The following is a 71669-nucleotide window of genomic DNA, read 5'->3' as shown; positions in this document are numbered from 1 at the left end:
GACAAAATTTGATAATCAACAACAACAAACAATAACAACAAAGTCCTGACCCACTAGGTAAAATCGGCTACATGGATTAAATTATTGGGCTCTATCATGTATTATATTTACAGAGAGATCGTTTATATGTAGATTTCGTTTGACCACCTCATGGATGGTCTTCTTATGTCTTCTTCTGCTTTTCTTTCATCCGTTGTCCATCTTCCATCTCATCCACCCTCCTGATTAGGTGCTTTTTCTCTTCTTCTCACATATCTAAACCACCTGAGACACGATTCTACCATTTTTTTTACAATAGGTACTATTCCAACTCTCTCTTATATCTTCATTCTTTATTCTATTCAATCGCATATGAATACTCATCCATCTCAATATTTTTATTTCTGTCACACTTAATTTAAAGTGACAAAATTTGATATTCGATTCAACTTATTTTAGATCAAATAAAAAAAATCTAATAAAATTGTGAATTGAATAATATTCACAAAATTTGAATCGAATACAAATTCTACATATCTAATATGAATTTATTAAATTTTTGAAGAGACTTGTTTTTGGTTTGAGATAGCAAATTTTTGACAAGGCCATTGTGAGACAAACTCGTCCAATATCTTCTTTTTGGTGCAAAACAAGCAAATTTTCATTGACATGTTGAATGAGATATTATTGAAAATATATTTTAGAGAATTTGAAAAATGTATTTTAGCCTATTTTATGGTGGCTGACTTACTAACAGAGATACTAAGAATCATGCATATTATAGCCGATGGCTTCATTTAGAGAAGAAGATTACTGCAATGATTGTTTCGACACATAGACCTGTTAGAAGCTCCATTATTTTTATTTATTTATTTATTTATTTTTTATACCAAATTGGATACCATATGAGAAAGCAAAATTAATTTTGATGATTAAGCAATTTGACTTAGATTAGAAGAAATATAAAATTTTAAAAAAGAAAAATTTTATTGTGATGAATTAGAAATTAATTTTGATTTGTCTATTAGTTAAAAATAATGATGCAAATCGATAAATATAGATATTACTAAAAATTGTATTAATTGCATAGTTTGACTATATTCAAAGATAAAAAATTAATTAGTTGGTCAAATATTTTCACTTGAGATTATCAACTTACAACTCATACATATGTAAGTTGATAAACAAGTCATATTTGCAATGCGATTTCATTATCTATGAATTAGCATAAATAGATAGCTTGGCTAGATTAATTTAGTATGATGGAAATAACAATATAGTAAGTGTTAAAAAGAAAATTGTAAGATTTTTTAGTATTGTATCTCTATATTTGATTTAATATTTAGAGTGTGATCGAGATTTGATTTTGAGAGGAGTATTACAAATTATTACTTTATATCTCTGTGTTAAGGATTTGATTTGGGTAAAGTAGTTATCTGTTTATTCAATTTTGTAATTTTGTTATATTATATTTTTTTTAATAAAATATTTGGTGTTCCTTTTGTGTCAATAGTATAAATCTTGCATTTTCATTCGCACGTTTTTTTTTAATAGTGGTATCAGAGCTTTAAATTAATTTCTAGGCCAATTATTTAAAGATGTCGTCTATGATGCTCGAAATTCAATAGTTCGATGACCGTATTAATTATGGAATGTAAAAAGTTTGTAGGACAATAATACTTACACAGAACGATGTTAGAACAACATTTTATGACAAAAAAAAAGAAAGACGATTCAAATGTTTCAATAAATATCCTTAAAAATGATAAAGATGTCTTCTAGATATTAACCAAATTGGTTAATTATTCGTAGAGATTCAATTTTGATGTTTCGTATTTTAAGTACTAATATTTTATTTTAAGTAGAGTTTATAAAGCAATCAACAAATAAAAGTTAACTTTGAGGTTGAGATTATGAAAAAGTAAAATTAATTTTGATGATTAAACAACTTGGTTTGAATTAGAAGAAACGTAAAGCTTTGAAAAAGTCAATTTTATTGTGGTAAATTGGAAATCATTTTTTATTTATCTACTAGTTGAAAATAATAATGCAAGTCGATAAACATATATATTACTAGAGAGTGAATTAATTGCAAAGTGTGACTATATATTTAAAGGTTAAAATTTAATTTACTTGATCAAAGATTTCAACTTGAAGTTACCAACTTACAATTCATAAAAATGTAAGTTGATAAACACGTTGTCATATTTGGCACGTGATTTCACTATTTATCAATTAGTATAAATAGTTTGTTTGGCTAGCTTAGTTTGATATGATAAAAGTAATAATGTAACAAATATTAGAAAAAAAATTATAAGATTTTTCTTTGAAAGTTGTGTCTCCATATTTGTTGCGTATATTATTAGTCACTCTTTTAATTAGAGAAGAATTGATTTTGTATTTTTTGGTATATTTTTTTATATTTAAATTGAGTGTTTATTCTATTTGATTTGGTATTTGAAAAATAATTGAAACTTGATTTTAGATATAATATCACAAAGTTTTATTTTATATTTTTGTATCAAGAATTTGATTTGAGTATATTATCCATTTAAGATCTATTTTAAAAAAATTTGGTTAAAGTAAAATAATATCACTAATAATCACTTTATATCCCGTTAAATATTTGATTAAGATAAAGTAATTATTTGATTTTATAATTTTATTATATTATATTTATTTAATAAAATATTTACTTTTTTATGTAAATTCTGTAAATCTAGCGCTTTCATCTGGTAAATTTTATTTTCTAACTTATAGTATTTTGTATCATAGTAACTTGTAAAGTAGGGGTGATAAAAAGGTCGAAATCCGTCGAGTCATCTCGTGTAACTCGCTAAAAAAGACAGGTCAAAATAGAAATTTGAGACCGCTATAACAAAAAATCTCACCTAACCCACACCGCCTAATTCATGGGTTTTAGTGAGGTGGGTGGGCTTGTCTGGTGGACTTTTGGCTTTAATATGTTAATCGAATTTGAAACGTTATTTTTTTTCTTATATTTAGAATGTTTGTTCATTTTACTTTAAGTTATAATTTGGACTATATTTGATTGATTAGAGACTTTGACAATAATGTTTAATTATATGATTTGAACAATGTTTGTTTTCCTTTGGACACTACAAAAAAAACTGGTAAAAACGACATTTTTTTAGTATTTACGGCGGTTCAAACCGTCATTATTACTAAGAACAGCGGTTTCAAAAAGCGACGTAATTTTAGACGTCATTCTGGTTATTACGGCGATTTTTGTATAGGTTAAAACGGTGGTTCAAATCGCCATTATTTCCAAATAAAGGCATTTTCTTGTTGGTTAAAACGGCAATTTTTGGATAGGTTAAAATGGCAGTTCAAACCGCCGTTATTTTCAAGGTAAAAATTACGTTTTTGGTTGGTTAAAACGGCATTTAAAACTGCCATTTTTTTACCAAATTAAAACGGTATTTTTAATTGGTTAAAATGAGATTTTTGAACCCCTGTTTTAACCCTGACAATGCATTTTTATTGGTTAAAATGATATTTGATTCCGCTATTTTTACCGGGTTAAAATGGCATTTCATACTGTTTAAAATGGCAGTTACAATCCGCTATTTTTATCGAATAAAAGTGACAATTTTTATTGTTTGAAAATACAGTTTTTATCGCGTTAAACAAATAATCTTTTTATCAAAATTTCACAATAACAAAAAATCATAACCCATAAACAAAATATTATATAACTCATAAACAAAGTATTAAATATAATATATGATTTTTTAGTATCGAAAATAAAAAATAATAACCCATATACAAAATATCAAACATAACATGATTTTTTAATTATAACTATACAACGATAACAATTTCTTATATATACACAAAACAATGTTTACTTAAGCCAAATTTTCATTACGTAAATCCTTGTAAAATCTCTGTTCCAAGTTATCAGTAATTTGCCAAAAAAAAATACAACAAAAAATTAGTAATGACAATTCAATATTAAAAATAATAATTAAAAAAAATTAGAACCTAAAAATAATAACGAAAAAAATCCAGCATGGACAATGAAATGAAACAATAAGAGGAAGAGTAACAAAAATTGATGCTAAAATCATTCAGGTAAAAGATCCATCAAATATCAATGTTTACAAGACAGTTATTATTTCATTTGCTTTTCATCCTTTTCACAATGCAGATCAATATATGAATGTATTAATGGTTTTATTTAGCATACTCAATTAATTAATGCATTTAATTTATAAATAGAGACTTCTCAATCAGTTTGATCTATATACTAATTCTCTAAATCTTCTACATTAAAAACAACTATTTCTTTTCAATAACATCTATAACTCTAACATATTTGAACAGATACTAGAGTAAATTCTCAATATTTACTAGAATAAGCTAATTAGCTAAATACACTAGAGAAAATTCCAATGCATCATGAAAACCAACACTTAACTAAGAATACTTAACTAAGAAAACTAAAACTTTCTCTTTGAGCTCAAACTTCTATCAAATCATTTCTGCATTAGCTCAAATTACTAAACAATAACATTTCTTTTATATTTTTGAGCTATTTGATTCTATCAAGATGAAAAAAGTATGAAATAATAAAACATACCATATTGAAAGCTCTATGTCTAGATCTCTCAAAAGCAGCTAAAGAAACAAATATTTTTTTCTACATTCTTCTAGTAAATTCTTGCATTACTCTCTGCAAATCAAGTTTTCAATTGGTTTAATTCATTAGAAAAAAAAGAAAAAAAATGTTGAATTTAATTACGTGACACACTTTGAAAGATTCATTGTCTATTTTAAAGCTTATTCTTGGAACATACTTCAGCCACACAAAAAATTCTCTATATACAACTAAAAAATGATAAATTAAATTAAATAAAAAATTATAAAAGTAGTAGTGAAAAATAGAAAGTACTTGAAGTTCCATTCAGCATAGACATCAGAACCAATGCGAAGATGAACGTAGAGACCAACTTTTTGTGTTATCTTCAATTCTTTATGAATTTTATCGGATCATATCTTCTTTTAAAATTGTACTGAGTTGAGTAGCATGCAGAAAACACAATAAATAAAGATCAAATGAGAGAGAGAAACACAAAAGAAAAAACAAAACATGATAATAATTCAAAAAAAGAGAGTGGTGAGGTACATTGCGAGGAAAAAGCTCATGAACATTCCAGAACACATAGATTTCAATCACATCTATTCCTCCTTCTTTTACCTTCTAATAGGATAATAAGAACATATGCATGTGCTAATTGAAGTAAATTTGAACAGCATATATAGAAAATATATTTTAAGCTCTTTTCTTCTCAATTGCATTGTTTAGTTAGAATGAATTCGTTATGATTTAGATTTTGATTTAATTAACATAAGAATTTATCATTTTCTATTTATACTAAATCTGAACTTTAAATGGCAAATACCCATCATGATAAACTCATAATTTAAAGGAAGGTTATTCTCTTCCGAGGGTTTGTGCTTGCGAGAGCTACTGAATCTGAGTTTGGAGAGTTATGTGACGGAAACATTCTTTAGAGTCGCATTTTGATGTTCACGTATATATTCAGTTAAAGAATAACATTGATACGATTTAAAAACGTTAAAAATATAAATAAAACGATTAAAGTATTAGAAATGAATTTAAAACTTACTCTAATATTTGAGAATAAAAAAAATACTTTACTCTATTTTAAAATACTTAGAGATTAAAGTACTTTTTAAGACTTTTTAATACCTCTATAAACACACGTTAAATTTGGAAAAATGTCCCAACTTTAATAAGATGGTGAATATGAACCCATCTAAGCTATTATCTCCCAAAAATACACTATTATACGGTTTTTCCCAATGAAAACTCCTAGGTCACTTTCCACACTGCTTTGAAAATTTCAATTTGTCATATACTCATATAATTTTGAGTACTTCAAGTAATGTAATTCTATCCAAGTCTCCTTCTAGATTCTTTGACCAAAATGAAGCTGTAATTAACTAATTAGGTATTCTGTCACTGATTATTAGTTATCAACAACCACTACTAGATACCAATGATATAATTAATATTACTAAACAACTAATCACTTTATTATAAGCTCTTACTAACATTGTCTGAAAAAAAACCTAATAATAAAGTAGAAAATTTTAAACTGTTATTTTTATTTAATATTATTTAAAAGTTAAAAATATTATCTTGTTTTGTACTACAGTAAAAAGCTTCTACTTTTGAATTCTTTTTTTTTTTTTGTTTCCCACGGTATCCCCCAACCCGGCAGGTCAAGGACTAATCCGTCGCGGTACTGAGCTCCATTTAAGGGTTTGCCGCTGGCCAATGGGTTGCTGCATGCACAAGGCGAGATTCGAACCCCCGACACTTGCTTAAGCGGACTAGTGAGCTAACCACTAGACCAACCCAACTTGGTTTTCTACTTTTGAATTCTTAATTATTCATTTTTGGTAACAACAATGGATATTATTAGTTTGAGAAAAACATCATCATCATAGTTAATTTATCACCAAAATAAATAAGAGATCAACTTTAGCACATAAAAATCCCTCTGTCCTTGTAATAATTTCCCAACAAATAAATAACAGAAAATACAAAAATAAAAGAAATAAATTTCACCATTTTCGTCTCATAATTAGCATCTATCTCTGTGGTGTGTTTTCTTCAAATCTTCACCGAAAACAGAAAATCTCGCCCCAATTCACCGTAAACCCTAGATTCACCAAACTCACCGACACAACAGAGAAACACAGCTCCCGTTCTCTTGGTGTCGGAGCAACGCTTTTTCTACTTTCTCGCCATGTGTTATTTTTGGGTGCAAAAAAGCGGCTGATTTTTTATTTTTATAATTTTTTTTAGCACTATCGGGTCGTGTTACGATTCTGGGGTGGCTCCGATTATCGGAAAGTTAAGATCTTTGGTGTTGAATCGTGGTGGGATTGTTGCTCCTCGATTATGCATAGATCTGGAGCTACAATGGCTTGGAACGTGTTCAAGTTCTGCACCGCCCTCAGAGGCTTGGGTTCGATCATGATACTTTTGGTTCTTGGGGTTGTTGGTGTTACTTATTATGCTGTTGTTTTGACCAATTACGGTCCTGTGTTGTCTGCTGGAGGCCTTGATTGTCTTCTTGCCATCGCAGTGTTGATCTTGTTTCATGGTTTGGTAAACTTCAATTCCTGAATTCCACATCTTTTGTTCTTTTTTGCCTTCAAAATTGTGTTTGTTTGAATTTGAGCTAAAGCTCATTGAAAATGTGAGCTTTTTTTAGCTCAGGATGAGATGTTTGCTAATTTAATTTTGGAACTCAGCTTGTTATAACTTGCAATTAGCAAATGGTTGTCACTTAGGGAATAGGGATCGATATGTTGGTACAGTGAATGGCTTAGACTGTGTGGTTTGGTAGATGAAACTGAAAAGTTGAGTTTTTTGGGAAGAGGATGGAATAAAAAGTGCTTGTTACTTTATTAAATGGAACCCGTTTGTATAATATCTTCAGCTTACTGTTGATTTGGAAACCCTGCATCAAGTTGACAAAAATGTGTTTAGCTTGTGTTTTGATTTATTTAGTTAGTTAGATGGATTAATGAAGTATCTTAGCTTAAAAATAATGTGGTGGTTGAAAATTGTTTGATGATATGCAGTTGATTATGCTGTTGTGGAGTTACTTTTCTGTCGTATTTACGGATCCGGGAAGTGTGCCTCCAAACTGGAGGCCTGCAATTGATGAGGAAAGAGGAGAGGACGATCCGTTGGTTGCCTCCGAGTTTGGTAATCTGCAATCTGATCCTTCTGGTCAACGTGTCCGTTACTGCCGGAAGTGCAACCAGCTCAAGCCGCCTCGATGCCATCATTGTTCAGTTTGTGAGTTTTTGGACAAAATCTTCCATATTTGTACTGCCACATCAATGCCGAGCCAGGATGACGTCTTTTTCATTTTTTTTTTTATATACTAGGTGGACGATGTGTGCTGAAGATGGACCATCATTGTGTCTGGGTAGTTAACTGTGTTGGTGCTCTAAATTACAAGTATTTCCTCCTTTTCTTGGTATGGTGCCTTAACTAGAGCTATTTATTATCTTGTTATCTAGCTATCGCTTCCGGCTTGCTAGGATGGTGTTTTGATATCTTAACACTTTCATAAGCTGTGCTAACGTAGAACATAGAAACACACACTATACTTTGACCTCCTTTATTACTTTGAAATTTCCTTTTCTATTGCATAACACTGAAATCTGAAACAGATAAAAGTTTTGGCTATTAAAGTTGGATTGTTGCTCTTATTCTGGACTGTCATAGGGATATTCATGCACAATAATGTTAGACTGATGTGGATTGAAATTCGGAGCATATTTACTACAACGCAAAGCGGCTAACGTTTAAAAGGAGACCATTACTTTTATTGCTATATTCATGGCTTAGGCTAATTTCTACCTTTGGAATAGCTGAACGTTTTATAATTTCAGTTTCGTAGTCTAATCCTACTGGATAGATAATAGGAATGTCATTTTAGTTCTGGCATATGTGCTTTAGTTTATACAAGTGTCCTGCATGAACTGTAGCTAATTCGCCAGTTGAGGCAATGATTGAATGATACTTTAAAAAGGTTATAGTTGTGAGTTTCTTTACGTATGCTGTCGGTATGAACTTTGCATTTGGCGTGTAGTTAGTCTTTGTACACATGAGTGGTTGTGGATTTATTTGTTCTTTATTTGTGGCTTAAATTGCAAAATGCACATCATGGTTAATTCATCGGGTCAATTACTGGTGCAGTTCTATACATTTCTTGAGACGAGTCTTGTGACTGCATGCCTACTGCCACATTTCATAGCGTTCTTTAGTGATGGAGAAATTCCTGGAACACCTGGATCTCTTGCTACAACTTTTCTTGCTTTTGGTAGGGTTTCAAAACACTGCTTTTGTTTTACGTTACATCTGTGAACTTTTATAACGCTGGATTAACTGCAGTTTTGAATCTGGCCTTCGCATTGAGTGTCATGGGATTTCTAATCATGCACATATCATTGGTGGCTGCTAATACAACAACTATTGAGGTAAACTCTTTCTTTTTCATTTTGCTTGGATTTGGGAAAGTAGATCCTTGTGCTGTATGGATGTAGATCCTTTTATTTTATTAATTAATATTATTTATTTTATGTGGGTTGTGATAATATATAAATCTTTCATATGCTTTTCTTTCTTTTTTGATGTATGAAAGTTGGGTTATGTAGCTGACAGAACTTTATTTCTTGTTGTGAGCAGGCATATGAGAAGAAAACAACTCCAAAATGGCGTTATGATCTTGGTCGTCGAAAAAATTTTGAACAGGTTTGTGTGTAATAGTATATTCAGAATTCTTTCTTCTAAGTATATTTTCATCATTAGATGTTCTTTATTCAGTACCCACTGCATTAAAATCTGGCATAAATGTCGTCAATATCCTTATAATAGTAACTACAAATGATTGTTGTAGCTTTTTTTTGGGTCTTAAGTAGCAGTGCTAAATACCATTGGAACTTATAACATGTTTGACACTGCTTTTAGAATCCCAAAACCATGCTTTAGGCAAAAAGTAATGTAGGAAGCTTTTGTCAAACCCATCGATTTGAGGCTCTACAAGAGCGAAAACAAATATGTCAGCCTTTTCTTATTTTATTTGTTGCTTCCACTTCTGCTTCTGATTAAGTTGCGTTCTTCGTAACTATGCTGAATATGTTCTAATCCCATGTTTATACTATGATATTTTCCTTCTTGATTATCCACCCAGAAAGTTCTTTGTAGAAAGTTCCTCAACAGTTGTGCAGTGCGCTTATTCCTCAATAGAAAGTTCTTTGTAGAAAGCTCTTAAACAGTATGTAGTAAGTCGAAGCTAAATTCTGTTTTTTCTTTGCTTTGGTATCAGGTATTTGGGATGGACAAGAAATACTGGTTCATCCCTGCATATTCAGACGAAGATTTACGAAAAATGCCAGCACTACAAGGTCTTGATTATCCATCAAAACCAGACTTTGATTCCCAATAGTTATTAAGAAAACAGAAAGAAGCTAAATATATTTGCACATTATGTAACAAAATGACATGGTAACTCCACAACCCTTGTCTACTTTTCTGTCTCTAACAGAGATGTAACTTGTAAAGTATATCTGATTTGAGCTCCTAGCAATTCATAGGCATAAGCACTTAGCATCAATTATTTAGAGAAAACAAAAAAAATGGGGTCATTTCAAAATGGATGCTTGTGTAATGTTGAAGTGAAGGAGAGAGCAATGGGGTGCAAGTTGTTGGTGTTTTGAAGAGGGAGCCATTGTTGTTTTTTTTAGTTAAATATTCATAATGTTAGGAAATGTTCAACAGGTAATGCAATTTTCTTTTCTTAAGCTTTCATACATTTGATTGGGAATTTGAAATCTAATCCAATTCCGTGAATTTTATCTTAGTGATGATTATCTTTGATTACGATTTTAGAAGGAAAAGGTTAACGGTTGTATTAATTCCTTCAAATGGTCGTTATTTTAACGAGTTTGTCTTACGAGGAGTGTTAGGGTCAGCAATTTTTGTGATTTGTAGCCATCAAGTAGCCATCAATGATGATTTTAATGGTGTGAGATTTAATCCAATGACGTGGGATTATTCACTTTTCTTTTGCTGGTTACATATTAAGCTAGAATTTAATAAAGTTGTTGGACCGCTAGACTTTTCTTTATCTTATTATATTCACATAAATTATTACTTCTAAGCATTGTTTTTTAAGCTTGCGAATTTGGATGATGAAAATGGAAAATTATCCAGTTTAACTTTGTATAATCAAATGGCAACAAATATGAGGAAGAAATCTTTTAACAAAAATATAACATATTTATTAAGTAAAATAAAATATTCAAATATGTAATATTAAAAATAAACAAATATGTAACATCATTTTATTTTAAAAATTAAAACGTGACCATTTTTTAATCATCGCAAAAGTACAACGCAGTTGGAAGTGTTTTTTTTTTTTTCGGGGTAAAAAACTCTTCCATAATTGAATTCAACATAAATATTGACATTAACATTTATTTGCAAATAACATTCCAACGCTCGAGATAATCGCTCCAGTATTTCCATTTATTTGTATCCTGTGAAACTTCTTCACTTTTGATATTTTTCTCAGCATTTAATTATTTTTCTATTAAATCATACTTGAAACCATTTTTATATTATTATAATAAATGGTGAAGACTTACATGCGGGAATGAATCCTATCAATTATTGAAAAAAATTGAGAGAGTAAAGTATGATTTATAATTTTTTAATACATTTTTTTCATGTTTTTTCTTGGCCCTACTTATAATAATTAATAGTGAGAGATCACACTTTATTTTCTTAATTGTTAAACAAAAAATTGAAAGGATCCATTTTTCTTACATGCAAATATCTTTATATGGAGTTGATCGTTGAAAACTGTTAGATGATTATTAGTCAAATTTATTAAATTATTCAATGATTTTTAAATATCAACTTCACATCAAAACAACTGCATGTAAGTTTTCACCATAATAAATACATTAAAACTAAACTAAAATTCTAATACCAAAAAGAATCACTTGATAAAGAACAAATTTAAAATTATGAAAGAAAAAAGAAAATGCATTAAATGTTAATTGCCATCGTGTTACAAGTTACAACTTACAAGAACATGCTACAAGTTTAGCTACGTATTAAAATTTGAACCCGATGAGGAAGAAAGAGAGAGAGAGCCAGAAGGTTCTAGCTTTCGCCAAATGAAATGAAATAAATACACGTGTCACTCTCTCCGTGATGTGCCTCTAACATATAAACTGGTCCCTTTTGTTTCCCTTCAGTTTCAAATCTTTTTAAAAAGAAAAATTACAATCCAACAGAATAGCCTAGGTTGTTCCGTTTTTCACTTCTTTGGCTTCTCCCCTCCTTCAATCTTAATACTCAATCTATTGAGGTAATAATTTCATCCTCGATTTCGTGCTATGTATAATATTTAATTTAATCTAATTTGATGTTTTTGTGATCATAACCTATTGGTTTATCCAAAATTATAAATAAATGAAGTTTTAAACTGAATTATACAATGTGTTAATCTATTGAAACCATTTCTTACGTGCATGACATGCAATTTGTGTAGTTTAAAATATTTATCTTATGAATATATATGTTAGATGTTAGATATTAGGAGTGGCAGAAGGGTGAACTTTTTGGCACTTTTGTGTGATTGTGTTTATTTAATTTTTTTTTTCTTGGACTTTTGTTGCTTTGTATTGTGAAGATTAGATTATAATGAGTATGAAGAAGGGTAGAGAAGTTGGAGATAATATTTTTGAATCCAGATATGGGTTTGGAGATTTTGGATTCGGTAGAAGTATGATGATGATGCCAAGTGTGTTTGGAAGCAGAGATCCATTTGATGATCCTTTTTTCAGTGACCCTTTTGATAGCTTTTTTGGTCCAAGTAATAGAACCACAATGCAGCAAAAGCCAAGCAAAGGAAAAGGAGTTGTCATAAAGGAATTAGGCTCTGATGATGAAGAGGGAAATGGTGATTTCCCTGATCAGAACATTCATAGATCAACCATGGAACCTTCTGTGGAGCATCCAGATGATGATGATAATGGTAATTTTATATATATTATTATATACTTCCTCTGTTCTAATATATCTGTGAAGTTTCAAAAACAGTGAAGTTTCACTATAGTAACTTCTTTTTTGTCAAGATAATATTAATTAGTGTTTTCAGTGACACCTTTAATTTAATTTTGATGATTCAATATTCATTAATTAGATGCATTTACTTATGTTTGAGTAATTCTGTCTATGTTAGTTGCTATCAATATCTGTCTAGTACTTTTATCAATGTGTTTTTGGTTGTATGACGGTTATTTTGAAATAGATCATTTGTTTTGATATATAGAACCGATGTTACTTAGTAGGACAAGACTTATTTGTTTGTTTAACTTGCATATATGTTTTACTTACATGTACTTACTAATTTGTTGATTATGTATTAGAGAAGAAGCAGAGTAATGTAACTTACAAGAATGATCATTACAAGGTGGAACCTCCAAAATCTAGCAGTTCTTCTTTTCAGACAAGCAGAGTAACGTATGGCGGCGTGGATGGTGCATATTATACTTCAACTAGAACCAGAAGGACAGGAACGGACGGGGTATGTAACTTACTCGCATGGTGGTTGGTTGCGTTGATTATGGTTTAGAACTAATGTCATCTCTGTTAATGTGAGTTAGGCGATAATTGAGGAGAGAAAAGAAGCCGACTCGAGAACGGGGGAGGCTTCACATAGGATAAGCAGAGGAATCCACGATAAGGTGTGTAAATATGACTACCAGAAAAATGCATTCTGCAGTTACTAGTGTCACATTGTTAAATTTCAAACTCCAAAGTTAATGGAAAATTTTTTTCAAGTTTACTAGTTTAGGTTCCAAAACTGAGTTTGCAAATAGAGTTTTGAAATTCATCAGTTGGGTAACCTTGTTTAGCTTTGTGTCATGTGGTTGTTATGATGCGCATTTGTATGGAAAGAAATCAAACTAACTTGTTAGTGTTTTAAATAATGAGACTATGCTCTTTGCGTCTCTTATGTAGGGTCATTCCCTTTTGAGGAAGCTTGGCTCGGACGGTAAGCTTGACACCAAACAGACACTGCATAATCTTGAGGAAGGTTTGTTCCTGCTGTATTTGACAATTTCACATGTTGCGAGGCTTTTCTTTTGTGAATATATATGTATTTGTTTCTTGACATTGCAGATGAGCTTGCCAGCTTCGAGGAAGCTTGGAAAGGAAAAAATATGGAGCATGGTATGAAGGTTGGATTTGATGTGCATAGAAACCAGGGTAAGTTTTGAATGCTTCCAGTTGATATAATCAAGTTCTTTCAGCTCAATGTCTGTTGTTTTGAAAACTCTAGGAAAATTATTTTTACTATAATGTTATATGCTGCTGTAATGTGGCTATTACTGACTAGAATCATGATGCTAAATAGTTTGAACCTAATTTAGGACCATGAATTGTTACTCTATTTCGAAACATGTGTTTGATGAGCTTGAGCTATATTTATGAATATATGGTATGCTTTTTTGTATGAAGCAAGGGTTAATTGCACTTTTCACCTCTGAACTTTAGGCTTGTGTACTTTAGCCCTTAAAAGTCTTAAACTTCAAAATGTGCAAACTGAGTTTCTGAATTTTCCTCACATATGTATATCTGTCGCTTTTATGTTCGCTAACTTTATGAATTCGTTGTTTTTCTGAATTTGAAATGGTATCGTGTCTCATGTCCGTGTCAGTACAATATTTGACATGAATATAAAGCGTTAGCTAAATTTTGAGCATATGATTGTTATAGGTTCTAGTGGTAGTGAGCAGAACAGAAACCAAGTTTGGGCAGTTCCATCTTGGGAGAATGCTGGAAGAGGGAGAGGATTTGGATCAAATCATGAAACAGGAACCGATCAAAGTGGAAGAACAAAGAAAGTAGTTAGGATCAACATTGAATGAAGGTTGAGACCCCTTATGATATGCTTGGTGGTTGATTTTCCAGCTGCTGCTTTTTTCTTGATTGAAAATTTAGTTGAATGCACCAAATTTTACTTGGTGTAGGTTTATTACGAGTTATTGATGTAAAGTTACAAAGTTATACTAAAGTCTATGCTGTTATATATCTATCCTTAAGACTAAGGTTAGAAGATATATTGTTTGGTCAATCATAATCGGATGTCATTAGTAATAATTATTGATAAAATTTTTAGTTTAAAATATTAATCAAGTTAACCGACATTATGTATATTCAAATGGGAGGGTATTGCATTGTCCACTTATATAATAGCCGCCCAAGATTATATTAAAGTAACTATGGAAGTGCATATATTCAATCTTGGACGGAACAAATATAAACAAAATAAAGCATGCTACCGTCGGTTTAAATTCACGAGACAATTAGATATGTTCAATTTTTTCAGTCTCGTGAGAAGATTTAGATGCGGGAAGAATCATTGCATGTATTATTTAATTCTTTTGGGACTAGTGAGCTACGTAAGCAACCTGAATCTTCAATGTATATAAATATTTGCCATATTCCGACCAAATCAAAGTAAAATCTTCTGAAATTCATTATCATGTGTAAAGTCAGACATAGATCTTATATAAAGGAAACTGAAAAAGGTTGCAAAACAATGATTAGATCATGATTGGTTTTACTTTTACTATTTTCCTATGGAAAATAAGATTCTCTTGCATACAGAATGGAAATATCGTTTCACTGAGAATTATAATAAAAGTGCTGTTATTTATGTATCTATGTATTATCTAGTTGTGAAGAGAAATTAAGGAAAAAAATTAAGAGGCTATGATTTGATTAAGAAAGTGAGAAGAAAGATTATGAGGTATGTAGAAAACATTGTAAATGTTTATTTTAATATAATAAAGTTTAAGTGGTTTATTATGAATTGTATAAATAAATAACTAAATTCTAATGTTAATTAATTTATTAATGATATTTCTATAAATTTAATATAAAGTTAGGAATTTTCTTTTGTAATTTATTTTATAGGCATATAAATAAATTTAATTTTGATATATTGTTGGTATAAAATATTTTATATGTATATATTAATAAAAATAACTATTTTTTATATTAATAATGTAAATGGTTATCTAAAAAAATGGATGTGATTGAATAATTGTGTAAAATATTTTATACTATCAATATATTAAAACTAGTATATAGTGGATTCTACTAATGCTACGATAGTTATAATATTTATTATTGTGTGTTGTTAAAACGAAAGTAACGATTTTGTATTATTTAATAATGTTTTCTTTAAAAGTGTTGCTAAAAAAATGTGATCGAAATATAAAAAAAATGATTTTAGTTTTAGCAATACTTATACAATAATTACCGTATATATATATAAGTTTGTACAATAATTAAAAAAAATAATTAAGTTGCTAACTTTCTGTCCCAACTACAATCAAGTTTTTTAAAAAAATTTAATTACAAATAAGTTTTTTACTATTAAAAAAAGAGAGAGAAATTATTTATGGAAAAGTTTAAGGGGTTAGCAATTTTGTTAGATTTTGGTCAGCATATAACCAGCAAAGAAAAATGAGTCATTGAATGAAATCTCACACCATTAAAATCATCATTGATGACTATTTGATGGATACAAATCACAAAAGTTGCTAGCCCCTAGCATTCAATGATTAAAGATTTATAAGTATTTAAATTTAGTTAGGAATTAATGTGATTCTTAAAAACAATAATTAGAAACTTATTTGTATTTTTCTCTAATACAACATATACTTTTTGTTACGGTGGGTAACTGGAGATTAGTGAGCCGGATGGCGTAGGTTGGCCCAAACGTGTGAGGGAGGTGACTATCGAGTGGACCTGGTACTCGGCGTTCCTCCGTCCGACTTGTGCGTGAGAAAGAATGGGGGGTGGTACCTGCAAAGACACTCCGATGCTTAAGTTAGCAAAAGTGGGAGCAGGTTAGAACGTATATTGGAACTTAGTGATACCTGAGGGATGTCAGGGTATTTATAATGGTGAACCAATAACCACCGCTGGAGTAGTGCCACCTTTTTAGGTGGATAACCGTTCCCATATCTTAAGGAAGTTAAGATATGGCTCTATGAAGTGGTTGGAGAGTTTCTAGGGGCAGTTACTCATTCGAATGAGTGTTATCTGCCAGCTAACCCTCGTATCCGACTTCTTTAGAGCAGGTCGTGTTCAGTACCGACTTCTTGGGATGAAGGCTGGTACTGGGTGAGGGCCAACCCTTTGGGTTGGGTCTATTTGTTTGAATCCTGGACCTTTATTATTGGGCTAGGGTATGAACACTTTTATTTTTGACGGTTATTTTAGAGCATCATCTAACTTTTCTTTGTTGATTGTTATCAGAATTCAACAAACCTTAAGGAGAAGCGTGGTTGGCATGTTACGTTTTTATTTCTCTAAAAGTTCTTGCATTAATACAAGTTCTTACGAATCACATACACGCCCTCTGAAAAGTGAAAAGTAAGGTTTGGACGATAACATTAATTAGTGAATAATGTATTGTCTCTTAAAATGGGTGCTCAGCTTTAAAAGTAGTGTAAAATAATGCTGTCTCAGAGGTGGTTACCATTACCAATAAATAGATGCTCAATAAAAGTTTAATTATTAGGAAAATTTTGAGCTAAGCTACTTATCGAAGGGAGAGACTATATTTTTAATTTATCAAAACCCCATTCATGTTAAACATCTTAATCAAGAAGCTTATACTTGCAAATTTTTGTAACGGTACTGTGTATGTCTTTAGTTTCCACCATTAGAAAAAATGATATATGTTGGGTTGGATGAATGGACGAAGATGAAGTATTCCTATGCTCTTGAGAAGAAATTACATAATCATCTCATCATACTCTTACCACTTCTTTAAATAATATTAATAATGATATCTATTTTCCCCCTATATATAATCTTACATTAAATATGAATCATACTATCTTTTACTCATATTAAAGAAACTAACGACTTTAAAGTTGTTCAAATTAAACACTTCATATGAGAGTAAAGATCATGGTTATGAGATCCGGATTGAATCAAACAGTTCAATTGGTTAATTGAAAATTGGTTATCAAACTGGTTTAGGTCAAATAAAGGTTGACAAGAATTAGTTAAAAAATCAGAAAAATTAGTCAAGAAAATTAACTAATTAGTTAAATTAGTATATTTTTAATGGTTAATTGATTTAAAATAATTAAATATAAAAATTATTTTTTTAAAAAAAATATACATTAAAAAATATTTTTTATTATATTCGAGTTTAATTTCAGTTAATCTTTCGATTGAATTTTTAAATTTTAATTTTTTCAATTTAACTACTATCTAGTTCAGTTTTTAGAACCTTGGTAAAAGATACAAATGTTAAGCTATCAATTCATAAACTTGCATCTGTTATGACTATGCCATTACTCAAAGTAGTTGATCAATTAAAAATTTAATCCAATAATGCAACAGTTACAAAATTGCAATAATCTAGTATAGGAAAAATTTAGAACAAGCATCATACATACATACTCAACCTATATTATTTATTTGAAATAAAAATGAAAAACCCCTCTATATTCGTTATTTTCTCGTTCCTTCACATACATGCCATCTATTCAATACGTGACACCTGGAAAAAGAATGACACCTACCACAATTTTCAATTTTCTCGACATTTGTTGATGTGTCAAAATTTAAGTTAAGGATAGAGCCATAGAAGAGTAGATAAGAACAAAGACACTACAACCATACAGAGTAGTTAGCCAAAAAATGGAAATTAAATTCCATGCCCATAACATTTGCATGCCCTTTCAGTGTACCTATGTGTTAGTGCATTGGGGACAAAATATACCAAATAATTAAATATTCATATGTAATTATGTACTATATAATTATTTAGTTCCTAGCGGGACTTTCAACATAATTTGTGCCATTTTGGACGGTAAGATTCAGAGAATCTAACACTTGCAGCCTCCCTCAGTTGCTTCCAATCTCAAAAATCTAATTTTAATTTAAGATAACGTGGAGCCAAACATAAGCTATGGTTTTCTTCAACACATTTATTTGTGTGTGTATATATATAATGCTAATGGCTCAACAACTTGAACCAGTTGTTTAATTTTCTCATCAAAGATATACAGTTTCAAATCTCAAACCAAATCTGTGATTTCACTGAAAACATATCAACAAGCATAATGTCTGGCTGGTCTGCTGAAAATGCCAAGAGAGCTTATCTTCAAGCACTCAAAATGGTAAGCAAAAGAACATTTATATTACACTAATCATATTTCAAAATTTCATTACGTGGGTTATTAGTGTAAGAAGTCTTGTATATGAATTTATGCCTGTATGTTTTTTTTTAAGATAAAGTATTTTATTTTTGGTTATCTAAAAAATCAGCGATGTCGAGTCAAAAACTCCTATTTTAATATTAACTATATTAAGTTGTCGTAATACTTTTTGTTATCAGAATAGCACAGCCATAAACATGACATTCTAATAGTGAAGGTATTACAATTAGCCTTTTAAGTTAATCATTGGATTAAGTCTTATATATATATTTGTTTCATTGTGTAGGCCAAAAGGGGCAAAGAACCTGATGTATCTGAGTTCATATCTGCATTGGCAGCAGGGAAGAATGCAACATTCATGGTGACAGTTTGCGGCGGCACGGCCAGCTCCACCACGCTAGCACTGGCTGCGGCCGCCCATCAAACAGGCGGCCGAGTGGTGTGCATTTGTCCCGGCTCGAATGAGCAACAGGGATCAAGAAAAGCTCTAGGAGTTTATGGAGACTCTGTTGAGTTTGTTGTGGGAGATGCAAGAACTCTTTTGTTAGGTGAATACAAAGGCTCTGATTTTGTGCTTATAGATTGTGACATCACAAATGCAAGAGAGGCTTTTATGGCTGCATTCAAAGGGGCAAAGAAAGATGGTGCAATTGTTGTTGGATTCAATGTGAGGCATAGGGTCTCAAAATGGAGACAAATGAAGGCTTCTTTTTTGCCTATTGGAGAAGGGTTACTTGTTACAAAAGTGGATTCAAATAGTATAGTTAAGAGTCATGATGAGAAGGTTGAACAAAGAAGGAAGAGTCATTGGATTGTTCAAGTTGATAAGTGCACTGGGGAGGAACATATTTTTAGGGTTACCTCTCCTAACAGAAAATTACAGATTGAAGTTTGAGGATTTAATCTTAACACATAATGCAAAGATGCTAAATGAGTAGAGATAGAGTGAAAATCTGTCCACATATTTTCTCATCTTTGTATTTGTATTTTTTTCTTAAATAAGTTTGTGTCTTTTAATATTTATGTATTAGGTGTGTAATCTTGTATTTGAGGAGTATTTATGATTAGTTGATTTAGAATTGTAAAGTAGAAAAAGAGCTTCTTGCTCTTAAATTGTATGTTATTTGGCTTGTTAATTTTTATGTCACAGGCCAAAGAAGTCATGAATAATGTTACAAAAGAAAAAAAAATTCAAGTGTTTATTATATAAATAAATCAGCCATTAGAAATTGTGATATATTTTTCTGTGTTTTATAAAAAAAATTAAATGAAGTTTTCTTAGCTCTATCTAATTTTTTCTCCTTACTTTTGTCAATTACTATTGTACCCTTTAATTCAATTTTCATTAACCTCTGGTTTGCAGGATTTTCAGGAGCAGCTTTATTTTTATCTTTTAACTTTAGAATCTCATCATAATGTTATTGCTAATGTTGCTTCCTGGAAGTTGCTTAAATATTATTAATTAATCCCTATTTGGAAGTATATTAAAAAACCCAATGTTTTCAACTTGTATAAAGAATCATGCTACACCTAAGTTTATTAATTGAAGATGGCGACGCTTAATCCATCAAGTCAAAACTATAAGGTATACTCTGCAGAACTCTGATCAATAGAATCTTATTGTTGAATAATTTTAATGTACTTCTTCTGAACTAATAAATCCACTCTTTTAGCAATGATTATATTAGTAATTGCTTTGTCCTCTAACAGATTTCGAGGACAAATGATTTTTCTTTTTGGGGCCCCGGGGGGGGGGGGGTCGATGGGAATCAATTAAAAAAAATGATAATGTTCTATACTAATGTAGGACAAAATAAGGGTTGCATAGTTTTACTATTTTTGTTTTATGTTATAATGTCAGAGAAATTATATTTGTATTATTCTTTAGTATATCACTCGTGTAAGCTTTTTCTATTATATATAAGTTTTTTCTTTTTTACTTTTTATCCATCATTTTAATACCAAAAATAAAAAGTATACACATAGATAAGATATACACAAATCTTGATGCATATAAATTTTTCGTCCAAATGTTCCTCCTCAAGGTGATTTGAATTGAGATTTCTACTTAAAATCTAATGCAACAGAATAAATAGAGTAAATATATAAATTTAATAAAATTTGAAAATGATAATAAATTAAGTATTGGATACAAAAAGTTAGTGTTTAAAATTTTGGCACACAAATTATACCTTCTCCAAATCAGAATAATACTATATATTCAAATTTTTTCATGAACTAATAAGTTCAACAAAATTAAATAATAAAATTTAAAATAATACTAATTATAACTGATTTTTATTATGTTAGACTAACTTAATTAAATTTAATTAACAAAAAAACTTGAATTTATAGTATTATACCTCCCATGACTGGTTAAACAAAACCAGCTAACAACTTATACGGTAAAAGTTCATCAGGGTCTCCATTATTCTTATAAAAACATGGTATTTTTTCTGATTGACAAATTCAGTAGTAGGAAATAAATTATATTCAAAATATATATAAATAAATAGGGGAGTGAAACACCCTTGTTTATTATTAATAAAAAAGAACCCAAGCTAGACTTGGTCATAAAATGAAATAGTTTATTTTTTGGGTGTTATTAGAGCACATAATCCACGAGTGTGACACTGGATCATTTCATTAGTTATTATTAGCCATCGCCACCATAACCCTTCAATTAAGAAATAATAGACCGCAAATATGCCGTATATATCAATTTATCAATACAAACACTAAAGTAAAAACATACTATTTCAACAAAGTCAAGCTTCTGAAATATTACAATAATCCGAAAGAAAAAACAACTTTGTATATATATATATACATCACTGCAGGATGATGACTACTTGCATTAAACTAAACAAAAAGTGCAAAACCAATTAACCAAAACTCTCCAAAAAAAAAAAAAGAAAATACTTGTATAATTTACATCCCTTTCTACAAAACTAGCCACCATCTGAAAATGTCACATTATGCATTAAAATCAGATTGGCACCACCAAACCCAGTCAGAAACTTGATCCTCTAATTGTAATTCATAAAAAATACTACTCCATAGTTCATCTAATAGCTAATCTACAAATACCAATAATAATCCTCAAGGATGCATGACACTATATAATATATGATGATATATGTTTAATTTACAAATTTATTTATTTGTTTCCAACCTTGTTAACATACATATATTGATGATCAATAGTATAATAATAATAATCACTCTCTGAAAAGGTGTTCCTCCCCTGATTGTTGATCTATGTGCCTGATCCAACGGCTAGGACCCTTTCTACCACTTGATGCACCGCCGTCGGGGCTGCTGCCACTGCCACTGCCGCCGCCAGCACCACCGCCACCACTTTTGCTGCCTATGTAAGCAATATCCAAACCCTTGCCAACAGGCAAGAACACGGATCTAACGACACGTGTCCCCTTTTCAAGAACAACGTTCCATCTAAACCTTGAAAGATTGTTCCAATTATTACTCATTTGCCATGCATTCTTGCATGCCAAAACTGCACCTCTATTGCTAACCCTAGCAACCCTAAGAACCCTAGCAAAGTCCCTTTGCTTGCAATCCACCACAAGAAAGTCCAATCCCACCAGTCCACCTATCGCCGCCTCCGCCGACCCCGCGATTACCACCTCCGGAGGCGGCGCCACCCCCATCTCCGCCATTGATTGTGTGTACTTTAGCCTTGAGATTTCGTCCGGGACTATGCACACGTGCCTTGCACCGGTGTTGCGAGCCGCAACTGCTAGGCCTACGCTTGTCGCTATGGGGCCGCCGTGGCACCACGATTCCACGATGAATTTCGCGTTCCAACCGGCCGCCATGGCTGATAGGAGCTCAGCTACCCCAGATTCCTTCAATTTCTCACACTGCAAATTATTACAGCAACAAATAAATTAACATTATTTCATTAAAAGATTCGATACAAAGAAAAGGACTATAAAGAAATTAGAAAAAGAAAAGCACAAATCGTTCGTTACTCACCATTATATATTATATGGTTTTAAATTATTTATATAACTACTGTTTGAGCTAATTAATTCAACTGATTCGAATTTCAATTTATAATAAACTATGCATGCTTAGCCTATTATTATGTATTGTACGAATTTTGGTTCAAAAGGGGATAAGAATAAGAACGAAATCATGATATCAAAGGGGGGAAAATGAAAACAGTATCAAAGAAAGAAAAGAAAAAAAAGAAAGAAAGAAAGAAGGTAAAGATATAGAGAAGGGTGGTTTTTGATTGAGATTTATGGAGTAGTTACCGATTTAACAGTGTCTATGTAAGCTTTAGAAGCAGTTTCTGGAGACCAAACAAGCTTCATGATGGTGGTGATGGTCTTCGTTTCTTCTCTTCTGAATCTTTTTTCTCTTTTTCTTCGTTTTTGAGTGTGTCGAGTTTGAATAATTGGTGGGAGGTACACATTTGAAGTACGGGGAGGAAAGAGTTGGGTTTATGTGTCCATGAATGAATTTATATACGAAAAAATCAAGGTAATATTTTTATTAAAATTTAGTTAGTATTTTTTTATTAAAAATAAAAAAATTTAAATTTATAATTTTTTAAATAAACATAAAAAAAATTATGTTGTTTGAGTTATAATTTATTGATAATTTAATCAGTATTTAATTATAAAAAATGATATAATTTTATATTATTAAATATAATTTTATATTATTAAAAATATTAATAATAATTAATTAATAAATATAAATTACAAAATATAATGATTTTTAGCACAACTGTTTATATATATCATGAGAGAGAGATTTGTTAAATTGTTAGCTGAGTAAGAGTTGACAATTTGCAGACAAAGAAAACAAGATATTTAATTTAGATGGACATCATCATTATCATTATCCAGTCAGCTATCTAGCTACTAAATTTTACTTGTTCATTTACATCTATATATAACTTTCTTTTATTTTTATTTATAACTCACTGGCGATTCTTATATAAACAAACAGTCATGTGAGAAAAATAATAATTTAAAATTATCTTATTTAGTTTAATATTTATAATTTTATACATAATATTTAAAATTATATATTTATTATATGTAATGTAATATTATGTATTTATTTAATTTTAGAAGAAATTAATAAATAAAAAGTAAAATAATTTTAAATTAATTTGGGTTGGCTTTTATTATTTTCCAAATATATTTCTGAGAAGCAAATACCAAACGAAGTTTATATATTACATAGAGTTTCAACTTTTTTTTGTTTACTGTCAGTGATTTATACTCTTGAATTTGATTCTTCGTGCGTGCAGTGTGTATAACTGTATATATTGATAGAGATTTTTTTTATAGGATTTTATTCATTGTTGAATTTTTTTTTTATGAAAAGAAAAGAATCATGATTTCAGTCTAATAGTATTGTAAGTTTATAAATTAGAGTGATTAAATGAGTCACTTTAGATTTTGAATAGCACCTTAACTTGTATTATTCAATCATGCTACGTTACCAATTTTTTATCTGTCAAGATCTGCCAATTTTAGTTGGGCTGGATATCAAGCCCATCCACTCACCAAAGCCACATCTAAGTTAACCATAGTTTAAACCTAATTTACCACGTTAACCTAAATTACCATACCCCTAAATTAACTGACGGTGGACCATCTCTCCCAATCCCCCTTATCTGCATCCAGCGCCAAATAGAATTCTTTGTTGCCGTCTCCACCATCAAGAGAAAGTCAACGCCGACAGACCACCAGACCACAACATTGAGAGTACGGTCCGATAGTTGCCATGAAGCCGCTTGGTTTATTGCATGTGCTCATCGGAGGTGCCTCGAAGACGCATCTGACTGTCTGGCGTTGTACAAGACGCAGCAACCTAGCACGGAATCTCCACAAGCCGCGGCTGAATTCGTAGGGCTGTGTGGGTTCGCTAGAAACCCCGTGGCTTTCTGGATTTGCTCCTGCCACCAAGCGCCAATCGTTCACTGGCGGACGAGCCCAAGTAGAAGCGTGTCTTCCCTTGCGCACCACTGCGACACTAGGAGGTTAGTGGGTATTTGAGATCTAAATTAGGTGCTTGTATAAGTTTCTAATTCTGAGTATTACATTTTTGACCCTGCGCTTCCCGTGAGAGATAAAGCCATCATACGCAACTATATTGCACCCCACCATAGGTGTTATCGTTGACGTGGATGCACATTGAGCCATAGCCATAGCCTTCCAACACCATAGGATCAAGGTGAACAGCCCTCAAAGGTCACTGGTAACGTGAACAACCACTCTCATTGACAAATAGTTTTTAAAATCCGTCGGAGTAAGGTGTACGTATTTCCGTTGGAGGCGAGTGGACCAAATTACGTCGATGGATCAATCAATTTGTGAAGAAGTATCGTACGACACTACATGTGATGTGAGTGATCATCCTAATTTCACCGACGTTAATGTCACATCCCTGAGTGAAGATGACACACAACGTGTGGACATTGTAATTTGTGTGTTAGTAGTACATTTGATTATGTTTATTGGCAACTTTTTTTTTTAATCTTTGAGTTATTAACAGTAATAAGCTTTGTTGAAAGGATTGTGATTTCATTTGTTTAATTACAATTGGTTTGGATATTTTTTCTTTCAATTATGCTAGAATGATTCTTTTTTTTTCTACATTTGATATGGTTTATTATTCTTTTTGTTCACCAGTTTGAATTGATGTTAGCAACTTTGATAAATTTTTGTTTCATAGATATGAAAATGGATAGTGTTGTATTATATGAGTTTAGTTTTAGTTGTTTATTATTTGGTGTTATCAATAGATAAGTGTTTGTTGGAAGAGTTTTGTTGAGTGTCGAAGGATTGACGGTTATCTTTGTTGGTGATATGTTCTCGGTTATCGATTTCATGAAATTAGACACAACCTTCGAAAGACACATCCGCGATTACATGAAAACACGAAAGACACATTCGCATAAGACACCTCCAGCTAAAGACGCATCCAACATAGGATGCCTCCAAAGAAGTCATTGGAAGAAGATACTTTTCTCGGAAGACACATCCTTAGGTTAACAAAATCCGAAAGAAACATTGGCAAAAGATACTTCCATCATAAGACACATCTGTGAAAAGACACACCTGCCAACATTACACGACTAACATAGACACATAATGTAGAAGACACATCCACATGAGGATGCCTCCAAAGAAGTCACGGGTGGATGACACTTCCCTCGGAAGACATATCCTTAGTTAAACAAATCTCTAATGTCACATCGAAAAAGACACTTCCATCATAAGCCACATCCGTGAGAAGACACACCTGTCAACATTACACGACTAACATATACACATAATGCAGAAGACACATCTATATGAAGACATTTCAATCAGAAAATAGTTCCATTTTCAATCACCTGCGAACCTCAACAAGATTAGTCACTAGAAATAAAAATACTTCAAACCGCATAAGGTGTTGAGCCTGTGCACAAAATTACTACAAATCAGAATGTAAAAGACAAGATTCACATCCACATTACATACATTATTGTTGAATTAACCAATAAAGTTCGTCAAAAGACACAATCACTTTGTGTACAACAAAGAAAATAAATAGTTTCAATAGTATATAACACATAATGTGTGGATATCCCCGCCCTAGGTAAACAAGGAAGTAACATGAAGCCTTTAGACTTTATCTTCCCATGTTTAGCTCCTTTTGATGGTCTTTTTCTTCGGCTTTTCTGTTTACTCAACAACAATCAACTATGCATATTCAATTTAAAGATCAAGCAACAAACCAAAATTTTTTTTAAGACACATACAAGGTAATATTTAGTTACTGGGAGTACTTCTAATTTTTTACTTATCATCACAAGACATGGCTCCTACTCTACAGGAATCAGCACTGGATATATCCAAAAACAAATTATACGTTGACACATTTCGAAACCTTCTACGACAAGACAAATTATACATTGACTAATAATAAAAAAAAAACAAAAGATATATTCAATTTTTTCCCTATAAAAACACAAATAGAAGAATCATCGTGTATTTATCTATATCATACCAGTAAGAATCCATATTCATAAGAAATGTTTATAACCACTAACCCTGTATGGCATGGCGACTAGGTGGCAAGGTTGTAAGCGGCGATGGCTTGGGTTCCACGAGCAGAACAGGGGCCGCGCTTGCTACTTATTTCTCCACGCTAGGATGGGTCTTCAACTCCTCCGTGCACTGTGGCGAAGAAAGATGAGATGTAGAGAACCGGCGGCGCAGAGATGGGTCTCCAATAGTGACGTGAGTTGTTGAGTCAATGCGTTTTCGTGGCGCAGTTGTGACCTCGAAGCGCGCTGTTTGGATCAACGACCGGCCTTCTAGCAGTGCTGATCTTGGTTGACGGCGGCGTGACCACGTGCAGGAGGGAATGAACGGCGTCGAAGGAAAAGAGGTTGGGAAAAGAGACTGGAAATTTTGGACAATAGTACAAGATACGTTCGGCGATGAGAATTAGGAATAGGGTTGCGTGAAAGGGTTGAAGTACTGGGTTTTTCTGTCAAGTTTCTACTCACCTGATGCACGATTACCATTTTCTCACTTTTTCAAAATCTTTTTTATGGACCCCTCATTAAACCTAATTAAGCCATATAAATTTATTTTAATTTTTTTCAATTTGTGTTGGTAATAGTTGACAGACTCTCTTTTGATAACGTATACTTTTCCTTAATATATACATAATATGAGTTACAGAAGTTAAGATATGATCGATTATTATAAATATAAATACGTCATTTATTATATATTAAAATTAACTATTAAAATTAATTATTATATATTTATATATAAATATATATAATTTAACTCATTTTAAATATATATTTTATATTTTAATGTATATTCTATTTTAACAATTAATTTTAATAATTAATTTTAATATATATTTAATATAATTATAAACAAATTTTCATATTCTTATATAATTCTCTTGACAATTAACAAATCCATCACGTTACTTTTTCTGCCGTGCCAACATTTGTATATATGAATTCACAAGATAATAATAAATTATAGATCTTCTGATATAAATTTGATAATTTTTTAACGACCCCGCTAGAAAATTAATGGAGTATTTGTACAATGTATATAATGTGCTGCTTATTTAGTTCAATATGGGTTAAAAATGAAAATTATCGACAAAATAATAAATTTAAAAACTCTTATTCAGTTATTTCACATTAAATTTCAAATTTCAAATTTTCCAATTTCAAATTTTAAATTTTTAAAAAATTCAATTAATTATTTCAAAAAAAAAAACAATCTGAAAAATCCTTCAATACTCTCTTCTTTTTCAACTGGCGACCTACCCACCTTCATCAATAATCATTCCATTTCACTTCGCTACTTGGCTTGTCACACGCCACTCACCCTTAATAAAAATAACCATCCACTTAGGGATAAAAATAATCATCCGCATACCTAATGAATTGAATATCTAACATATTTTAATTATATATAACTAAACTCAATCCAATCAAAATAATTATCTATATAAAAATAAAATAACCATCTGCATACCTACTAAAATGACCATCCTAAATTGACCATTAAAATAGAAGAAGAAGATGAATAAATAGAAGAAACTATTATTGTGGTGAAACATAATTTTGAAGGCTAGTCATGACAAAAGCAGCACTGTTGTGAAGCATAGAGCTCAAATCATGAAAGAAGCTAACATGCTTGGATCTGAAGAAGAAGAGCATGATGGTATCATCGGTGAGAAGAGACTTGAAAGAATGGGAGAAAGCGAAGGCGCATCGAAGGAGGTGAGGACGGTGTCAGGAAGAAGGCATACACCGGCTGCGATGGAGGCACTGGATGTCCGGGTTGTTGCGGTGCCGTTAGTTCGACCCACACAATATGCGCGTCCTCCCTTGGCGGTGGCCTATGCGGCAACGGCGCCCGTCGGAACAGTGTCGGCGTGATTTTCGATGGTGGCTGGTGACCATGGCGTTAGTGTACCGACGAAACTCGATGAGAAAGGTATAGAACGCTGACAAACCATATTGAGAGAGAGGTGAGAAAAGGGAAATAGTTTATTTGTTTCCAAAACCGACGGTAATCATAATATTTAATTTAAATTTCAAATTGAAAACTATTCAAAATTAATTAGTTGCCTATAATTTAGTTTTAATTTCAAATTAACTTCATTGTACACATTATATAAAACATACATTATCTGTTCATACTTTTCCTTTTTTAACACATATACACTGTATATACAGGCATTATAATCTCAGTACTATTAAAAATATAATTATTTATAGTATCTCTTTTTATTAATTTAATTTTTTTTAAATAGTATTATGATATAATACCAAAATTTTATATAAAAAAAATTAAAATTTAATTCTTGATAAATTTAAAAAAATAACATAAGTAAATAAAAGAAAAAAAATTATGCATAAATCAATCAAATTTAACATAATCTTTTATTTAAAAAGATATATATTAAAAATATAAATATTTAATTATATTTTTTTATCAGTTTAAAATTTTAGAATAAGTGATATAATGAGCAATAATATTAATTAATAAGAAGAAGGTTCGTATAACAATATTCTATAATTTGATGCCAAAATTATTTACCTTCTTGTAGTAATATGTAATATATTTACTAATCGGATACACCCATATTATTATTAGCCTGTGCGTATAAATCCAAAAACAAACTTTCTTTTAAAACAAGTCCCATCAAATTTTGGTTTGTCCCATAGAAAGAAAGTTCAATTCTTTGGATCGGATTTTAAAATTGTTTTCTAATCATGTAGGTTTAGATATAAGTTTGTTCCATTAATTAATGTGTTGATTTGGCATTTTGGCCTAAGGAAAATTTCTCTCCGTATATTAAAAGGAAGTAAAATTATTTCTATAAATCAAGATCATCACGTCTTGCTGGTTGGTATACCGTATAAGTATCTTCTTCTGTATAAAATTTGTACTAATACATAAAGATAATATACAAAATTAAATAAAATAACAAATATGTTTACATGTTTCTTTTCGGGATTTTTTTATTTATAAAATAAAAAAAATTATTATTTCTTCAACCATAATTTTTGGACTTCAATTCCCAAAATACGATTTTTTTTTTTTGCATTTAAGCAAGTTCGTCATATTCCCGCCGAACTCTATAAAAATTGGCAAGTTCGCCTAATTCCGGCGAACTCCCTTTTAAGTTGTTTCAAGTCCATTATTATCATCTCCAAATAGTATATAGATCTACAAACAGTATATATAAGTACACAAAAATACACGTACAACAAGCATGGCTTCTTCAAGAATTTTTTTAATTATAAATTTAAAAAAATAAGCCATATTTAATAATGACAAGTATTATTATCGTCTCTAAAAATATATAAGTATACTGAAATAAGCCATATTTAACAAAAAAAATTTTAATTATAAATTAAAAAATTAATTATTTTCCAAAAGTAATCCACTTCAATTATAGCAGATTGAAAAATTAACAATAGTAACCATTATTATCGTTTTCAGACATAAGAGTACACAAAAAATAGACAGGATAACAATCCTTGTTATTTTTGGAAATTATATATTTTTTTAATTTATAATTAAAAAATCCTTGTTAAATATGGTTTATTCCGGTGTACTTATGTATTTTTAGAGACGATAACAATGTTTGTCATTGTTAAATATGGCTTATTTTTTTAATTTATAATTAAAAAAATTCTTGAAGAAGCCATGCTTATTGTCCGTGTATTTTTGTATACTTCTATATACTGGTTATATATCCATATACTATTTGGAGATGATGATAATAGAATAAAAATGTGGAATTAAAAAAACTTAAAAGGGAGTTCGGCAGTTCGCGGGGAGTTAGGCGAACTTGCCAATTTTTATAGAGTTCGCCGAGTCCAGCGAATTTGCTTAAATGCCAAAAAAAATTGTATTTTGAGAATTAAAGTCCAAAAATCATATTTGAAAAAATAATAATTTTTTTATTTTATAAATAAAAAAAAATCCGTTTCTTTTATGGTGTGGTGCATTGTTATTAATTTTCTCATAGATTTATTTTTCCAAAAAAATTACATATATGAGTGCTGTTTCAATGGAAATTTAAACATAAAAATATATAAAATTAATATATTATAAATTGTCTTTTAAAATAATACAATTTATATATCATGAAATTATTTTTCTAAAAATTTAGACTGATATAAAAAGACACATAAATAATTATATATTTAATATATTTATTTAAGGATAAAAATTCAGGTACAGTCAATTTCACGTAAAGTTTACTGAACTTGAATTTTCACCGTTTAAGTAATAATTTTTTTGAATTTACTTCAAGTTTTTGTTTAAACTTTTTTTTATTCATATCATGTCACTAAATTATTTCTCTCTTAATTAAGAATTTAAGTTAAGAGAAAATTTTCACATACAAGTGTTTTTCCATACAAGTCATACAAGTCATTTATTTCTTCTTCTTTTTCTTTCTCCATGTCTCCTCTTTTTCTTCTCCTTCTTCTTCTTTTTTCGTGCCTCCTTCATCGTTGTGTTTCTCCTCGTTTTTCTTGACTGCACGTTTTTTATCTTCTTCCTCCTCACCTTTTGCACCTTCTTCTTCTTCTTGCTGCACGTTCTTCTTCCTCTTCTTCTTCTTCTTCTTTTTTTCTTTTGTTTCTTGCCTTCTCTTTCTCCTTCTTCATTTACGTGCTTTTCTCTTTGTTTTCTTTCTTCGTTATTCTCGATTTCCATTATTTTTTGACATCAAGCTCTGAAATCGTTTTTGAAGAAGAAGAAGCAGCAGAAGATGAGGAGTTGAAAGAGAAAGAGTTTTAAATTATGCATAAGGTGTACTTCAACGAATTTTGGGTGTATTTCTTAAATCCTTTAGGTGTATTTTCGTAATACTTTGGGTGTATTTCTGTAATCGTTTGGGTGTATTGCTATAATTGTTTGGGTGAATTCCTGTAACCGTTTGGGTGTATTTCTGTAATCATTTGGGTGTATTTCTGTAATCGTTTGGGTGTATTTTTGAAATTCCATTATCTTCAAAACGATTTCAAAGCTTGATTTCAGAAACCATGAAAATCGAAAAAAAATGAAGCAAGAATACCAGTGATAAAGAATACCAGTGATAAACGCAGATAAAACAACGAATGAAAAAGCAAAGAGAGAACGCACGAAAAAAATCAAATTTGGCAAGAAACTCGTTTTCATGGAGGAAGAAGAAGAAGAGTAGGAGAAGAAGAAGGAGAAGAAGAAGGAAGAGGAGGAGGAGACGGAGAAGGAGGAACACGAAGCACGCCATGAAATCGTATATGGGTCAGCGTATTTTTTGTTAAGTTTCTTCCAACTTGCATGACTTGTAAACCAAATAACTTGTATGTGTAGCACTCCTCTTAAGTTAATAAGTGGATACACATGAATATTTATGCCTATAACATTATTCATATATTTAAATATTATATTGTGAAATCTAATAATAATAGTGCCTGCTCTATTTTCTTGTTTCATCAAAAAAATAAATAATAAAAAATAGCCATCCATAAATTAATATAATTATGAATTTATTGATGCATTATAAATATAAATATAAAATAATTTTATATATGCATCCAATTACATAATATTACATCAGTTATATTGATCGCATAAATAGTCATCCAAAAAAATAGATATATTTATATAACTGTATAAAATATTTTACACTATCAGTACATCAAAATTAAACTCATATAATTATATCTAATAAACGAATTGTAAAATAAAAACTTCACATTCTATCATTTGTATTAATGATGTTATGATGATATGGTTATTGAGTGAAATGAAATAATATGAATAACTTATTCATAAAAATTAATAATCATATCACGTATACTTTGGTAATTAGTTATCTCAATTTCAGAATTTACATTATTTTTAATAAATACATAAACATTTTAGTTCAACGTATCCTAAAAAATCTAAACAGAAAAAAAAAAAAACGGAAAATCAGCATCCAAATGAAAATCATGCAATGAGCCACATTGGCAGCCAAGTTTTATTCTAATATTGTTAATTATACGTACGCTTCATTACTTAATTATTATATATGTTGATCAAATCAACCCTTTTAAGCCCCTATTTTTCATGTATGTTTAACATTACTTACTTACAAACTCACATTAAAATGATAGTATATGAGACTACGTACCGTACTTGACGTATTTGTTACTAGTTGGTATTTTTTAACACAAAACAAACAGCTCGACATACGTACAATTTTAATAAGAAACTGCCCTTTTAATAATTTCTTAATTGGTATATATAATATGGTGGAGTCTACCATACCCTTTTTAAAATAAAGGGTAAATTATCCCTTGTGACATATACAGTGATTATCATAAATTATCCTTCTACCAGAGTTTCAAAATTCACGTTATCTCCTCTTTTTTTTTTTTTTTTTCAATTGACGTTATGTTTCTCTTAAAATTTGATAACAATATCATTACATTTTTTGAAAATCTTTATACATAGTACCAAAAATATTGCCTGACAAAACAGATTTTTCTACTGCAGTAGAATTGAGGGATGAAGTAGCGTTTACAAGATTATTATTATTTGGACCATTGTCGCTACCGCCTTGAGTGATGAGTCTATCTGGGGGACTCAGAACCGTTTGATAAATTGCGATCACGATGAGAGTAGCAACTACCATGACAGCGTTGCGTTGATGTTCTCTTATTTGCATTCTACCGCGATCCATTAGTATGAAAACAAGTGACTGAAGTGACTTAAATTTTTGTTTATCTTCAAGGTTGGAATCATCATCAACCGATGCACCACGTTTTGCTTTAACTTTCAATAATATTTTTGTAATCGTTGACAAAATATGAGCTTCAGCTAAGTCTAATTACTGTATATATATATGTTATGAGAGATAATTTATCTTTTATTTTAAAAAGAATAGGGTAAAATTCACCGTATAATATTGTTGCCATGCATTCCAGTTTGCTATCAATAATAAACTACATTATTCTCAGTAGATAACTATGAGATTTTAAGAGTTTGACTGTTATCTTCATATGACATAAGCAAAATCTATTTACACAAATTTATCTCATCATCATTTGGCATACAATTATTTATTTTAAAGTCCATATATAAGAACCAACGTAATGCTAGACTGCTAGTTAATTAATTAATTGGTTCAATATATATATATTTTCTTCAAATAAAATTCTTTCACTTTGTACTACTTGTAACAAACATAATATTATTTTGGAAGAACCAGCACCCTATATAAAATCTAACTATTATTGCTGGTGTGGGTCTGTGAGAGATTTAGAGCTTCAAGATGGTGGCAACCCTAACTTGAAATTCACTACAAAGTTTTATATACGAGATAAGATAATTCTATCTAACACTCTCTAAATTATAATGATATATAAATTACTTCTTATAACATGTCTTGTTATTATTAAACAAAAATAAAATAAATTAGCTTATTATAGTTAACTTTAATTTTTAATTTAACCTAAATTTTGTTAATCTAATCAATTAATTATGATGTAATTTTTTCTTATAAATTATAAAATATAAAATTATTAAAAATTTTAATTTATAATTTTTTATTTTTTGTTAAATTATATATTTATTAATAAATTTCAATCACAAAATAAAAAAAATCTCAAATAACAAAAGAATAAATAAATAAAAATTCAAGAAGCACCAAAATTTAAAATCCTTTCAGTTTTCATTGCATTGAAAGCTAAGTATTTAAAAAATTATATTTCTTTAAAATATTTTCAACGAATCTAATTTCATTGTTAAGAGGAATGAAGATGATTTTTGAAAGAATGAAAAAAGCAAGAGAAAATTATTAAGAAAGTGTTTTGAGAATTTTAAATTTTGTGTCACTTCGATTTTTTGTATTTTTTTTTTTTAGATTTTTTATTTTGTGATTGAAATTATTAATAGATGTATGATTTGAAAAAAATAAAAAATTTAAAATAGAACTTTTCTAGTGATTTTTATCATTTATAAAAAAAATTATACCATAGTTAGTTGATTAGGTTAACAAAAAATTTAGGTTAGATTAAGAATTTAACCGTTATAAACTAATCTATTTCAATAATTCAATAATAATAAAATATGCTATAAAAGAGTAATTTATCTTTTATTTTAGAGAAGATTTGATAAAATTTATCATGAAATAATCATAACTAATATTGAAAGGGAGTTCTACATTTGTTACAATTCAATGAATTTGAAATATGAATACAAAAAGTTAAAAGTCCATAAAAGTTTCTAATGATATGTTCATATTAATTAAGATTAGCAATTTGTAATAAGAAATTTGACGAAGAATTGCTAGCAACGTGATATATGCGCAGTCCTCTTTAGTTTATATATGTGCTTATCATTATCGAAGTCAACAAGAAGCAAACATTATAAGGTAGGATTGTAGGAACAAATAAACTAAAATGTGATTAACGATAACATGACTAATAGGTTCCTAATTTAATTTATCTTTTCTTAAAATAATCATATATACCATTATTGTTTCCATCATATGTTGTTTTTCTTTTGGTACAGTGGTTCCAACATGTTCCATTAAGTCAAAAGTGATTGTCTCTCACTTATTTATTTATTAATTTACTATTATATTATTTTCTCTATAGGATTGTCGTCACCACAAGCTACTTGCTGCTAATAATAATGACTTAATCTTAGCTTGGACAAACCGATAACATTTCATAAACACAAAAGTAAAATAAAAACATGGTAATTAAAAGCGATGTTTTGTTTTTGACGGCAGAAAATAATGTGCTGCGAGCCATGATTGTCTTAGATTTTAGAAAGTCAAATCCTTTTGGCATTCGGGTGACAATATACTTATTAATATATTACTATAAATTTACATAAATAATTTTTATGAGAAAACATAGTTGTACAAAAATAGCTATACTTTTTTAGTCCATTTGGTTGTATATGATGATTTTTATTTTGTTATTTCTTTTTAATTTCTTATCACATGGCGTTTTATAATTCTTAATCAATCATTAAACTAATTCTTAATCTTTGAATAAGATCTAATTTATTCAATTAATTATTTGATACATTTAATCTTTATTCATGTATTTTGTTATTTTTTAATCTTTATTCATTATCCAATATTACAATTTATCTTCTAAAAAAATATATTATTAGTGTACGCACAACTGTACTCATTTGTTTTGGATTATACTAAAATTAATTAATTAATTTATTTATTTATCTTAAATTTAATTTTTTTAATACCAATTGAATTAATACACATGTGTGCTTATCATCATTATCCTTACATATATATAGTGATCAGTGTTGAGTATCTTAATTATACAATTGTTGATATATATATATGTTTTAACTAATGATTATTTTAATTTTAATGTCACCAACTAGTTTTTATTTTTAGCACAATATTGTAATCAGTGTTTTGTCTTAACGTGCAAATAATTTGGGGCGATGCTTCTACATTGGTGAATAATTCTATGGAATATTTATGGATTGGTGTTTAATTTTTGTCTAATTTATTTTTTACAATGAATTTTAAATTTCTAAAAATAATTTATTTTATATTTTTTAAATTAAATATTATTTTTAACCTCTTTTGACAATTTAAACACACCACATTTTAAGTACCATAACAATCACTTTCTATATACTATTGAGGGAACAAGTTCATGTCTTCCATTCTCTCTTTCAAAGCATGAGTTAAGTTCGTTGAACTTAGTGTTTGTCTAAATTGAAACGCCAAAGTTTTACAATGATGGTCTATTTTCTGTTTGGTAAAGAAAAAAAAAACCCACAATTTCAATGAGTTGGTATAGAGATCAGAAAGATTGATAATGGTACAAATTAAAATAAATCTTGTTGATAAATCCTTGTTTTAGTAACAAATTGCACTAATAAACCTTATATTGGGTTCACTTTGATTGAAATTTTGATATTATTATTATTAAGCCAATAAAGGTTGGCTCACCTAGTCATGATGGTCAGCTAATGTATTATCACCATTTGATGATCAATCAAGTTTTTGTTGGTTTGACCTAAATTTTAAATTAAAATTTGTTACTGATAGTGATAGATTTTTATTTTAGAAGATTTGAAGATAATTTGATAGAGAAGTTAACTTTGAAAAAATATATTGATTAAATTCAATTTTATAATTAAAATTGTTGTCGATTAAGATATGATAATTAAATTTTATGAAAAAATCTAGAAAATTAACTATAATATAAGTCAATAATTAAGTCAACTTTTTTTTATTTTTTATTTTAAAATTTAAAAAATTAGGATAATAGGGATTAGAGAATTTTTTTATAATAGATCTAGGGTGTGTTTAGCAAATGCGTTGGAGAGGAGAGAAGTCCGTTTGAGCTTCTTGAAAGTTTTACTTTTATGTTTGCCATTTTTATCTTTCTGGACTCAGACTGAACCCACATTCAGGAGAAGCTAAAATTTGTAGCTTCTACGTTTCACGTTCATGGTTGCTTATTATCCTTGGAAAATTAGGTGAAAATTTTATTTCTTTTTTACTAACTCTACCCTTCATTTTCTTCTATAAAAAGGATATCAGTAACTATTACTTTCACAATAATTATTTGTAGTTCTTTCTACTTCTTCATAATCCTTCATTCCAATTTTTTTCATTAAAATAGTTCAGATTTGTTTTAATCACTAGCAAATTGAATATTTTAATTTTTTAATTATTTTTAGTACTCATTTTTATATTTTAATTTTTGTATTTTTTATTTATATTTTTTATTTATATGATAAATATTTTTATATTATTTATGTAGTGTTCTGATTTCTCATGTTATGTTTTTATGAGTTTTTTTTATCATTTATTATACTATTTTTTATATGTATATTTTTTATAAAATCTTTTTATTTATTTTTGTTTGGCTTTGTTCATATGATTTTTTTATTTACATGACAAATGTTGTTGACTTTTTTTATGATATTTTTATTATTTTTTTTCATATAAATTCTTTTCTTTTTCGATCCTTTACTGCATTGTATTTATGTTTTGTATGAATTTTTTTTTGTTTTTTATTTGATTTTATTCATACAAATTTTATTTACTTTTTATTGTATTTTTTTATTCATATGATATATGTTGTTGATTTTATGAAATTTTTATTATTTCTTATCTGTATGATTTTTTTCTATTCTTTGATGTACTCTATTTTTGTTTTGTATTAATTTTTTTATTTTTTATTCTAACTTTGTAAAATTTGTAATTGTAATTATTATATACTACGTTTATTATCAAAATTTTATATAATATAAATTATGATCCTATAAAAAAGAATAAAATAAATAAAAAATTAATTATAAGTAACAATAAAGTCATAAATAATGAAAATTTATAGTTCAAAATAATACTAAATTAAATAGTACTAACGGTACTAAAAAAATTATAGAATATTTTCTTTTTGTTTGACATTATAAAATTTATAGTACTCTTCTCTTTCATATTTTTATTTTTTATTGTATTTATTTTATTTATATGATAAATATTTTTTATATTATTTTTGTTAGTTTTCTGATTTTGCATATATATAAAAAATTATTTAAATTGATATCTCTTCTAGTAATTTTTCATCTAAAAGTAATTTTGAGTAGTATAATCTAAACAACATTTATTTTACTACAATCAATTTTGATATAAAGATTGCCAAACATAAATCACGTTAACTCAAATTTACTTTTTTATCAAAATCAATTTTACAAAATCAATTTTATGCAAACTCTCGTTTGCAAATTGTAATCTAAACACACTTATTTTTTAATTAGTTGACTAAAATTAGCTTCACTCCTAATTAATTCTTTAGTAGAACCGAAATTTTATTTATAGAGATTTTAGTATAAATTTATTTGAGTTATATAAATTGTTGACGACGATGATGAGGATCCTGGTGACGGAAATAGTATCATAAAGGGATAAGTACTTTTTTCGTCCCCACTGTAGTCAAAATCAAAATCGTCCCCGACCCTTTTTTCTTATTAAAATCATCCTCAACGTTACAAAACGTTATAAAATCATCCTTTTTACAAAAAATAATAATACTTTGACAATTTTACCCTTAAAACAAAAATAAAAATAATATTAAAAAATAAGAAAAACCCCACCCCACCCCACTCCCAGCCTCTTCGGTCTCTCTCTCTCCCACCCCCCTTCACCCCCAAAATTCCCCACCCCACCCCATTTCCAGCCTCTTCGGTCTCTCCACCCCCCTTTCACCCCCAAAATTTTACCTTTCTCCTACTTTCAGATCTAACCAAACTCTCAGGCCCCTGACCCTCCTTTCCAAGTTTCAACTTCTTTCTTCCTCATTCTTTCGGATCGTCAGTGAGGGGGTCTTCCATGAGGGGATCATCGGTGGTGGGAGATCCGGTGACGCCGCCGCCTCCGATGGCAGGGAAGAAGGCGGCGCCGGTGGCGGAGGAGGATGACGCAAGGAGCAAGTATGGGGAGATGATGGAGATGAAGATGGTGGTGCGGTATAAGGACTTGAAGGAGATCGTGGAAGCCATTAAAGAGAGCTTTGACAAAGGGGGGTGGCTCTGCTCGACGGCAGAGGCGCAGCGGTGGCTGAGCACGGGTTTTCCCTCTCTCTCCTCTGCTCCCGAGCTCTCTCTCTCTCCTCAAATCTCGCTTGCTCTCTTTCTCCTCTGGCTCTCTCTTCCTCCAGCGACCACCACGGCCACGGCGCACTCAACGGCGGCAGCAGTTCGGCGATGGCCCAACAACGACGACGACGAATCCCTTGCAGCAACAGACGCAATAGTGAACAGCTCCTCCTCTCATTCGCGCTCTCTCCTCTCCATTTCGGGCTCGATAACGGTGGCAGGAGCCTCCTCCTCTTCGCGGTACTCGGCTTCGGTGTTCGACATGAACATGAACATGAACATCCTTTTTCTAATTCTTTTTAATTTTTGTGGTTGTTGATTTTGGATTTGAAGTGCAATTGATGATTGTTGAACTGTTGTCAATTTTAAATTTGTTAGTGATTTATTTTGCTGAATTTGTTATTGTTCAATTTGCTGAATTTGTTGTTGTTGCTGGTGAAAAAGAGAAAAAGAATTGTTGTTGCTAGATTTACTTGTTGCTGTTGCTGAAGGAGAGAAGAAGACTTGGGGTTTTTTGGGTGGGAGAGGGGAAGGGGTGAAAGAAGTGATATCAAGATCCAAGGCCAGTGAGTGTGGCAGAGGAAGGGGTGGAAGAAGTGAGAGGCGTTAAGGGGTCAAGAATGGAGTTGCTGGTGGCGGAGGAGTAGAGGAGAGAGAGCGCGAGGGGAGGGCGGAGGAGGGTGGCGGTGTTGAAGTTGAACAAGAAGAGGAAGAAGCTAGATTTTTTTACTGGGAAGAGACATTGGAGAGGTGGAGGTGGAGGTGGAGGTGGAGGTGGGGGAGGAACTTTTTATTTTTGTTTTTGTTTTTATTTTTTATTTTTTTATTAATAGTTAAGGACAATTTGGTCAAAAAATAAAATTGAGATAAAAAAAATGATGATTTTATAACGTTTTGTAACATTGGGAATGATTTTAATAAGAAAAAAAAATCGGAGACGATTTTGATTTTGACCCCGGACCTTGAGGACGAAAAAAGTACTTATCCCTATTATAAAAATAAAGCTAACTTACTTTCTAAGTTTTAATTAACTATCTTACTAGCTACCTCTAATAACATTTTTTTATCAAATAATTGTTCACTTTATAAATGTATGTTACATTTTCTTTTTTTAATTATACACTTTATCAATGTTCAGATTTTTTTGTCATGGGCTAAATGCATCCCCTAACTCATACAGTTAAATAATAATAATAATAATAATAATAATAATAATAATAATAATAATAATAATAATAATACCAACCATATATATCGTTATTTTGGACAAAATAGTTACTAATTTTTTTTATAGTATCTCTTAATTCGGTAGGTCAATGATTAATTCGTTATATATTAGAATTTTATTTAAATATTTGGTATTAGCTAATAAATTACTACATACATAAAGCGGAATTCAAATTATCAACATTTATTTAATAAAGTCATTAATTTAATTTTGATAATTTTTTTTAATATTGCTCTACGAATACATCTATGAGCCATAGAGTAGAAACAAACCGGGCTTCACTCTTAATAAGTTAGATCTACAATAAAATTTACGGGTGCGCTACACATCCATGTAACTATGTAATCAAGTTGGCCCAAGTCTAAATAGAGTCATGCACATTAATGACGAGTGAAAACACACGCTCGAAAATTCTTCGTTACTTCGCGCTCATTATGAAAAAATGTTACTTCTTTCTCAATACAAAACTGCTCATTCTCTTCAAATCTCTCTCAAAATCACTCAAACTTCAGTCACGTTCTCTGCGAAAACCACTACTGGAGAAGAATCGCGAGAAGATTTAGCAAGGAACAACCAGAAACAAACGAAAACAGCAACAGAGATTCGCCTTCCTCCTCCTCCTCATTCTCCTCCTTCTTTTCGCCTTCTTCTTCACGTGTTTTCTCTTTATCTTCATTCTTTTGTTCTTATTGCTGCTATATTTTTTTGTCTTTTCCTCTTTCTCTCCCTGGTGAAGAAACAGTAGAAGGTGAAGAGGAAGAGTTTTAAATTGTATAGGACAGAAATGAACTAAAATGGCCAACTCCACTGAACTGAACATCATTTATGTGCTGAATAAAATGTCATAAACATTTAATCATCAAAGAAAAATATTTCTATATGCATAAGGACTCAATTGAACACACTAACAATCAAGTAAATCAAAATGAGCAACTCCATTGAACTGAGTAACATTCATGTGCTGAATAAAACGTCATAAACATTCAATCATTAAGAATAGCATTTTTCCATGCAAAAGAAGTCAACTGAATACATAACAATCAGGTGAACCAAAATGACTAACACCACTGAACCGAACACCAATCACGTACTGAATAAAATGTGATAAACATTCAATCAGTAAGAAAAATATTTCTGCATGCACAAGAACTCAACTGAATACATTAACAATCAAGTGAATCAAAATGAGCAACTCCACTTAACCGAGGAAAATGTTGGTGTTGTTGGTGATGATTATAACGAAAGAAAAAGGAGAAAGAGAAAGAGAAGGAGAAGGAGAAGGAGAACGAGAAGGAAAAGAATCTGCGTGCGCGAAGAAAAAGAAGTAGAAGAAGAACCTACGTGCGCGAATTTGAAAGAAGAAGGAGGAGGAGGAAGAGGAGGAGAAATACTATTCTTGTTGATTGAAAGTTGATCACCATATATTCACCACATGAACATTGTTCGGTTCGGTGGCCTTTGTGATTTTGATTCACCAAATGAATGTTGTTTGGTTCGGTGGCCTCCTTTTACTTTATTCAGTGTTTAAGATTATTGTGATAGCATGCAGCAATTATTTCCTAGTTGTCTCAACGTAATAACATCATTCAACTGATTTGAAGTTGAATCATTCATTGTTTCCATTCAGAAGTGTAGATCGAAGAAAAAAACGAAGAAGAAGAAGAAGAACGACAAAGCTTATTACGTTGAATTCAATGCAGATCAATAATGAAAAATGCGAGCAGAGAAGAAAAACGCGAACAGAGGAGAAAGGAATTTTATTAGGTTGAAGAAGAAGAAGAACAAAAATGCGAGAAGTGAACAATATGTACGTTATATGAGGCGCGTGTATAACAAACGCTCGTAAGGGGACTGGGGAGGTGCGTCTAGTTGAAATTACTTAGATAGCTTGGATGAAAAAATTACATGGATGTAGAGCTTTTCTGTAAAATTTATTGGTCTAGATCTAGTCTCTATCCTGTTAGAGACTATTTATTAAGTATTAAGTCTAGCCTCACTTAAAATTTGTTAAAAGATCTGAAAATTAAAAAAATAACAAATAGTAAAATAAATAAATAATGAAATAAGATAAAAAAAATATTAAATATATTTAATATATAAAATTTAAAAAATAAATAACCTAGTGAATAAAGATTTTTAGATAAAATAAATAATATATATTTAAGCTCTCGGAAATTATTTAAAGAATGGAAGACAAAATGGTGTTGTTCTCATATATTGTTGCATGGAGTGTAATCCACAAATGTAGATCTGCAAATCTCAGTAACCTGCAAAATGCAGGTTACATTTTGAGTACACCTGAGTACACTTGAAAATGGCAGAACTGCTATAGGCTCCAAAACGCAACATGTGTTTTGGCAAGGAGGAAGTTCAAGCCTCGAAACGTGTCCGTCATGCTCCCTGCATGCAGGCAATGACTGAACGTGATGACCACTTGGACTCCCAAAACGCAAGTTGCGTTTGGCAGCAATCAGGAGCAAAACGCAAGTTGCGTTTGGCAGGCTCCCAAGTTGCATGAACGCCACGTGTTTGAAGAGGGTGATGATGGAGTCTATAAAATCGAAACTGAAAGCAAAACGCATGAAGCAAAGATAGAAGAGGTGAAAGGGTTGCTGGGGTTTTAAGTTGCAAGGTTCTGCTGAAATTTTGTGAGGAAGAAGAAGAATAGAAAATTTTGGTTAAATATTATAAAATCAAAAATGGTTCGTGATTTTACTAAACCTGAAGAACACATTATTGAGTACTTGGATCATTCTCAATGGGTAATTAATTTTTTTTAATGTTTAATGATATATATGTGTATATATTCGAATAATAATAATAATAATAATAATAATAATAATAATAATAATAATAATAATAATAATGTTGTTATTGTTATTATTATAACTAATATTATTATTATTATTATTATTATTAGATAATAATAATAATAATGTTGTTATTGTTATTATTATAACTAGTATTATTAGGATTAGTAACCGTATTATTACCAGAACTCTTACACCTTGAACCTCTTCACTCTCACGGTAAACAAGGAGCGTTTTAATTTGAACACGAGACCTTGGCATCTTTATTGTCATTGCTTTCAACCATACTAACAGAGTCTGGTAAGAAACTTTTTAATCACCGAAAATTTTTGCGACAGCTTTCTGCTTTGCCAACCAAGCCTTACGGAGTGTAGTTGAACCTTCCTTGAACTTCTGCAATAACAGACTTCACCTTTATCGAGGGGTCTGGACCAACGGCCTAATGACATCTGCAATTGTGTCTGAGTCCAACTTGGCATGATCTTGTGAAATCGTGTCCACGGTATACGTGTGCTTGCTATTGTATCTCCTGATCTCCCAACAAGCTTTTTTTCGAATCAAGCTAGCTCGGATAAGTCAGTCACACCCTGCACCATACCCCTTGCATTTCGCATAGAATGTCTGCGGCTCATACTCATACACAGTGTAATCAACTCCTCTAGAGATGGTGTAGCTTTTGATTGCAGATATCACCGACTCTCTCGAACCAAATTCCATTCCGACACTAAACTCGCCATCTTCTGCCACAACGTTGCCTTCACCTACGACATGCGCACCGCCATCAGTCAAACCAGGCAAATAATTTAAGCACTACAGGAAACTTGAGTTAATAATCATAATATACCCGTATTCGCATACTCAGGAAATTCTGGGGCATGCATGGCTTCGAGATCTATAGTCTGCATAAAAGATGGAACCCCAAACGGGTGTTGGCTTACAATGGCATTCGCTTCATCTTGCACCGCTGGATTGCCTGCCAAGTCTCCGTCATCGATTTTGTCATCGACTTCATAGTTAGCTTCGAATTCCTCTTTGCTGTCATTATTATCTTCTTCCCAATCTATATCCCCAAGCTCATCAACATTGATCTCGTCGTCGACCATACTCATTCCCGACTGCTGTTCAAACTCAACGTACAGCTCTATCATCGGCACGTGAGATCGGGTTTGTTGATAAATATACAACATCTGCTGCATACTAGCATCGTCAGTGATGGGCATTATTTGAAACTGTATTAGCCCACCAAAAAATTGTACAGGACTTCTGTATAAAAGATTGTTCACCCTTTTCAAAATGTGGCTTTGAATGTTATTACAAAGACCATTTTGCAACTCGACAAAACTCATGGTACATGGAATGACAAATGACAACGGATATTCACAAACAAAAGTCACTCCTTCATGTGTGTTTGTTATAACCTCACCGTTATAATATACTCGCAAGTTTGCAACACCTTTCGTAACTTCAGCCTTAACTAACTCTATTTTTTTGACACAGTTATCTGCCGAAAAATACCTCACTAAGGACTTTATGCAAGAAAGAGCAAGAGAAGAAGTGAAAATGAATGAAACTGGATTTCGTATTTATAGGCAAACTTGTGGATTTAAATATTATTTTGTGTACAAAATGCAACCTGCGTTTTAGGTCTTCTAAGAAAAAATTTCTGACACTAACAAAACGCAACCTGCGTTTTGTGAGCTTCAAAAATTTTTTTTTTCTGACTTAGTAAAACGCAACTTGCGTTTAGCCTTAAACCAAAATAAAAAAAAAATGAAAAACCCAAAACGTAAGCTACGTTTAGTGTATTTTAAAATAAAAAAAAATACAAAACACAACTTTCATTTTGTCTCTGACCCATAGCAGTGCAATATTTTGGAGGCTATCCATTTCATGGTGTATCACGTTACTTCTTTCCATAAGCAAAAAAAACAGCCTTAAGCTCTCACTATTATATTTTTTAATATAATAAATTATGCATGTTATATCTTAAATTCTTAACAAATCTAGACCAACTTGACAAGCCGAATAAAATAGTTTCTTTTTTTTTTTTGGTCATGACCATGGGCCAGAGAACTGACCCGGCCAGACAATCAGAACAAGAAAAACCCCCTAACCTGGCCCGACGGTGCCCAACCCGACGCAATTAATGCTCGATTCTAAGGATGGAACTCATCTTGTTCGACGCTCTTTGATTGCGGTTGCCAATGTCGCCGGGATCTCCATTGCGGGCTGAAGGAGTTGATGCATGAATCTGAAGACTGCAGTGTTCGTACATCATCGATCTACATCTGTCCGTAGTCAGCATGGGATCTCCATTACCGTAGCCCATCGCCGACCGCCGCTGTTGATGCCCCTGGTAATGGATCCGCCGTAAAGAAGTTCCTTCTTCGATCGTGTTCACCACGCCGCTAATCCTCTGCCTCGCAATTGATTGCCCAGCTCTGGATCCGTCAACGATCCCTCTGTATACTCCTCTCCCTGAATCGAGTTTGTGGTTGTTGTTCTCTGAGGTTGGCCGGAGCACCGCGGTGGATCTCAGCAGCATCCCCACTTTAGCTTGTTGGTTGTTCTGAATCTTTGTTTCTGCCATCTCAGGTAACCCATTCTCTAATTGGTGCCCTTGATGGTTTGTAGGACCTGAGACCCCTTTTATTTATTTATGAATCTGCTGATTGTGCTGAAGAATTGCGAATCCAGCTTCTGTTCTGATTGTGTTCCTGATTTGATTAGGAGGATCAAATATCCACTGTCTCTTGATTTCATTCCCTGCTGCCATTGCTGCCAGTTGGTGAGCTACATTATTGCCTTCCCTTGGAGTCCAGGTAGCTCCCACGTCCGGAGCCTCGTCCAGCAGCTGGAGAATGTCTCTGATGATAGCATCCGCTTCTGCTATGGGCATTCTAGCCTTGATGGCTTGAACCAAAGGTAGACAGTCAGTTTCAATTATGCAATTGTCCATTTGTAAATTCCTAATCAGAATAAGTGCCTCTCTATATGCTTGAGCCTCTGCCGCTATTGCTGAAGTTGTGATGAACCTTGATGTTGTTCCAGTAATGATCTTTCCCTGCCAATCTCTGACGACGACTGCCGCAGCTGCGGTGCCAGATTCCTTATGGAAAGCCGCGTCAGTATTTGCCTTCAACTTGTTTTGTGGCGAGGGCCTCCAGGTAATCATCTTCTTTTCACCACTCCTATCTGCTCTTGATATGTTGTCTGTGCTGCGACTCCTTGTTGTATTGTGATATTCAGTTGCTAGCTGCTCTGCGTTGATAATTACCTGTTTTGGATTGATTCTTATTTGCTGGTAAATGTGTTGATTCCTTGCCTTTCATATGCACCAACAAACACTTTCCAAATTACACAATATTCTGTCATGTTCCTTCCCTGTCCCTCTCTTTATCTTCCAAACTGTATCCATCATCCATTTTTCAAAAGATGAAACATTATTGGCTGTAGGCGCAATTTGAAGGCTAGAACCGAACCAAACTGCCCTAGTCCACGGACACAATAGTAATGCATGTTCAACTGTTTCGTTCTCAGCCTGACATATGCTGCATGATGGTTTAACTGCGCATCTACGCTGATACAAATTGACGTTCACTGGCAATATTCTATGAACTGCTTTCCAAAAGAACATCTTTACCTTTTGTGGCACTGGTAATCTCCAAATAGTTTCCCACACCTCCCTAAAATTCTAACTTGTTGAGGCTTTGCTTAGTTTTATCTCCTCCTTTGTATCTTTCTCCGCCTTTGCAGAATAGTATCCAGATTCACTGAATATTGTCCATCCAATCTATCCGGCCATACAAAATGATCCTTCTTGTTAATCAAACTGATGGGTGTTCTTTTAATTAATTCAGTTATGTTCTCCGGAAATAACTCCTGAATTCTGTTCGCGTCCCAACCCTCACCCTCTTTTATCAACTCGCTGACCCTTCTGGGTTGCCCTTCGCCATGTCTCCCCAGCTTGTCCATTTCCATCACCCAATTGTCTTTTCAAATGTCAATCTCTGTTCCACTCCCTACGCTCCATCTACCTCTCCTTCTAAGGAAGTCTCTTCCTTCCAACAAGCTCTTCCATATCCATGACGCGTTCCTTTCTTCTTTAGCATCCCACAGGCTACAATTTGGATAATAAATGTTCTTTAGTGTCCTAGCCCAAATTGCATCCTCCTCCTTTAGTAATCTCCATGCTTGTTTCGCCAAGTGCGCAATGTTTTGGCATTCTACATTCTTAAACCCCAATCCTCCATTTAATTTACACTTTGTCAAATTTGACCACCCTTTCCAATGAATGGACCTTTCCTTTCCATTATTTGTCCACCAGAACCTCGCAATTGTTGCTTCAATGCTTTTGCAAAAAGACTTGGAGAATTTGATGACATTCATAGTGTAGGTTGGAATCGCTTGTATTACCGCCTTTATCAAAACCTCCTTTCCTGCTTGATTTAATAGTTTCTCTTTCCATCCTTGCATCTTATCTAGTATCTTCTCCTTTATCCATTCCAAGGCTTTATTTTTGGATCTGTCCCATCTCGCTGGTAACCCTAGGTATCTCCCAGGATCCTCCCACGATGCCATTCGGTGATCTCCTCTATATTAACCCTCCTTTGAATAGATACTTGATTACCAAATATCAGTCCAGACTTCTCAGTGTTGATTCTCTGGCCTGATGCTTCGGTATATTTATTTAGAATCTGAATGAGTTGATAAATTTCTTCTTCCTGCGCACCTGCAAAAATTATACAGTCATCAGCAAATAACAAATGAGTAATAACCGGTGCAGATGGCGCAAGTTTAATTCCAGAAATAAGCTTATCACTCATCGCCTTTTCCATGAGAACAGTGAAGCTTTCGGTCGCCAAGATAAATAAGTAGGGTGATAGAGGATCTCCCTACCTGAGACCTCTCTGTGGGAAGATCTTGGTTGACAGGTTTTCATTTATTTTAAATCTGTAAGTAGCACTTTTCACGTAGCTCATCACCAACCTCACCCACTCACTACTGAAACCGAACTCTTCCATGACCCTTTGCAAGAAGCTCCATTCCAGTCTATCGTAGGCCTTATTCATATCTAATTTTATGGCTAGATCTTGACTTCCCAAGCTTCCTTTCCTATTTAGCTTATGAAAAGCTTCATGCACAATAACTATATTATCTTGTATGAGTCTTCCTTTAACAAAAGTGCTCTGGACTGGGGAAATGATGAGATCAAGCACTTTTCTTAGTCTCCCCACCAAGACTCTTGTTACGATCTTATATACAAAGTTACAACAGCTAATAGGTCTGAGCTGGTTGAGGCTTTCCGGCCGACTTACTTTGGGTATTAAAACAACCGTTGTTTCCCCTAGGTCCTCAGGTATAACTGACAAACCCCAATTTGACGGTTTGTTTTGCCTTGAATTTAGAACATTTTGATAACCTTTGTCACATTTAGCCTAAGAATTAGCATGGTTTTGTTATCTCTTCCATGATTGTGCTTAAGTGTAAAAACATGCTTTTTAAGCCTTGTCTTGGTGAATTCTAGTTTCTGTTTGATTCCATACGATGCCTTGATGTGTTTGCTAGTAACCTCAGGTTGAAACTAGGCATGGATCAAAGGAAGCAAGGAAGGAAGCATACAAGTGGAGAGAAGCATAAAAAAGTCAAAGAAGCAAAGTCAGCCATGCACGCGCACGCGCACAAGGCGCTCGCGCGCACATTGCAGAACCGACCAGGGACGCGCACGCGTACCATGCGCGCACGCGCCGATGAAGGCACATGACCTCATTAATGCAACACGTGCCTGGCGATTTTGAGAGGTTTTCTGAACCCATTTTGGCGCCAAATTGCTAAAGGAAAGGAATAAAAGGATGAAGGATTAAGGGAGGAGGAGGAGGACTTAGGATCATTGATCACTTTAGAAGTTAGTTACCATTAGTTTAGTTGGAGCTTTGTAATTAGTTTCTAGAGAGAGAAGCTCTCTCTTCTCTCTAGGATTAGGATTAGGTTTAGGTTAATCTCTCTTCTTAGATCTAGGTTTAAACTCATGCTTTGATTCACTTTTCATTTACCAATTCTTAATCTCCTCCTCTTCCTCTTTCTAGATGTGTACTTTGATAATTGTAATTCTTCATTTTGTTTTGGATATATTGTTGTTCCTTGGTTTTCTTTTAATAATGCAATTTGAGGTAATTCATGATAATTGTGATTTCCTTGATTGTTGTTGTTAATTCTTTACATTCAATTGTAGTTAGAATTCATTCTTGTTGTGATTGACTATACTTTTCTTTTGTGCCTTCCAAGTGTTTGATGAAATGCTTGGTTGGATTTTAGTGTAGATTTTGATCCTCTTGGCTTAGGTAGAGTAATTAGTGACACTTGAGTTATCTAATTCCTTTGTTGATTGATAATTGGAGAGATTGCTAATTGGTTTGGAGTACACTAAAGCTAGTCTTTCCTTGGGAGTTGGCTAGGACTTGTGGCTCAAGTCAATTCATCCACTTGACTTTCCTTTAATTAGTAAGGGTTAACTAAGTGGTAGCAATGAACAATTCTCATCACAATTGAGAAGGATAACTAGGATAGGATTTCTAGTTCTCACACCTTGCCAAGAGCCTTTTATAGTTGTTAGTTTATTTTCATTGCCATTTACTTTTCATGCTCCTTATCCAAAACCCCAAAATAACTCATAACCAATAACAAGACACTTCATTGTAAGTCCTAGGGAGAACGACCCGAGGTTTAAATACTTCGGTTTATAAATTTTAGGGGTTTGTTACTTGTGACAAACAATCTTTTGTATGAAAGGATTAGTGATTGGTTTAGAAACTATACTTTACAACGAGATTTCATTAGTGAAATTCTAAACCGTCAAAAATCCAATTCGTCAATAACACCGTCTTCAAAAATTTGCTTCACTAGTGCACAAATATCTTTGCTCAAAATATCCCAGTGTTGTTGAAAGAATAACCCGTTTAAACCATCTGGCCCTGGAGCCTTTAACCCCCCATACTAAACGCAACCTCCTTTATTTCCTCCTCATTAATGTTAGCCATGAGCTCCTCATTCATCTCTCTAGTGACTCTCCTTGAAATGTCTTTTACACACTCTTCCATGTTTCTCTCCCCTTCCGAAGCAAACAATTCGGTATAATGCCTTTCTACTAGCCTTATTATGTTTGCTTCCCCTTGTATCCACCGACCCGTTCCATCTTTCACTCTATCTATTATGTTCCTGATTCTTCTTTGGATGGTCGATGCATGAAAAAATGTTGTGTTCTTATCACCCCACTTTAGCCATTTTAGCCTTGATCTGAGACCCCAATATTTTTCCTCTTGTTTCCAAAGTTCTAATATTTGGATCTTCAATTCTTTCTCTCTTCCTTGGTCTCTTTCCATCAAATCAGCTTCTTGGATATTATGTAACTCTATTTTCATTCTTTCTATTTCTTTGTCTGCTCTGTTAAATTTTTGTCTACTCCATTCTATTAGCTCCCTTTTGCATCTGTTTCTTTTCCTTATGAATTGATTCCAGCAATTCCTGTTTCGCTCATCCTGTTGCCAACTATTCCTGATCACCTCTTTGCATTCCTCATGATCTGCCCAAAAAGCCTCAAAGTTGAACTCTTTTTTTATCTGTCCTCGCGGCTGAGTTTCTAAAATAAGTGCACAATGGTCCGAACTTATAGCTGGAGCAGCCTTAAGAATAACATTCTGGTACATCTGCAGCCATTTCCAATTCACTAACACCCTATCTAGTCTTTCCTTAGTAACAAAATTATTTCTAGAATTACTAAACCAAGTGTATCTACTTTCTTGAAGGTCAACATCCATTAAGCCATTATCATCAACAAATTTTCTAAAAGTTTCTAAACAGTTTTTTGGTTGAGGATGGACACCTACCTTCTCATCTTGACTTAAAATATCATTGAAGTCACCCATGTAAGCTTGGGGTTCCTCCTTTTTCATGTTACTTACCATTAGCTCTTACCATAACTTCCTCCGCTTATGAAAAACTGGATTCCCGTACACAAAAATACCCTGCCATTTCAAATCATTATTGAAGTTAATATTGGCTTTAATATAATTGTCACACCACTCGTAAATATTAATACTAATATTAGATATCCAAAGCAGACATAGACCGCCGGACAAGCTCCGGGGTTCTACACAAAACATATTGTCAAAATACAACTTCCTTCTTATCCTATTCATTTTTTCTTTACTGGCCCTAATTTCCATTAAAAACACTATAAGCGACTTTACTTTTTTACATAGGTTATATAATTCAGAGACTGTCGGGGCAGCTGCTATTCCCCGACAATTCCATCTAATTATACTCATGGCTGAGGTTGGGGCATGTTAAGGCCCGCCTCCTCAGCCATTTGTCCTCCCTTAAAGAGTTCAGAATCATGCATTGCTAACTGATGCTCTCCTACATTCAGAACAGCTCTGTTGTTCTTCAATTTCTTGATTTCCTTGTCATCATGCTCCTCCTTCCATTCCTTATGTGTTAGTAGTGGCACCTGTATGAACTCCCGCTTCCTCTTTAAATTTAGCTTCATTTCCATCTTTTTGGCTAGTTGAGTTTCCCAATTTGCATGTGCCTCCTTTCCTACCTCTTGATCTTCATCACTTGCTAGCTCCACATAGTAAAAACTCTCACCCTGGAACATATGCTACCCCCCACTTCATTGTCTTCCTTCTGCGTTTCTTCAATTGGCTTCTTTAGTATGTCTCCCTCCATTTCACACTTTGACAAGGTTTGTATTTTCTTCCCCTGTACTCTGCCATCCTGCGCTTGTATATCTTTGTTTTTTGCCAGCATAAGCCTTTTTAATTCTTAGCCTATGGTCTCTTTTCCTCCTTCCTTTTCCAGGCCCAATGTCCACTCAACAGTTCTTTAGCTATTCACCTCCCCCTCCTCAATTGTATAATATTGTTTTAGCCCAATTCCCATCTCCATCCTTGCTTGAACAGGATTTACCGCCTCTTTGGCCCCAATCTCCTTTGTTGGGCCCATCCCCCTTGACCCTTGTATCTCTATAATTTGTTTTCCTTTTTGGGCCTTATTTCTATTAGCCCATTCATTTTTCCTTTCCCTTATCTCCTCAATGAGATTTTTCAATTTGTAGGCAGCTCCTAAGTCTGGCTCCGTATCCCTAATTCCCTGAAAATCAGGGATTTTTTGTACTTTCTCTACCTGCTCCTCTGGTTCAGCCATCTCTTCCTCTCTTCCAGTTTGGTTTTCCCAGACACTTTTCTCCCTGATTTTCTGCTGCTGTGCCCGCTCATCCCTTATCCTGCTCTCCTCAGAGTTTTGCTTCTCTTCACTCTCCCTATCCATGTTTCGTTGCTCACGCGCCCCCTCCTCACCATCCTCACTCCATCCTTGTTGTCTTGAGCTGCCTCCTCCCACGGTTGAAATTGGTCTGCCTTGACCCACACCTAGACCTGGTGAATACTTTCTTTTGGTGGTGTCCCAGCATGCCATGGCTATTGGGTACTTGCATGTCTTCTTCTCATACCCTAGTATTCCACAATTGAAGTAGTAACTTTCCGGCAACCTCTCGTACCTGAAGAAGACCCACAACGGTGGTAACTCCTCTCTGTCTAACCAGAACCCTGTAGGTAGGGCCTTGGTGATGTCGATGCTAATCCTGATCCTCAGATATGGTCTCCTCAGCACTCCATCCATCTTTGGATCCTCAACCTCAGCCAACACTCCCAGCATTTCTCCAATGAGTATACCTGTCTCTTTATCCATGAAATCGTGTGGGATGCCATGTACTTGGATCCAAAACTCCATGAAGTCATGATCTACTTCGTACACTAATTCGTCCTCCCTCCATAATCTAAGGTTGACCATATTTCCTCTGACATTCCATGGCCCATTCTACATGATCTGCAGCCCTCTCCTTCTATCTTTAAAGCTGAACAACATTTTCTTCGAACCTATATCAGTGACTGCTACACCTTGTGGATTTCCCCACATTCCTAGAAGAGCGTTTTTGCATGTTTTAAAACTTATTTCCTTGTCACTTATTATCTTACCCACCACATTTAAGCACTCTTTCTTATATCCCAGCTCTCCAGGCTTGTTGAGCTTGATTACTTTTCCTTCAATGCTGCTCATAATGTGTTCTGCTCAATATATTTGTTGTATTTTGCAGATTTTTTTGAGGTTTGAGAAAGGACAGAATAAGAAGATATTTGTGGATATTGGTACTGGATGTAAAGACTCCCTATTGGAGAAGAACCTGTAGTTTTTAGATGACTCTCCTATTGAGAGAAGAAGAGCTTCCTAGCAGAGCAATTACCACGAATAAAATAGTTTCAACTTGAACTTAAATCCGTCCATAGGTTTTTGACAGCCTTACCATTTTTCACCAGTAGCCATAATTAAAGTTAGAGAAATTCAATATCCTTTGGGATTCAAAAAATTAATAAAATAAAATTAGATAAAAAAAATAAAAAATAAAAACATGGCATGATCAGGAGTAAAGACCAAAACTATGAAAAAACAAGAGTAAAGGCCGAAAGGAAAAACCAGCCAGAGCAAAAAGAATAATTCTTCAAGATGGAAAGGGGAAAAAATGAAGAAAGTAATTTATTGTTTCTTATATATATATATATATAATTAACTATGATAATGAGAAGAAGACGAAATTTGAATACAAAAGCTCCAGGTTTAAAGAAGAAAGGAATTGTGAAATTGTAGATTTAATTACCTTTTCAATAAATACATTAAACTTGGGAATATTTGTGCACTTCTTACAATTTTCATTCAGGAATACTGATAGTAATATCCTATAAGCAAACACATTATTACAAAAAACTATCCTAGTGTATTCAGCGGGAAATTTTTTAACTTGTAAAAAATATATCCCAAATTCCCAATCACCTTATAAAATTTTGTAATTTCTTTTTTGTTATATGTAGAAATTAAACTTATACTTCTATTTTTGGGTCAGAACTCAGAAATATCTTGTACACTTGAGTTCATTAATTTTCATATAATTAGAAGTAAAAATATCTAAGCAGCCATTGATGCTGACAACGATAACAACATCACTCTCTTCCCTCAAAACAGAGATAACCTTATCAAAGCCATTATGGCATTATCCAAATTGGAACCCCAAAGAGACACACATATGCTTGAAACAACACTGCCATTGCTAAACCTCCATTCATGAACCAACAACGGAAACCAACTTCAAAGTTTTCATTTTCCATATACAAAGTTTTCCAACTCAAATCCAACAAAAACAGAACAGAACAAAAGGAAAGTATCTTCAAATTCTGAGTTCATTGATGCTTGTGTGTGCTTCTTCTTCTTCTTCTTGTCCTTCACATCAACCATGGTCCTCTTCCATTCCCACACTCAACTTGCTCCCAAAATGCACAACCTCACAACACGTGAAACAACTTCATGCACGAATCACAACAACGGGTCTCATAAGAAACACTTCTTTCACCACAAAGCTGGTTCTCACATTCATCTCTTCACCTCACGCGCCACTCGTGGAGTTTGCACGTTATGTGTTCTTCAAGCACCATGCAACACAGGACCAACATGGCGATGACTCTTTTCTCTGGAACGCTGTTATAAGGTCTTATTCCCATGGTGGGCGTGACCCAAGGGGTGCTTTGGTTGTGCTCTGTTTCATGCATGACAATGGGGTCAATTTGGACAAGTACTCGTTTTCACTTGCTCTCAAGGCTTGTTCCCAAGTAGGTTTGTTGAAGGAAGCAATGCAAGTTTATGGGTTGTTGTCAAAAACGTATCTTTGTTCTGATGTGTTCTTGCAAAATTGCTTGGTTGGATTGTTTGTGAAGTGTGGCTGTGTTGAGCTTGCGCGCCAAGTGTTTGATAGAATGTCTGAACGAGACGCTGTTTCTTATAACTCCATGATTGATGGGTATGTGAAGTGTGGGGCGGTTGAAAAGGCACGTGAGTTGTTTGATGGAATGCTATTAGATGAGAGGAACCTGATTACTTGGAATTCAATGATTGGAGGATATGTAAGGTGCGGGGATGGGTTGGATATTGCTTGGAGTATGTTTGATGAAATGCCTGAGAAAGACTTGGTTTCATGGAACACTATGATTGGTGGGTGCGTGAAGCATGCGAAAATGGAGGATGCTCAAGCATTGTTTGATGAGATGCCTGAGAGAGATTCCGTCAGTTGGGTTACTATGATCGATGGTTATGCGAAATCGGGTAATGTTGCTGCTGCAAGGAGCTTGTTTGATGAGATGCCAAGTAAAGGTGTTATTTCTTGTAACTCCATGATGGCTGGCTATGTTCAGAACGGTTATTGCATTGAGGCTTTGAAGCTGTTTCATGATATGAGAAGGGCAACAAACATGTTACCTGATGATACCACTTTGTTAATTGTTCTTACAGCAATTGCACAGTCAGGGCAAGTTGAATTTGGAACTGCAATACACCGATATATAATAGACAATGGGCACTCTCTAATTGGTAAACTCGGGGTTGCGCTGATTGACATGTACTCAAAGTGTGGCAGCATAGAGGAAGCTATCTCAGTATTTGAGAACATTGAAAGAAAATGCGTAGATCATTGGAATGCTTTGATTGGTGGGTTAGCGATACATGGAATGGGCGAAATGGCATTCGAGTTTTTCATGGAGATGGAAAGGCTTTCTATTACACCCGACAGTATCACATTCATCGGATTGTTGAGTGCTTGTGGACATGCTGGCATGTTGAAGGAAGGACTAATATGTTTTGAGCTTATGCAGAAAGTGTATAATCTTGAACCTAGAGTGCAACATTATGGATGTATAGTTGACATGTTTAGCCGTGCAGGGAAAGTTGAACAAGCGAAGCAATTCATTGAGATGATGCCAATTGAACCAAATGATGTAATTTGGAAGACTTTGATCAGTGCTTGTCAAAATCATCAGAATTTCTCAATAGGTGAGCCTGTAGCTAAGCAATTGGTTCAGCTAAGTTCATGTACTCCAAGTTATGTGCTTTTATCTAATATTTATGCAAGTTTGGGCATGTGGGAAAATGTTAAAAGGGTTAGGACAGAGATGAAAGAAAAGAATTTGATAAAGGTTCCTGGTTGTAGTTGGATTGAACTAGAGGGATGTGTTCACCAGTTTTCTGTACATGATAGGACACACCATCAGGTTAGTGAGATTTATTCATTGTTAAGTAGTATGTAAGTTTCTAATTTGGAGCTAGTTCAATTTGGATATTGTATGTATGCCTTAGAGATTGACTTGTTGATAACACAAGATTAAGGGGTAAAATACTCATATACATAATAAAAGGACAAATCTGGTATTAGTCCAAGTACAATAATTGGGAAACAATTTAAAGAATCATGCTTATTGTGTTTTCATTCACATGTTGGAGTGTACTTCAGTGGTCTTAATATTCCCTTTTAAGAGCTTAGCGAGTCAATGGCTATCTAATATGTGCTTGAGTGGATTCAGCTACATAGTGGTTTTAAATCAGTTCATCGTCACAAAACAGTAAAACACTTAGAGGTAGTATATTTTAAAATGGATTTTCTTTCAATAATTCTATGTCTACAGTGCATACATTAAAAAATAAAATAAAATTATAGATGTAAAAATTAAGCAATAAAATTATATATAATGTCGATTAAAGTTGGGGCAATTGTCAAAAACATAATGGTACGACCCTTTCTATCAATTTAACAATCGTGTTTTGATGGGTGATTCCGTAAATTTTCTATAAGTGCTCTAGAGTCTAAAGTGTTTGTACTAATGGCTATGACGTTGGTGAGAAAATTAGTGCTGGATACTTGGATTTACCTAATTTTTTAAGTTAAAAAAAATTATCACAAAATTTTCAAAGATTTATTTGTACTTTTCTTTTTTATTAGAAATCTATACATCCATCGCAAATTTTTTATGACCTACTTATTCTATTACTAAAAAATTATATTCAAATGCACTAGCCAATATGCAAGAAATTACACACGAACTGAACACCAAAGCTAGTTCAGTAATTCTACAAGGCTACAACTACAACCAGTATAAAGTATAAACTACGCAGTTTACATGGAAAGCTATAAATCTTGGCGGAGATTTACATATAGTTTGTTTTCATACGAAATTGATAGAATAATTTAATAAATTTAATTAAATTATGAATTTTTGCAATAATTTTTTTTTGGCTTTTAGCCTAAAACTAAAACAAGAGGGAAGCCAATTAAAACATGGGCTTACTAAATATAATTTGAGGCTAATAGACAGTAACAAAGCCCATATTTAGAAGCCCGTGAATGGCCCAATAATAACCCAGCCGGGAATGCTCTGGTAGGGATGATAACGGGTAAGATACGGGATACTTTTCTGCTCTCCGTTTCTATCCTCAAATTTGTTTTTCAATTCTCATCTTTCGATTTATGCCGTGTGAAAATATTGTCTCCTATCTCTATTTCTTGTGAGCTTTCATTTTCTATTGATCTCATTTCTTATCTTTTTATATTGACTAGTGTAGAAATTGCGCTTCGCGCGAGTCATGTACATAATCTACTTTATTATATTTATAAATTATTTACTTACAAAAAGAGAGATTTTTAATTTTAATATTGGATTTATAATAGTATTTTTTAATAATATGTATATTTTGTCTGTTTTTTTCATACAGAAATCACAAATCGAAAAGTTCGATCTGTAAATTTTAATTTTTTAAAATGTTTAAAATGCAAAACCTATCTTTGAATTTGTGATTTTTAGAAAACTTATCCTCTGATTTGTGAATTTTAATTTTTTTTTTAATTTTTAAATCAACAAATCGGAGGTAACTATCTCCATATTAAATTAAAATACATCACTTTTCTATAACTGAGAATAATACAACAATAATTTTCATATAAAAAAAATTAGCCACAAAAAGATTATTACATATTTGTGAGAAAAATTAATTTACTTGGTATATAGATATATTAAGTAATATTCAATTTGATTACTTAATAATTTTTTTTAGTAACTTCTAATTTAAGATAGATAATACATACTTAATTGATAATTTTTAAAGGAAAGAGCATATATTTTAACAAATATTATTATTTAAATTTAAATTATCTTTTTTTACAAAGTAATTACCTAAAATGCTTCACAACTTTCATATAAAAAAATTTACAAATTTAATAAATATCAATATTTATATATAGAAGTATATTAATTAAAATCGCAAAATAGCAATAAAAATTTTTTAAAAAATTTAAGATAATTTCTTACTACACGCTATTTAATCTTTTCAAAATATAGAATGCATTGAGTGATTTTTTGTATAATATTCATAAGAGGTTAAAAATTATAAATACCCTTTTTATAACAAAAAATCATGAAATTTGATATCCTACACTAAATTTATGTTATTTCACAAACTACTATAACCAATCCATTTTATATGTATAAAATATTAATATTGATATTTGATACAAAATGAATGAGGCCTCAAATAAAAAAAAAAGGCTTAAAATCATTATAATTGTATTTCATTGGTTGACCATATAAAGATAATCAAGGTATATCACCACTTCTACTTTCCTAACAAAAAAAATTAACCTAAAATCTGATACGTTTGTCTATTAATTGTTTTAGTCATTTTAAATTCTAAAAATTTATTATTCATGCAAACGTTTTTTATTAAATCAAAATGTCAACATTTTTAATTATTATAGCAAAAAAATATTCTAAAATTTAAAACACTATAAATCATCAAATTATTTTCACATATAAAACACCCAATTGATTTTTCTTTAAAAAACTCATTTGCCTATAAATTAGTAATAAAATATATAATTGACTTTCTCTAACAATAATTGAAGTATTTTACATAACATACTGAAAATACCAATAAAAAAAATATAATGATCAAAATTAAATTCTCATGTTCTCCACATTTAAAATGACACCAAAACAGAGAATTTATTCATTCAATAAAACCATGGCCTTCACATTCAACATGATTTATCAGCATCTCAACAGAAGTTACATGACTTGTTGTTTAACTGAAATCAATTGAAAATGAAGTTATGAAAATAATCTTGACTTTTGGTCTGTAAATACGTGGGTTCATGGAAACAAAAAGTCAAAGAGTTATCCTCAACCTTCTATTACTTTTATAGGTCCAATAACAAATACAAAACTATAACCTGTCTTTGCTGTGACCTACAAATGCATATTTATCAACCAAACCTAAGCATAACATATATATCCTAAATTTCTAAGTTACCATTTCGTAGTTCATGCTTTTAGGCTAAAATTACTTTAATTGGAATTATTCAACTTTAAAGTAGTACAATAAAATAATAAAACTCAAAACACTTTAAAAGTAATAACAACAAAGAGCACAGAACGTACCCAAAAAAACCAAAAGTAAAATAAATACACACTTCTATAAAGTAAGATAAGCAAAAAGTATTTATCTAAGACCCTTCATTAACAGTATGAGAAACATAGGAGATTATCCTACATGCTAAGAGACTACTTGCTTTTCTATCATTAAAGAAGCAAGTTTTTATTTCTTAGAATTGGTCCTCTTACTTATTTGTTAGAATTTTTGTCTTTACTGCTGCTGCTAAAAAGACATAATATTAATATATAGAGATTTATATAAGTAAAAAAAAAATTGATGTCAAAAACCCTTACAAAATGAGTATATTTATGTCTAAAATCCCATATTTAGTCAAATAGATATAACACATTTCTAAGATGAACTATGAAATGCATTTTAAGGTTGAAAATACCACAAATTTTTTTAATCTCATGTCAAGTGTATTTTTGAGGGACCAAATTCCTAATTTGATCTTTAAGTAACTTAATAATCTTCTTATAATGAAAAGCACACAAAAAATAAATATAGAAATTTTGATGGTCCATTAAACTTGAAAGCTTTTCAAAAAATAGAATCACCAAGACAAAATTGTTAGTAAAAAATTTTATCACAAAATAGTAACAATCCATAATAGTAGAAAATTTGAATCCTGCATCAAATTGATTCAAAAACAGCATTAATATCGTAATTAAAAAAAAATAGAATAGGTGAAAAACAGAAGAATAAATACATCAACGAAGAAAGCATCATTTTCTTGGGTAAGTCTTTGATGTTTTACCTAATATTTACCTCTAATATTTTATAAAATTCAGTAAAGCATATTTTATTATAATGAGCACAAATTTTACAAACTGCCTCTTCCTTTGGAATATTAGTCATAGTCATAACATTCTCAATGGCTAAAAAGAGAAGAATAAAAGTGAGGATGCATTAGGAGTTTAAAACATCAAATAAAGCTAAAATTAAACACTTATTTTTTGCCTTCTCTTCTTCAAGAACTAAAAATCCAAGAAATGTATCTGAAAAATTATCCAACCACATAAAAAAATGGATTTGCAAATTTAATAAAAAAAAAATCCAAGAAATGTATCAATAGCCTGAAATTGCCGCATATAGACAATAGAACAACTTAATGCACAAATGTTATCATGAAACAACAGAACAATTAAAATGATAAGGAATATGTAAGCTTCCCAATAAGAAAAAAATAAACCAATAAGTATTAAAAAAATCTGCAGTAAAAGATATCATCGATCGAAAATGAAAGCATGAAATTTGAAAAAGCAAAATTCGTAGTTAGCCTAAGATAAAAATAAAAAGAAAGATGAATTACCATGTGGATTGAAATTTCTCATCCTACTTCAATAGTAAAAGTCATTGCAATGGGAATATCTATTTTAATAGGTCATAAATCAAATCTCTATATATGTCAATGATAGATTAGATGACTAAAACTTACATGACATACCTTGTATGGACTGGCCTTTGATTTAGCAAAAAAATACAATAAACACAATAAAACATGATCTAATTCACATTTCCTGCAAAATGCAAAAATATTTCTTGCTATAAAAAAGATATAAAGAAGATGGTGCCTAGTGACTACAGCTTCTTAAAAGAAATTTTACATTTACATGTAAAAGCATATATATATATGAATTAAATTTTCAACACAAACACAAACCTTAATTAGCTCCGCAAAAACACTAAATGTCAGTGACATGGCATTTTCATCATAGAATCTGCTGGAGAGAAGAAATTTGTGATATAAACATTTCTATGAGTATCAAACACCAAATTTATAAATCGAAATAAGTATAGATCAAATAAGGCAATGATTAGAGACCAAAATTCAAATAAGAAATTATGCTTCAACATAGTTACTTGGCTATCACCTAGTAAAAGAAATTTTTAGCTTCAATTATATTTTTAAAACAAAGTAAAATAAATAGAAAATACAACACAAAATAATGAATATCAGTAAAATGAAACAAATTATTAATTATGTCATCCTGAAAACAAACCAAAAGCAGTAGCGAAAAGGTAAATTAGAATAGCAATACCATTTCAAGTAAAAACTAAGATATTGACTAAGTAAAAGATCTACAACATAATCTAGACATAAAACAAGATGAAAAAAAAATATAAGAAAAAACATATTTTCAAAGAACAATTGCAGCACAAATATTATTCAGTTAATTCCAAAACTAAAAAGTAAAACCATCAAATAATATGAATTAAGAGGAATATTCCAACTCATAAAAATAGCAGTCAAATGACAATGACATACTTCTGTGTTATGATAAAATTATAATAACAAATGGATTCAACATTTAATTTCTTAGTAATAACAATAGTATAGTACATATCCAAAGTTGATATCGGAAGTCATTTCTTTACTTTGTATTTACTTAATAATAGATCCACCTCGTTTTCCAATAGTAAGAAGCTTTGGATTCTCATGTTGTAAATAAAATAGGATTAATTGTTGCTATTGTAGCATTTACTGTCAGTGCTGGCTAATTTATTACTTCATGCTATATATTATAAAGCTTCAATGCATCATTTAGAAGTAAATATCAAACCTGCAAAAATTGCAAAAGCAGCTGAAATTAATCACATTGGTATTCTCCAAATGCTCTTCTAAATTCTCCTGTTAAAAAAGAAATTTTACAATATGAGATAAAAGAATTAATGGATTAGGTTTATTTTCACTCCAACTTAAACTGGTAAAATAAAGATATACCTTTAGGCAAAAGGTGTCAAAAAAGACATGCCTCATAGAATACATATCTTGGCAACAATTAGCTTTTATTTTTCCTTTTCAATTCTGTCTAGTTTAGACTTTTTAGAATCAAAAAAGAAATATTGACAGAAGAAATGCTTGAATGTTTACAACTATCAATGAGAAAAAATGAGAATAAATCAAATGATATTTTTCAAAGAAACCATCGACAACTTCAATGAGAAAAGAACCAAAAAAAAGGACTTTTACTAATAATATTGTCAAAAGTAATAATATTATCAAAAGTAATTGCTATAAAAATTGTTTCGTAGAATATAAAAAGAACAAAAAAAAAGAACTTTTACTGTTGACCATTCTGGGAATGGAAATGGAATTGTCATTTTCTTGAGATTTTAAATGAAGAATGAAATTGTTTCTAAATTTTTTAAAAGAAAAAATAAAATGGTTCATCAAAATTGTATGAGAAGGCACACAGCATATATAAGAAAGAAACAAACCATAATATAAAATTAGAGCAAACAAAGGCATAAATCAAAGCAAAGAAGCCCAACAAATCACCACAGAAAATTTCTAAAGTCAAATCCTTTTCCTCAAATCAAAATAAAGAATACACGACCTTACCCTAGTTCAAAACTAACAAAATACAAATTATCAACAGATATATTAAATCAGAAATTTGAACAAATGAAAAATCATATTTAAATTTTAAAAAACCAAGAAGAAACAAACGCCAATGCAACAACTTTTGGATTAACAAAGAATAAAGGGCAAAATGGGGAAACAAAACTAACTCAAATATATATTAAAAACTTCATAGCTTACGTGACTGACCTGGTTGTGATGAATAGCAGGCACAACCATGGATGCCGACCGCAATGCAGTCACAGCAATGGCAGGATTAGAGATAGCAATGAACAGGAGTCGCCACTTGAAGCTTCAGCTGCCACCACAACAACAGCAGCCGAACCACCAGCAGGAGCAGCCTTTGGAGGATGACTTGGCTTCCTCTTCGAGATAGGAGGATGCCCTATCCAATACAGCATAGCAACAACTGGGCCCAACTCATATACTTAGAATATATACTTTAGTTTTATTGCACCGTATCCGTGTTTACCACCTTCATCACGTAGAAGCACCCGGTGGAATGAGAGAAACAAAATGAAGGAATGAGAGCATGGGGCATTTTCAAATGATATATTCAAAAGCTTTTTTGAAAAATTTTACGCTCAGCTAATTTCAAATTTCAAAAGTTAAATCTTAGACAACATAAGCATTAAGGCCAAAAGGATGAAGAAGTTTTATGTCAATAGAAAATGCCCCATTACTCTCCATAGAAAAAAAAATGTTAGTATCCAACTCCAGCAAGACAAAACAACGATGCCAATATTCATTGGACATTTCAATTCATTTTGAATTCCAGTTATCATTCCATTGGAATTATAGAACTTCTGATTACCTACCTATATTCACAAATATTTTATTTGTATTCAAATAAAATAAAATACCTCCTTAGTGAACTGTCTATTTTCTTTCTCTTCCTCTCCAACTCCGAACTAAATCCCAAAACCTTGACATCCCACCTTAAGAATTATAGAACTAAATTCTTTTACTTGCAATCACTATCATTGCTAAAAGAAAAATATATCTAAATCTCCACTTGCAACATGGATGTCAACAACCCAAGTAATTTGAGATAATAATGTGAATCTTGGTTATAGTTTTAGCAAAACATATCAACTGCAAGTAAAACTCTTTATAGGATGAATATAATGCTTGCTTTGAATTAGTTCTTTTTAGAAGGTTGTGTAAATATAACATAAAATAGAAATAGTTGAAAAATAACAAAATACAAATTATTAACACATTGAAAATTATGTTTAAATTTTAAGAAACTAATTAAGGAAGAGAGGCCAATGCAACAACTTATATAAATAGACCAATGAAAAAAATCAGGTAATTCCAAAAACAAAAATTAAAGCCAGCAAATATTTACTCTTCTTTTTATCTCTTAAATTATTTGAGTACTATTTATTACAAATGCCAAATAATAATAAATAGATTAAAGTTTTTCTCCAAAGCTGCAAAATTGTCCATGCATCCATTAGAATTGGAGATGTTATTCTTGTTCATGGCTACTTTTTACTCTCTCAATTATTGTTGATATCTTTTTCATTGAGGTGTGGCTGAACAAAATTAAAGTTTAGATATAAATTTTCAACAAAAACATAACCAAGCACACATATCAAACCTACCATGTGTCCAGAAAAAATAGATAATCATGAGAGAACAAAATGTAAATTACACACCACGACCCAATTTTAAGCCAATCAATTTTGAAAATAAACAAAAAATCTTTCAAATAAACAGGATTACTTATAAATTGGCAATATTACATCATGCAATCATATCTCAAGGTCAATTAAAAACATGCCAAACTTGGAAATATTGGCTGGATGTAAAGAGAGACCCCACACTTCAAGACCTACAAAGTATGAAGGAATATAGATTAATGACATAGTTATTCATCACTATAAATGCATTACATGCTTGACTAAGCAATGGCTCCCTATACAATTACAGTATTAATCATAATTGTTTTTAGTTCTTATCGATGCTTTTAAATGATGAAATATATATTCTTAAAGACATATACTTAGTGAGATAATCGTTAAGCTTCAATTACATTTTTATAACAAACAAAAATAGATAAAAATAATGAACAAAAGAAAACAAATTATTAGTTATACCATCATGAAAACAAACCAAACCATGAAAAAATAGTAAAAAGTGAATTAAAATGACAAAGATAATTCAGAAACCACCTCACTTAGTCAAAAAGAATATCATGCACAATGAAGATAGTCACAATTCTAAGCTAAGAAAATAAAATTTATTTTGGATATATTTTACATTTTAATTATATTTAGAACAAACAATTCAACCCCTCAAACATTTAGCGGAAAAAAATAAATTTAACTATGGAGAACATACCTTCCTGAAATTAGTTATATTTGTCCCTCTTCTACCTAACACTTTGCTAACAGCAGTAGATGTGACCATCTCCATAGTTTATAAGGGAGGCAAGCTGAGTTTAAATGAAGATCCAACAACATGAGTTAAAACAGAATTAATCAGATTAACATAGAAAAGGGAGTAAAGTAGTTGTAAAGTATAAGAATGTATATATATAACATCGATAAAATTATATACTAACCCTCCATATAGCTTGTAGCCATACAAAGAGTGACACAGATGCTAAAGTAAATTTCTTTTTCTGAGCCAAGCCTTGGCCCTTGCTCCACTCTATTTCCTTATCCTAAAAATAACGATGGTAGCTAAGAATTAAACTAAAAATCTCTAAATCTTCAAGCTATGTTAAATAAATGAACACTTAAGGGACAATATTAAAATACAAATACTAATGCTAATATTAAAACACTCAACTTACTATCATGCATCTCATCTTAGTATATAAATATGTATGTCATATTTTGTATGTTATTATCTTACAAAATTTAATGTTATTATCTCACTTTTTCTTGTCAACTTATGGGAAGCACATGTAAATCTGAAACAAATTTAAAAAAATAAAAAAGCAAAAAATTTAAAAATAAAAAATAGATCCAAAATATTTTACATAAGTACTTTTTATTATGAATTTGCATATAGAATTTCAAACAAATAATGAAATTCAAGTCTAGATTTACAAATGTTTAGGAGAAGACAAAAGAATAATACCTCATCTTGTTTAACTATTAAACAAAAAAGGTCAAAAAATACGTAATCAGTTACCACAATTACAGGATTGAAGCAATCACTTTTTTGAATAAAATGCCCAACATTATAACTAACACTCACCAATTTAATCAAGGGCATTAATAAGGAAAGAATTTTTATTTTTCCTATTATATATTAGAAAAAATACATATTCACATATGACAAAAATAACCTAATCATCGCCACCAGGTCTCACCACGTTTTCATTAAACTTCCGGGTACAATTTTCTTTTTCCTTTATTTTTCCAAAACAAAATAATATTTAGAATGCAATCATCACAAAAAATTCGAATAAAACAAAGAAAACTAAAGATATATACCTCTTCTCACCTTCAGAAAGTGGCTTTTTCTTTGGTGTTACAAGGTCTTGTCTAGTTCATTCACAACCATATTCACTGACAACAGCAAAATTAAGTGAATTTCCTAAACATGATTTTAACTCCTAATTACTTGCTACCACGGCAAAAAAAAAAAAGATCACATAAATTTCCTAAACGTGTTGTAATTTTTTAGATATATGAAAACAGCCTTTTGGTAAAGTTTAAAGGTCATAAAAATACTTCCTCAGTTTCGTTGATTTCACATAAACACAATAATTTTGTGTGGCTATTCTAACTTTTAAAAGTAAATTACCTCTATAATACCGCCCAAGATAGGATATCAAAGCTCTCCGTTTTCATCACCGGTGTCATCATCTTGCTGCTAAGATTCCAGTCCTAAAATGATTGTTTTTTCCTTGGCCACTTCTGATGCTTTGAGAGAGTGACTTCAAACCACCAAAAGCTTGTCTCTGTGGCTCCACTCTTTTGTTGCATCATTCCATAGGTGTCATTGGCGAGGATAGGAGGCTAGCTCCACCATTGTTGACGTCGACATCTCATAATCTCTCTTCTTCAAGTGCGGCACGCCATTTTGAAGATATTAACATAAAAAGCCATATTCAACTTCAATTAGCGTTTTCAACCAATCAAACAATAAAATAAAGTATGTCCGAGCGAGAGAACTAACCATTCTTCATTCGCAGCACCCACCAGCAAAGAAATGGCTGCGACACCGTCCTGCGGAGGACGTAGCTCTGCGGATCGAACAGCGACGATGGACTCCATCACCGCCATCGCCTCATTCCTCTTCTTTTCTCTGTAGACTTAGCTTCCTTCTCTGTGACCATTGCTGTCATTCTCACCACCCTCTTCTCCTTCTTCCGTCGACCTTTCTTTTTTCGCTGTGGTTTACTTCATCTCTACAAAGTCGCTGGAGGGAGTCTTTCCCTTGCCAGCGCCAACTACTCCCTCTACCAAGACTTGCTACTCTTCTTCTCTCATCTTCTCTTTGCGTTTAACAATTTTTTTGGTCTTCTCTTCGCGTTTAACGTGTGTATATATATATATATATATATATATATATATATATATATATATATATATATATATATATATATATATGTGAGGTTAAGAATAAGCTGAAAAATGATTTTGAATTTGAAGTTAAATCAAACTCCTGCTAAATTGCCTTATTTACAGATCTGCTTTTGTTGCTTTGCCACGTGTCGATTATAGAAGTTAAACACTTGTCGAGTAATGAACCATGTACTGCTCCTATTATATATAGAGAGATAATTTATATGAAATTTCTAATTAAAAATTAAAAAAAATAAATAACATTGTATACAAATAGAGTATTATCTAAAATTGCAAGCCCAAAAATATAAAATAATACACTATAATCATATTGTATAAGACAAAGTCTTAAAATACAATTTTTAATCTAAAAAAACAATAATATAGATTGGAATTTGGGAGTTTTGGCTTCTGAGGTGATTGGAAAGTGGAATGGGTGCAGTGTTAATATTATAGAGAGAACGGAAGAGACTTTTGAAATTAGGGTCAGGTTTTTCAATATATATTATGTGAATGACTAAAAAATTTATATTAGAAGTAAATTATTAAAGATATTTAAGTAAGTTTAATAATTCGGGAATTAGCGGAGATCCTCGCTCGAGTCCCTATCTATGTCTCAGAAAAATTTTGTCCCCTATTTCCAACTTTGCGAAAAAAAATTTTCGCCTTCGGTGCCATTCAGGACAATTTTGCCATCCCTATGCCCTAGCATGATTCTCAATATAACCGCGAGTTTGTATTTATATTCTTATTTAATATAGTCTCCTCTCTTTCAAGCGTCCTCCCATTTTTAACGTCGTTTCAACTGTAATCCTATTTTTAAAACCAAATTCAAATGCACTCCTATTTTGTATATTTTATATTTATACCTCATATTTATCTTTTAATATTGATACAATTTATTTTTATATTTAAAAATATCATTTTCATATTATTTTTTTAAACACCATGATGTCTCTTCTTTAATAAAAGAAAGAAAAAAAATAATTTGTTATTGAATCTCAACAATCAATTAATAAAGTATCAATAAATAACAATTAAAATTGTCTAACTAAATATATTTTATTATTTTAAATGTTTATAAATGAATTTTTTTTCTCACAAACCAATCACATTTTTAAAATCTGAAAAAAAAAATAAAAAAGGTCATTTTTAGAAAATAAAAACAGAAAACGAAAATAAAAAATATTTTTATAAATCAATCAGCTTTTTTTTACAATAAATTTTATAAATTATTTTTTTATGGTATATTTAACCTATACTTTTAAGATACAAGATAGTAAATTTGTTTTTTACGCTTTTAGCCTAAAACTAAAACGAGAGTGAAGCCGATTAAAGCATGGGTTTAGGAATGATAATTTGAGGATAATACAGAAACGAAGCCCATGTTTAAAAGCCCATGAAGGCCCAATAAATAACCCAGCGGGTATGCCCTAGCATAATCCTCAATATAATTCAGGGTTCTGTCTTCTCCGCCATCTTCTTCAGTTTGGCGCAGTCGCTGAGAGCACCCAGAGAGAGTAAAGAGTTCTCTTCCTTCCACCAGCCACCATGGGGCGTATGCACAGTCGCGGGTATGCTTCTTTCTCTTCTTCATTCTCGCGCCACAGATTCTCTTCAACCATTTTAATTTTTTATTTCCTAATGTTATTTTTTTTGGACAAACTGAAATTTTTTTGACGTGTTTGTTCGTGGATTGTGTATATCAGTAAGGGTATTTCCAGTTCAGCTCTTCCTTACAAGAGGACTCCACCCAGCTGGCTCAAGATCTCATCTCAGGATGTCAGAAATCTTAACCCTACCTTCTTGCATATTCTGCCTTTCGTTTTTTATTTTTTAGGGTTCTCTTTGTATGATGGAAAATTGTGATTTTTTTAGCTTAGAGATTTATAATTGTTTTTTTTTATTTTTTGGCGTATGTTTTTGGTAATGTGAGGTTCGTTTGTTAGTATTTTACTTTGGGTAACTGTGTATACATGTCTACACATTGTTCGTAGTTATATATGTATCCAGCCATTGTTGTTAAATTAGGTTTGGATTGAATATTTTGTTATGCAAAATAGAATTGGCTCCAGCATGTGTCAAATGCATTTAGTGTCAACTTTGGTTGTATACCCCTCAGGCTTAGTTTTATGGATCATGAGTTTTGAACTAATGATTCAAATTCTAATTTTTCTTTTAATATATAAATGTTTCAAATTTAGATATGATCCATGTTAGGGCTTTATGGCATTATTTGATCCATGTATTTGACCCTACAGTGGTACACGGCTTAGTTTTTTTGTTATGTTAATATTTGAAAATGCAGGTTTTAAGATATGTGGCATTTTTTTTCAAGTCTTTATTTTGGAATTTTCAGGTTGAGGAGAATATCTGCAAGTTTGCCAAGAAAGGTCTGACTCCATCACAAATTGGTGTTATTCTTCGTGATTCTCACGGAATTGCTCAGGTGAAGAGTGTCACCGGAAGCAAGATTTTGCGTATATTGAAGGCCCATGGTACGCCTTATGCATTGTTACTTGTTCTTATAAATTTGCTTTTTAAGTTGATATGCGAAATGTATTTACAATGTTTCTTGTGTTGTGTTTTTTTTTTTTTCAATAGGTCTTGCTCCTGAAATACCTGAAGATCTATACCACTTGATCAAGAAGGCCGTCTCAATCAGGAAGCACTTGGAGAGGAATAGGAAGGACAAGGACTCTAAATTCAGGTTGATTTTGGTAGAGAGCAGGATCCACCGCCTTGCACGTTACTACAAGAAGACCAAGAAGCTTCCACCCGTATGGAAATAGTAAGTATCAAATATGCATTTTCTTTAAATCACAACGGTTTCTTAATGTGCATGAACTTTTATTTTGATGCACCGGGATGATGCATTTCATGAGTACTTCCATTTTTTAAAATCCTTGTGGTTCCCTGACTTGGGTTTTGTGTGGTTCATATTTTAATTGTGCTGTTTGTTCAACTTCTTGCTCTTATTTATTTATTTATTCACTGTCAAATTGATGTTCATAAAACAATTGAATTCAGTGTATACATGTTGATAGGATTAGGTTGACAACATAATGGAACCATTCTTTGTGATCTTCTTCTGGATAAATATTTTGTTTATGAAAGTCTATGGATTTTTGAATTATTTTGGATTAGTTAAAATGCACTATACTGCTTCTTGCTGGCATTTTGCTTCATGTGAATCTCTATAATTAGTATGCAGATGTTGACCAGAAGTCGTTTATAGTGACTTGGTATCAATTCCACAGAATTTGGATGGGTGTTCTAATAATGAGATTGACGCCTTAAAGATGCTATTACTTTGGGGCGTCTGGCTCATTTTTGTTTCTTGTTTGTGTACATCGCGATGTTCCGACGTTCTAACACTGGTTATGTTATCTGCTTTTGCAGTGAATCAACAACCGCTAGCACTCTTGTGGCTTAGAGTGAGTTGTTCAGTGATAGTGTCAGGTTCTATCCTCAATGTACTTTTTTTTGGATAAGCAGACCTAGTTCTTTGGTACCATATTATGTCTTGGAATTTTTGGAACACATGAAAATTTGTGATACAACTTTGTTCTCGTGGTAATAGTTTTGATGATGGATTTTGTTCTGATTAATATGCACTTCGCCTGCTTTATTCAGTTCCTTTTTAAATTGTGGTCTCTGAGTATTGTTATTTTGAAAATATGATTATAATCATCACCAAGAAAATGATTGTTGGTGATGCCGCTGGAAATGAATAGAGAATTCTTTCCCTTCACTGACCCGACTCGTTCCCTTCTATGTGTCAATGGCTATGGAGTCATGTTAATTTGTCATTGGAGGAAGAACAATGTTTTGAACAATGTTTCCTTCTGCTGTGAAGGAATTTGAACT

At 31.8% G+C, this 71669-nt stretch overlaps 9 protein-coding genes across 11 annotated transcripts; 5 read left to right on the top strand and 4 right to left on the bottom strand.

The window, feature by feature from the left end:
• The first annotated feature begins 6496 nt into the window (after positions 1 to 6496).
• Positions 6497 to 10421, top strand: LOC112728270 (probable protein S-acyltransferase 14). The gene is made up of 7 exons (XM_025778340.3): positions 6497 to 7150; positions 7630 to 7849; positions 7942 to 8033; positions 8759 to 8882; positions 8954 to 9039; positions 9248 to 9313; positions 9888 to 10421. Exons 1-7 carry the CDS (start codon positions 6941 to 6943, stop codon positions 10005 to 10007), a joined length of 918 nt encoding a protein of 305 aa, XP_025634125.1. The 5' UTR covers positions 6497 to 6940; the 3' UTR covers positions 10008 to 10421.
• Positions 10422 to 11799: 1378 nt separating this feature from the next.
• On the top strand, positions 11800 to 14785 carry LOC112728269 (uncharacterized). Of its 3 annotated transcripts, none has more exons than XM_025778337.3 (7): positions 11800 to 11939; positions 12264 to 12608; positions 13003 to 13160; positions 13240 to 13320; positions 13598 to 13673; positions 13760 to 13846; positions 14357 to 14785. In XM_025778337.3, the coding sequence occupies exons 2-7, from the start codon at positions 12275 to 12277 to the stop codon at positions 14506 to 14508; spliced, it is 888 nt and encodes a 295-aa protein (XP_025634122.1). In that variant the 5' UTR covers positions 11800 to 11939; positions 12264 to 12274; the 3' UTR covers positions 14509 to 14785. The 3 variants fall into 3 exon arrangements, with proteins under 3 accessions (XP_025634122.1, XP_025634124.1, XP_025634123.1); XM_025778338.3 differs by having other exon boundaries at positions 11810 to 11939; positions 12269 to 12608; XM_025778339.2 differs by lacking the exon at positions 13240 to 13320.
• Positions 14786 to 18639: 3854 nt separating this feature from the next.
• Positions 18640 to 20071, top strand: LOC112729422 (uncharacterized). Its single transcript, XM_025779631.3, has 2 exons — positions 18640 to 18795; positions 19121 to 20071. Exons 1-2 carry the CDS (start codon positions 18739 to 18741, stop codon positions 19727 to 19729), a joined length of 666 nt encoding a protein of 221 aa, XP_025635416.1. The 5' UTR covers positions 18640 to 18738; the 3' UTR covers positions 19730 to 20071.
• A 1502-nt stretch (positions 20072 to 21573) lies between these two features.
• Positions 21574 to 23309, bottom strand: LOC112728268 (uncharacterized). Its single transcript, XM_025778336.3, has 2 exons — positions 23118 to 23309; positions 21574 to 22718 (listed from the first exon to the last, which is right to left on the bottom strand). Exons 1-2 carry the CDS (start codon positions 23175 to 23177, stop codon positions 22056 to 22058), a joined length of 723 nt encoding a protein of 240 aa, XP_025634121.1. The 5' UTR covers positions 23178 to 23309; the 3' UTR covers positions 21574 to 22055.
• A 22888-nt stretch (positions 23310 to 46197) lies between these two features.
• LOC112730553 (uncharacterized) lies at positions 46198 to 47181 on the bottom strand. Its single transcript, XM_025780628.1, has 2 exons — positions 46954 to 47181; positions 46198 to 46869 (listed from the first exon to the last, which is right to left on the bottom strand). The coding sequence occupies exons 1-2, from the start codon at positions 47179 to 47181 to the stop codon at positions 46198 to 46200; spliced, it is 900 nt and encodes a 299-aa protein (XP_025636413.1).
• Positions 47182 to 47540: 359 nt separating this feature from the next.
• Positions 47541 to 48125, bottom strand: LOC112730552 (uncharacterized mitochondrial protein AtMg00310-like). The gene has a single exon (XM_025780627.1). It carries the CDS (start codon positions 48123 to 48125, stop codon positions 47541 to 47543), a length of 585 nt encoding a protein of 194 aa, XP_025636412.1.
• A 2399-nt stretch (positions 48126 to 50524) lies between these two features.
• On the bottom strand, positions 50525 to 51505 carry LOC140176870 (uncharacterized). The gene has a single exon (XM_072208427.1). It carries the CDS (start codon positions 51503 to 51505, stop codon positions 50525 to 50527), a length of 981 nt encoding a protein of 326 aa, XP_072064528.1.
• Positions 51506 to 54521: 3016 nt separating this feature from the next.
• Positions 54522 to 56908, top strand: LOC112728267 (pentatricopeptide repeat-containing protein At2g45350, chloroplastic). Its single transcript, XM_025778335.3, has one exon. The coding sequence runs from the start codon at positions 54839 to 54841 to the stop codon at positions 56723 to 56725; it is 1887 nt and encodes a 628-aa protein (XP_025634120.1). The 5' UTR covers positions 54522 to 54838; the 3' UTR covers positions 56726 to 56908.
• Positions 56909 to 69151: 12243 nt separating this feature from the next.
• Positions 69152 to 71410, top strand: LOC112728266 (small ribosomal subunit protein uS15). Its single transcript, XM_025778334.3, has 5 exons — positions 69152 to 69373; positions 69509 to 69581; positions 70159 to 70297; positions 70404 to 70590; positions 71202 to 71410. Exons 1-5 carry the CDS (start codon positions 69351 to 69353, stop codon positions 71233 to 71235), a joined length of 456 nt encoding a protein of 151 aa, XP_025634119.1. The 5' UTR covers positions 69152 to 69350; the 3' UTR covers positions 71236 to 71410.
• The last annotated feature ends 259 nt before the right edge of the window (positions 71411 to 71669 follow it).

This window comes from Arachis hypogaea, chromosome 12, assembly GCF_003086295.3.
Source record: "Arachis hypogaea cultivar Tifrunner chromosome 12, arahy.Tifrunner.gnm2.J5K5, whole genome shotgun sequence".
In the NCBI taxonomy this organism is placed as follows: Eukaryota; Viridiplantae; Streptophyta; class Magnoliopsida; order Fabales; family Fabaceae; genus Arachis; species Arachis hypogaea.
The sequence above is the reverse complement of the archived record's forward strand: the minus strand, read 5'-3'. Positions and strand labels throughout refer to the sequence as shown.

Excerpts from the sequence above, each read along its gene's own strand:
- LOC112728270 (XM_025778340.3), top strand. The coding sequence starts at position 6,941 with ATGCATAGATCTGGAGCTACAATGGCTTGGAACGTGTTCAAGTTCTGC. Across the intron at positions 8,883-8,953 it reads TACAACTTTTCTTGCTTTTG|TTTTGAATCTGGCCTTCGCA; the intron begins GTAGGGTTTCAA and ends GATTAACTGCAG. Across the intron at positions 9,314-9,887 it reads GTCGAAAAAATTTTGAACAG|GTATTTGGGATGGACAAGAA; the intron begins GTTTGTGTGTAA and ends CTTTGGTATCAG.
- LOC112728269 (XM_025778337.3), top strand. The coding sequence starts at position 12,275 with ATGAGTATGAAGAAGGGTAGAGAAGTTGGAGATAATATTTTTGAATCC. Across the intron at positions 13,321-13,597 it reads GCAGAGGAATCCACGATAAG|GGTCATTCCCTTTTGAGGAA; the intron begins GTGTGTAAATAT and ends TCTCTTATGTAG. Across the intron at positions 13,847-14,356 it reads TGATGTGCATAGAAACCAGG|GTTCTAGTGGTAGTGAGCAG; the intron begins GTAAGTTTTGAA and ends TGATTGTTATAG.
- LOC112729422 (XM_025779631.3), top strand. The coding sequence starts at position 18,739 with ATGTCTGGCTGGTCTGCTGAAAATGCCAAGAGAGCTTATCTTCAAGCA. Across the intron at positions 18,796-19,120 it reads ATCTTCAAGCACTCAAAATG|GCCAAAAGGGGCAAAGAACC; the intron begins GTAAGCAAAAGA and ends TTCATTGTGTAG.
- LOC112728268 (XM_025778336.3), bottom strand. The coding sequence starts at position 23,177 with ATGAAGCTTGTTTGGTCTCCAGAAACTGCTTCTAAAGCTTACATAGAC. Across the intron at positions 22,719-23,117 it reads ACATAGACACTGTTAAATCG|TGTGAGAAATTGAAGGAATC; the intron begins GTAACTACTCCA and ends AATAATTTGCAG.
- LOC112730553 (XM_025780628.1), bottom strand. The coding sequence starts at position 47,181 with ATGTTCTTTTGGAAAGCAGTTCATAGAATATTGCCAGTGAACGTCAAT. Across the intron at positions 46,870-46,953 it reads AAAAATGGATGATGGATACA|GCAAGGAATCAACACATTTA; the intron begins GTTTGGAAGATA and ends TGCATATGAAAG.
- LOC112730552 (XM_025780627.1), bottom strand. The coding sequence starts at position 48,125 with ATGGCATCGTGGGAGGATCCTGGGAGATACCTAGGGTTACCAGCGAGA.
- LOC140176870 (XM_072208427.1), bottom strand. The coding sequence starts at position 51,505 with ATGGTAAGTAACATGAAAAAGGAGGAACCCCAAGCTTACATGGGTGAC.
- LOC112728267 (XM_025778335.3), top strand. The coding sequence starts at position 54,839 with ATGCTTGTGTGTGCTTCTTCTTCTTCTTCTTGTCCTTCACATCAACCA.
- LOC112728266 (XM_025778334.3), top strand. The coding sequence starts at position 69,351 with ATGGGGCGTATGCACAGTCGCGG. Across the intron at positions 69,582-70,158 it reads TCAAGATCTCATCTCAGGAT|GTTGAGGAGAATATCTGCAA; the intron begins GTCAGAAATCTT and ends TGGAATTTTCAG. Across the intron at positions 70,591-71,201 it reads CTTCCACCCGTATGGAAATA|TGAATCAACAACCGCTAGCA; the intron begins GTAAGTATCAAA and ends CTGCTTTTGCAG.